At 49.6% G+C, this 53,004-nt stretch overlaps 2 protein-coding genes across 8 annotated transcripts; one reads left to right on the top strand and one right to left on the bottom strand.

Annotated features, from left to right (window-relative positions):
• Positions 1-6,406: 6,406 nt before the first annotated feature.
• On the top strand, positions 6,407-20,827 carry DLK2 (delta like non-canonical Notch ligand 2). Its single transcript, XM_067543118.1, has 7 exons — positions 6,407-6,620; positions 6,662-6,676; positions 9,674-9,772; positions 12,007-12,070; positions 15,108-15,238; positions 17,130-17,274; positions 17,889-20,827. Exons 1-7 carry the CDS (start codon positions 6,407-6,409, stop codon positions 18,664-18,666), a joined length of 1,446 nt encoding a protein of 481 aa, XP_067399219.1. The 3' UTR covers positions 18,667-20,827.
• Positions 20,828-21,131: 304 nt separating this feature from the next.
• On the bottom strand, positions 21,132-42,668 carry ABCC10 (ATP binding cassette subfamily C member 10). Of its 7 annotated transcripts, none has more exons than XM_067543114.1 (22): positions 42,606-42,668; positions 39,345-39,541; positions 36,309-37,686; positions 35,006-35,233; positions 34,474-34,630; positions 34,054-34,184; positions 33,875-33,954; positions 33,532-33,703; positions 32,255-32,353; positions 31,800-31,989; positions 31,274-31,351; positions 30,346-30,537; positions 29,657-29,792; positions 28,970-29,165; positions 28,093-28,436; positions 27,740-27,909; positions 26,789-26,949; positions 26,103-26,356; positions 25,535-25,680; positions 24,933-25,030; positions 24,551-24,663; positions 21,132-22,043 (listed from the first exon to the last, which is right to left on the bottom strand). In XM_067543114.1, the coding sequence occupies exons 2-22, from the start codon at positions 39,503-39,505 to the stop codon at positions 21,908-21,910; spliced, it is 4,620 nt and encodes a 1,539-aa protein (XP_067399215.1). In that variant the 5' UTR covers positions 39,506-39,541; positions 42,606-42,668; the 3' UTR covers positions 21,132-21,907. The 7 variants fall into 7 exon arrangements, 3 of the variants coding, with proteins under 3 accessions (XP_067399215.1, XP_067399217.1, XP_067399218.1); XR_010918809.1 differs by having other exon boundaries at positions 22,019-22,043; positions 25,551-25,680; XM_067543116.1 differs by lacking the exon at positions 30,346-30,537.
• Positions 42,669-53,004: the final 10,336 nt, after the last annotated feature.

The raw sequence follows: 53,004 nt of genomic DNA on the forward strand, positions 1-53,004 counted from the left end.
CTTAATCACCTTTGGCCCAAACAGCCTTTGAATATGGGAACTGCAAGTTGCCTCCCCTCCATTGAGATGCTGGCACCTATGCACGTGCATGGATGGATTTGCCCCAAGTCCAGAATTCTATCTCTGACAGTGGCCACTACCACATGCCTCTGTAGAAGGTACAAGAATCCTCTAGGGAATAATTAAGGAATAACCTACCTACTGCTTCTTCTTAATCACTCTGAGCTAGAGAGTGGCTTAAGAGCCTAGGAGCTGGAGGCTTTGTATCCTTCAGAAACTATTTTTGAAATCCTTATTATAATCGTTCTGGTGGTTCTCATTATCCATGTCAACCTCCAATCCTTTTGAGTCCAACTAGGCTTATTGCCTTGATATCTCGGGGCAGTGAGTTCCAGGGGTGATCTGTGCTTTGTGTGAAACAAGGATACTGTTTATTGGTTTTAAATGTACAGCCTTTCTATTTAATGGGAATGTCCCCTTGCTCTGGTTTGGCACAAGAGTCATCTGGCAGGGCCAAAAGTGAGGTGGAGTCCTGTGAACTAATGAGCCTAGTGCTGAGTTTATGCAGTGGCCCCAAGGGCTTAAGTTCAAGGTCATGGAGAATCTGGCTCTGGGTTTGAACAACATCCCCGAGGACTCTGAGGTACAGAAAATGTAGCAGTGGGTGGCCATGGGGACTTTAGGATAGCAGAGAATGCAGTGCTGAGGCGGGGGTGTCCCAGCCCAGTTCCTCTGATGCTGGTGTGTGTACCACAAAACCACCATTGCTAATGGCATTCGTTGTCCCATCCCTTGTCCTCAATGGCAGCCTCAGCTGAGAGGCCGACGAAGAACTGAAAGGGTCTTGGAGATTGAACTCCATTTTTACCATTGGAGGACGGCCTCCAGAGCAGGCTGAGGAAGGGTGAGCAGCATGAGGGAGTTTGCACTACCACTTAGGCCTTTCCCATCCTTCCCAGGATCTGCCCCAGGTCCCAACCACACTTGCTGAGCGTGTGCATAGCTGTATTTCAACACAGCCACTCTCCACCGGGTGACAGATCGCTGAAATGGTGAAAATTACACAGGAAGAGCCAGACGCTGTTTCACCTCTGCCCTTAACCCTCTCTCCTCTCTTTGCCACCCCCACCTCCCCAATACACACACACACCCCTGCTGCCCATGGAAGCTATTTCTAAGCAATCCCGGGCATCTGGGGAATGAGGCTCTGAACAAATATCGGAGCGTGCGCGTGCATGCACACACACAGACCCACACACGTGCTGCTGCAGCAGAGTCAAATATAGACCTTATGAAAGGGGGAACAATGGCAAGGGGTTGGATTACATTGCGTTAGGGCCAGCAGGCTGCGGGTGTTTGTTGTTGGCCAGGGTGGAATGGGAAAAGTGAGCGGGGGGTGGGGGGAAGGAGAGAACATTTGTTTTAATATATAAACCCCAGCCTGGTGCTGTGCTATGCTGTGCAGCATGTGTGTGTGTGAGTGACCTGGAGTAAGAGCCAAGCTATGGGATGTTAAACTGAGTTGGCAGCTCAGGCTTTTGCGGTCTCTCTCCAGCTGGTTTCTGCTGCTCCCCTGTCTCCCTTGAGGGATTAGAGGGTTTCACTGGGCTTCTGCACAGGAAAGTGTTTCTTTCTCTCTTTGCTTCAGGGAAGGTTCCCCCAGTGGAGGGGAAGTCACAACATCACCTGTTCCTTCAGCCCAGCATCTACCTCATGCCACTGATGTCCAGCTGCCTCCAAGGAGCAGGTTCCAGACAGAGAAAGAGAGGGAAGCGGGTCCAGTTGGTTTTGACAGGTAATTTTTTTGTCTGTATGTGAGTGGTGACAGCGCTTTGGAAGCGTGGCCTGGCAGGGGCTCTGCGGCTGGCACATACCAAGGGAGAGAAGTACAAATGCAGTAGGGTGACAGGTCAGCCCATTCCAACCCCAGCTTCCTATTTCATGGGATTTCCTTTAACAGGGGGAAATCTCTGAACAGATTCTTACAGTTAGAAAAAAATCCTTCCTAATTCTGACCCAGCAGCTGTTCAATGCAAGAAGCCCTGGGGATGGTGTAGCAGTGATCGGAGCAGAGGAGAGCAGAGCAGGGTCTAAGCCTGCAGCAGGGTGCAGGAATCCCTTTCCCAATCTCCTGTCTCAGGGGCTGCAGAAAGAGCTGTCTTTCCTGACTAAGTCTCCAAGAGCCTGAACATTGTTACAGCAAGTCCTAGACTTAGGATTCTGCAGGTTCAGGCTGAGAGCCCTCCACCCCTAGGGAAGTTTCGTCCTGAGTCCCTAGTACTAGACAAGAAGCTTCAGGTGTTCTCCCACTCCTTTTTCCCTCTGTCCCTTTCCTCCCTTTTCTTTACTTCCCTTCTTTATTTCCCTTCTCCCCATCTCATACTCTCTGTAAGAATCACACAAGGACCATGGTCAAAAAGCGAAAGAAAAGGTCACATTTGTTTAAATTGGCCCATTATGTCCTCTCTCACATATTTAAATGATTTCTGTTCCCTACCCTACTGCCTGTGATTTTATGTCTCCAGTGACCAAGTGTCACCTCATGTACCCAGATGGCACTCACTCAGTGCCATGGCTCTCACCCTTGAGAGGAACAGAAAAGAAAATCCTGAGTCCTGTGCTACTTAGAGCAATCTAACCCCATCTCCCCCTCTTGCAGACACTGGTGAATTGTATGTACATGCACACATTGATCTTACCATAGCACGCTTCTCATTATAGTGGTACACATACATACTCTTTGTCACTGCAGATATACACATTGACACCACCATGGCTACACAAATACACAGCACACACACTCAATCCACCAGCACACACAGACACACACCCAATGGCACCAGCATTCAGAAGGCCCTTATCATTCAAACTAAGTAAAATACAGTTTATTTGTATGGGATTCTGTTCACACAGGGGGCTTGCAATGCACAGCAGTTGGTACAAGGGCAATACCCCAGTAAGAGGGTGTGAAAGCAGGTGAGGGTGGGGAACGGGGAGAGGTGTGAAGGGTGAGTAGCAAGTGCCTGCTACACCAGAGTAGTGTCTGAGGAAGCTGGTGCAGGCAGTACCGTTTCAAGGATGAGGAGTGAGGGAGGTGAGCAGCCTAAGCCCTATAGCTAAGGTGTTGGCAGTGGAAGATGCTGCCTGGGAATGGCAGAGCAGAGGGAGCAAGTAGGGATATTGCACAATGGTCAAAGAAGATTGAAAGCAGCAGGGGAGTTCTTCCTGTTATTTTAGCAGCACCAGCCAGGGAGGGCGAGCTGTCCTTCTGCTTCTCCTTCTCCTTACTGCTCCCCTTTACTGTAGCACCTGGTATCAAGAGAGGTAGGGTCACAGTTGTAGTCTGAGTTGGGACATGAAGGGCCTTGAAGAACAGCACCTTCCATGACTAGGTCTCCTAGGCACTATGATGCTACTACTACTACTACTACTAAGGTGAGGCTAGTGACTTTGTAGAAGATGGAGAACCAGTGAAGTCCTCTCAGGATGGAGCTGATGCAGTTCTTCTCCGTGTACATCTGAGAGAAGATGGCTGAAGCATCCTGAAAAGACTGGGATTTGGATCTGAGGGATCTCTGGCCATGGAGATGGGTGCTCATACACCTGACTTGTGAAGGGAGTGATTCAGCAGAGAAGGTCTAGAGGATAGATTGAGGTGCAAAGGTTTGCTCAGAGTCTAGGGGAGCTCAGGGCCGAGAGGAGACAAGAGGTCAGAGAGAAGGGAGGTGGTTGAATTGGGACTGCATCTGAGAGTCCTTCTCCACCCAAAAGGGAGGGTATCTCTCTTGTTGATGTTTGAGTGGAGCAAGTTAAGAGCCAGGTGTTACTGTGTGTGACAAAAGGGGAGGGATTTGAGGGTGATTAGCATAAAAGTAGTAGTTGAGATAAGTGAAGATGTGCCCAAGTGGGAAGAAGTGGAAGAGAATGGTGTCTTGCATGACAGGCGAGTGAGGCACAAAGACAGGAGAGATATCAGGTGGGGAGGAAGCAGAGACACCAGCCTAAAGTCTGAGAGGGATGTGTAGCCCATGTCAAATACTGAGGTCAAATATGAGGGAGCTCTAGATGGAAGAGGGGAGGACCCTTTGCCCTGAGGAGAATGCTTTCAGTGCTCTGGAGTTCAAATTCAAATGGACCAAGGATGCTGTGGGCAGTGAGGGGGTTGCAGAGAAGATGATTTTCTATAGTATTTCACTTTGAAGAGTACATTTGATCTAGGGCCACACTTGACAGCACTGGGGTCAAAAGTGAATTTCTTGAGGAGCGTTGCAGCTATGAGTGTGGTAGGGACAGAGTTGCCAAGAAACGAATGGATGATAATGGTGCTGGCAGAGAGAGCCAGAATGGAGAGGACAGGGCCTGAGAGAAGGCAGTCAGCCGTGAGGAGGGGGGAGATGATGATTTGGGAAGGTTGGGGGATATTAGATAAGGAGACTGAGGGGGCAGTTAGTGGCTGTGATGCTATTGTTATTTGATACAGTTCTGGAGTGGTAGGAAATGGCAAACTCTGGGCAACAGGTGAGGGGGAAGAGGAGAAAGTGGGCAGGTGGTAGAACAAACTGGTAATGCAGAAGAGTGAAACTTGCCAGGACCTTTGGAGATTATGCAACGATAGACAGGAAGGTGCCTTCCTTGGTGGGAGAGAGACCTTGCAGAGGACTAGCTGTTCTGTCTAGGTCTGGTGAAGGAAGCTTTGGTGCACCAGCACCTCTCCAGATGACATCTTAAGGGCTTAGAGTTTATCAATGTAATGGGAGGTTCTAGAGGAGCAAGGAAACTGAGAGTTTTTGAAGGGGCAAGTTGGTTTGGAGATGCAGATAGAACAATCAGATGCTCCCCAATGGTCCTTGTCACCTCCACAGAAAGATCCTTGTTATACACACAAATATAGACATAAACAATCAGCTGACTGAAGATGGGGCTGACACACCATTAATCTTTTTGGAGATCCTTGAAGTCCTGAGTGGGCTGGGAGGAAGAAGGTGGTTACTGGATATCAACCAATGGCTTGTGGATGGTATGAAGAGGAGGGTTGGGATTCACAGAACAAATTCAGCTTTCTTCTCTGATGGGAGGTGACTGTCAGAATTACACTGTCTCTACTTTAAGCGATGGGCTATCTCTTGGGCTGAAAACTGTCAGAGCTTGTAGGGCAGCCTTTAAACTAGACGGGAAGGGGCTGAAGGAGGAGCTTTCACATAACTCTCATAATCTAGCATGTACTTCCAATGTAAAATAAAAATAGAGAGGGATGTTTTTCAGGAACTGATTAATAATGGGGGGAATGAGCACTGATGTATTAAAGTGTGTGCAGAAAAAAAGCAGTAAGTGTGAGCAGCAAGACTTGATAAGGATAACACAGTGATTAAAACGTGGCAGCTATGTGTGGTTGGTTCATACAGGGACTCCCAATGTTGCTTCCTTTGCTGGAGCCACACTGGTGCTAGTGCCACTGGGGGAAGTTATGGGAGTCCCTCACCCCTATAGGTACTGGAACTAGGGGCACTGGGAATGCTGCCACATCCCATCTTGAAGTGGTTTTCATTATATACAGGATTTACAGTTTGGTTCAGTGGCTCTCAGCACCCCAAGGATACCAATTGTTCCAGCACCCCTGCTCATCCCATTCACCATGTGGATCTGAAGCAGCTTGTGGTCCTTGGTTCTCATCCCCATTTTCAGCAGTAAGCCTGGGTTGGTCTCTCTGCTGGTCCGAGTCTCCACAAAGAAGATTTAGGATGGCTGCCAAGTAGGTAGTTAAAATCTCCATGACTAGCATCCTGTGAACCAAGAGTTGGCCTGGGGTTTTTCCTTGTTCACATCTGTTTCTCCAACCTTTGAGACCAGTACCTGGCACCCACAGAGCTTCTCCTTGGCTTTTCCTTCCACACAGGATATGTCATTCCCCCCCTCCCCGCTCTTCTCACTCTTTATCTGATTGTAGCACCCCAGCAGAGGGAAGGAGTTGGCTAATCAGCCCCCCCCCCTTCTGTAGACCACAGAGGTCTGCAGTGCCTTTCCACACAGGGGACCCCCCCCCTCCCCAGGGCTGGGACAGAGCCAGGGGGCTCTGACTCTCTAACAGAGCTCTCTCCTTCCTCCCCTGCTCCCGCTCTGCAGTGGTGTGTAGCTGCTCCCCTCCCCCCGTCACCCATCCCCTAGGTGAGCAGGCACAGGGACTAAGCTCGGGGCAGATTCTGCGGGGGTGGCCGGAGGGGGAAGATCTCCTGGGCGGGGGCAGGTGCCAGGCAGGCGTCAGGCAGAGGCAGAAGCGGCTTCCCCGCTGCCATCCGGGCTGGAGCAGGTGAGAGGTGAGTGGGGCAGGGCAGGGCAGGGGGCTGCCAGTGGCTGGGGGGCTCTGCTGGGTTTCCTGGCTCCCGCTCGCCGTCGGGTTGCGGGAGGCGGCATGTCCCGGGGAGGGAGCGGGGATGTGCAGCCACACGCAGCCCCTGGCAGCCGGCCTGAGCGCACGGCAGCGGCGGGAGGAGCAGCCGGAGCGGGGAGCCTCGCAGCAGCTCCGCAGCCCTGCGCCTCCCCGAACCCCCAGCCGCCGGGCCGGGCCGGGCATGGCAGCCCCCCTCCGCCGCTCCCTGCGCTAGACCCCGGCAGCTGCGCCGCGCCCCGGGGAGCCACAGGAGCCGCCGCCGCCGCCGCTGCCGCTGTTGCGATCGCCGAGGTGAGGAGCCGGGAGCCCGGCAGGAGCGGGGGGAAGCAGGGGCCGGGCGGCCTGCGGCTGGGGAAGGGCTGAGGGGCCGCGATGGGAGGGAGGATCGGCGGCGAGCCGGCAGCTGCGGCGGGGGCAGGAGGCGGCAGGGCAGAGGTGCTGCTGCCCCGCCGCACAGCTGGAGGCCGGGCGTTGGGCTCCTGGTACCCGGCGGCCTTGGCTGTGTGTGGGGGGGAGTGGTGCCCACGGCCGGCCGGGGAGAGGTGGGGAGGGGGATGTGGCGGCGGCAGCACGTGTCTGCGGACCAGAGAGCGAGTGTGGAAAATCGGGACGGGGGGGATAGGCGCCTGTATAAGAAAAAGCCCCGAATATGGGGACTGCCCCTATGGGGTCACCCTTTACTCTGCACTAAGCCCCCTGCAGCTGGCCCCCGGGGCCAGGGTGGAGGCCTCTCCAGCAGTCCCAGAGACCTGACGGCTCTTCTAGCCCCATCCCCGCCAGGCAGGGCCCTGGGTGGGCTGGGGATCAGGCGGGATGCAGAGATCCCACCTGAGTGCACAGGAGTCAGTGGGCTAGGTAGGTCCTGGGGACTCCAGGGCTGACCGTGGGCTTCCCCCGCCAAACATTGAACCTCAGTGAGGGAGGGCACCCCACGGGGCAGCACCCCCTGCAAATTCCATCCTCCCAGGGGGAGATCCTGCCCTGGTCTCAAAGAGCAAGGAGGAGCTAGAGCAATATCAAGGTGTGCCAGAGAGAAAATCGGGCATTGCCTCCAACAGCATCTGGGAGCAGGGGGCATGCCTCCCTCTTTGCTCTGCCAGGGGTTGCTTTTCTTAGCTGATCCACTTTGTGCTCCATCTTCATTTCCACTTTAGTCTAACTCCCTCTCTCAAAAGAGAGAGACGGGGGAGCCCCTGCCTCCCATAAAGTGTAAAACTCAGAGGGCAAACTGGAGGGTTAGTGAAATCAATGCTAAGGATGCAGAGAGGTCAGGAGGGCAGCTGTAGGAGAGGAGCAGAGCATGGAGGTGTGAGCCATAGCACCTAGAAACCCCAGCCACTGAGCTGTGATCCAGTATCCCTCAGCCACTGTCAAGCAAATCCCCAGGACCCACTGATCTAGTAGCCCCAGCAAGCCTAATAAAAAATCAAAAATAGTATCAAATATAGTATCAAAAATAGAAAGTCCCCCCAGTTCATGAGAGGGACCTAGGGCGTGGAATAAAGACCTAGCCCCAGTCCAAATACTGCTCACACCTCCTTCAACACTGACAAAACACCTTATGTTTATTTAGAGCCTTTTATCCCAAAGGATCCCACAGTCTTTGCATGCTGCCTCCCCATTAGTGCTGGGAGGTACCCAGTGTGGGGAATAATGTCCACATTATGATGGCATTAAGTCTGAGAGGTCATGCCTCAAACTGGGAGACTTCATCAGAAATCTAAGGGAAAACGATCTTTTCAATGACGTGGTATGAGGCTCAGCTCCCAACGCCCCCAGAGGAGCAGGCAGCCAACTGTTCAGCCATAATCCCTAAATTATTTTCTAAAATTCACAGGAATCACTTCACCCTCCCCTGAAATGCAGCAGCTGTTCAACAGCACACACCAACACAACACAGCACTTTAGGACAGGAAGTGAAGGAGAATCCTGTATCCAAATGTCACTGCAGGGGAAATTCCGGAAAGTAGAATGTAATTATCTGTGGTGGAATTTGGCCAGGCTAATCAAAAGTGCCATGGGATCTGTAATGACCGCGTGTAGTTAGAATCTTGGTTCTGCAACTCATCTGAAAGATGCTTCTTGAAGCACCATGCCCCTAAGACAACAGGAAGTCCAGACTCAAACCAGCCCCCATCTGAGGTACCAGCACTGCTTCCTAAAGAGAGTCTGTCTGCTGCCTGAGTCCTAGGAAGTCTCCTGTCCAAGTATTAACTCAGCCCAGCACTGCATAGCTTGAGAGCCAACCTTAAGGTAGAACAGCCCGTCCTCTTCATCCACACGTGTGGGTAAAGTCCCTCCATATGCTCACTATTCTCCTAGGAAAATTGCCTGACCCCCTCCCATCTCCTTATATTTCTGTCCCTATTATGTCACCCTACAATTGTCTGCCCATAACAGTCCCAATATACCCCAGAAAGCTGTGAAGGAACAAGGTCTTTGAGGGGAGCAATAATGGACAAGCGGTGGATGAAAAATAAATGGACTCAAAAAGATTGGGGCCACCAGTGGCTCTGCAGGAAGGCAGGAGAAACAGGAAAGAACTACAGTTAATTAGGAAGTATTTGCTTTTGCTTTTTTTAAAGCTTTAACCCCACGTCTAGGGGCCTTTACCCCACTCCCATCTCCTGCAAATGTTGCTCCCGGCATTACTGACACTTGCCAGCATTGGAGCGATTTATTTTCCGCCATCCCCCCCCCTTGAGTCTGGCAGAGACAGAAGGAGATTCCCTGCTTAGCCATCAGCTTTATGAGGTTTGCTAGCTGCAGCTCAGTGCCTAGGGAGAGGATGCAAAGTCCCCAGCTCTACATCTGAGTGCAGTTGGCTGCACTGATTGCAAAGGCAGTGAGGACTGAGAAGCAACTTTCTTAGCACCGGCTGAGCATCTCAGAGAGGGTGACCCATCCATTCAGACTGTAATTGAGAGATGCAGAGGTAGAATCATGTGGTTGATCTCAGTATTGAATAAACACAGGGATGGTTCCCCTGTGCTGGGGAAGCAGGGTCCCTTGCGGGGAAGGCTGAGATATGTGGATGGGTTCCAGGCTCCAGTTTAATATCCTAGCCATTATATATTCAGGTTTATAATTCTGCTGTATACGTGTAAAGGAGGCTGCTTGGACCATAGAACCCTGGTTGTCCCCATGAGAAAAGGGAGCCCTGGTGGAGAGATGAGAATGAGAATGTGACAATACCTATAAAAACGCATGCTAACTCAGATCTCCCAGCAATAGGTTGCAGAGGGGGAGTGTAGAGTTTTTCTGACCATGCTCTTTATGTCCCTGTAGGTGTTCATCTCGGGGCCACGTTGACCATGCTTAGGAGTTTCTGTCTCCAGCTCATGTCCTTGGTTTGGATCCTTTTGGCCCATCATCATTTTGCCCAAGGTGAGGCTCAGTTGAAATTTGTCTTTCTCCTGGGTCCATCCTTTCAAACCCCCCATTGGTGCTCCTGAAGTCTCCTCACATCACTGCTTGAATCTGATCTGACCTGTGAGAGCAGAGGCTGTGCTTGCAGGCTGCTGTCAGAAAGTCTCCCTGCTTTGCTTTCCAGGAGTCTCAGATCAGCACCGGGCTAGGCAATGCCCAGGGGGACAGACAGTAGGAGTCCCTTGGGCTGCATATGGCACTCCCTCGCTTTCTGTAAGAATGGCTGGATTATGGTAATGGATACGACTGTTCCAAGAGGCAGGGAAAGGCGGAAAGAGTGCAAAAGGCCAACTTGGAACCTGAATTTGCCCCGGATAAGTGGTGAAGCCACAAAGTACCCACCATGGCAGAGTGCTTATAGACATGAAACAAGACAGTATTCAGTCACAGGCTGAACTGGCCCCGCACGCGGCTCCAGATTAGCCATGGCATGTTATGGGAGTTTCTAGTCCTGATCTGCACCATAGGGAGTCTGCCTCCCACTTGCAGTGAAGGCCATTAGGATGCAGCGAGGAGAACACGCCATCCCCTCTCACTTCTCATGTTCCATGTGGTGTAGCTTAGAGAAAGTCTCTTTTGCTAGCAGCCTGATATAAGCTCTGCTGATGGGACTCTAGACCCTGCACAGGGCAAGAGGATGGACTCAATCAGCTAACAGTTCTCCATCTCCATGACAGGGGCTGAAGGAGGCTCAGACCCCGAGATAACAGGTCTATTTCCTGACATTTGCTTCTGCTCTCCCATTCCTACCCCAAACTGGTCTCTCTTCCTGCTCTCTTGGTCTGATGTGATCCCATGTTTCAGGTGTGCAGTGACACCTGCTGGACAGTGGGGGAGGGGTGTTGAGAAGCTGTTTGCTTTCTTCATCTCCTTGGCTCTCAAAGCCTACAGTATCCATGAGGAGGAGTGAAGCTCCCCCAACTTGTCCCAGCTGCCAGATGATGTGGGACTGACAGTTCTGGACTTGGTCTAATGGCCACTCCTGAGCCCTGCAAAACCATCATGTCTCAGTGGTAATCAGTGAACAGGAAGGAGAGAGCAGGTGACCTGAGAGGAAGAGGCAAGAGCAATGAACAGGGGAGGAGGACTGGAGATGAAAGGAGACACCTGATTGAAGAAAAGAGGCCAGTGTCGGGAAGGAGGGGAGATGAGGAGCAGCAGGGCCAGGCCGTGGCTCAGTTACGGCCTTTGGGGCCTTTAAATAAATAAACAGAACTCGACACCTGTCAGGTTATACTGCCCCACTCTCGCCTTCCTCTCTGCAGCAGAGGGAGGGACTGTTGCTCACAACCTGGCCACGGCAGAGCCTTGCAGCCTGGTTGACTATCATTCTGAAAGCATCTGCAGCCCTTGGGATAGAGGCACTGCTGGGGACAGAGATAATGCCAGCCCAGCCTCTTCCCTGCCTCACTCACCTCACATCCCAGGGAAAGTTGGCTTTTCCCAAAGGACACAAATGTCCCTCTTCTTTAGACTAGAAGGAATCTTTCTTGTCCCTCTGATTACTGCTCAGAAGCTACTCCTAGCTTTTACTATCATTATTTATTATATTATGGTAGCACCTGGAGGCCCCCATCAGGTTTGGGCCGTATTGGGCTGGGCGCTGTAAATCCACAAATAATATACATACCTTCCCAGGAGAGCCACAGTCTTAAGAAAATGCCACAGAAAGGGTGAAGGACATGATCCCAATATGTAATTTTGAAGCACATTGTTAAGTTTCTAAATAAAGACCTGTTGTGTCTTGTCGCAGCCCTAGATTGTGAGCTCTCTGGGGCAAGGACTGTCTTGTTTATACTGCACCTTGCATGCTGGTGCCCCTAATTCTTGATTGGGATCCCTAAATGCTGTTGTCATACAAGTACTAATAAGGTTTCTATGCACCTGTTCCTCTCTGTCTGATCCTTCCCTGTGCAGATGGTCTCTTGTAAAGCCCTCACACCCACTGGGGTCCCTGTGACATAATGAGGGGGCAGTAAGAGATAAATGGAAGAGGGAGAAAGTGAGCACTTGCAAGATAAAAGGGATCTATGGCCTCACCACCCTCAGTGTGGGCAGATCTGACCTAGTAGGGACCCTTGGCATGAGCAGAAATGGAACCCTGGGGCCTGGATTCACTGGTTTATGTTAGCAAGTGCTTGCATCTCTGACCTCTTTGTGAACTAACTCCCACTCTCTGCCCTGGCCTGCAGGTGATGACTGCAATGAGCGCTGTAACCTGGCCCATGGCGGCTGTGACCAGGATGGCAAGTGCAGGTACAGTATTTGGAACTCCAGTGTGGTGCATTCGAACAGTAACCGTTCCTGGGACAACTGATCTCTTGCTCTGCACACTGTTTTCCTGGGACATCCATCCAAACCCTTTCCTAACCCAAGGAATGCAAAGGGGCTTGCCCTACTCACCTCACCCAAATCTCAGTCCCCACACTCCAAGAGTCATATATTCCAGCCAATTGGACAGACACCCTTCTGGTGGGGAAGTACGGTCCCACTGTCCTTTCTCTGCTGTGGGCTTTTGCTCCAGTTCTTCTAGAAGCCAACAAACCTGCACAGTTCTGCAGTGGAAAAGTGGCCCCTATAATCTCAACAGCAGTCTGAGAGGCAGCATAGCAATGCATGAGAGACACTAGGGAGCCTCAGGGCTTAGATATTATGGTGATGGGTATCCTAGGGAGAGAGAATGATAGCCACGCAGACAACAGCAAAAGGATGATTGTAAGCTGTTTTAGAGTGTGACCTCTTTGGTGCAGAGACTGTCTTTCTGTGTGTGTGCAATGTGGGTACTTGCAGAATACATAAAATACGTGGTAACAGAAGGCAGTGGTGGCTTTGACGCCCGCAACAGAAAGAACAACATTGGCTAGGATACTGGCATAGAGTTCAGTTATAAAAGTGTCATCGAACCTGTGCTCTATCTGTGCTACTTGCTGCAGCTGTGAATAGGGGAACCCACTGTGGCTCATTTCTGTAGTGATGGCATCTAAAACAGTGATGTGGCTGGTCTGGAGTGCAAGGGGTGGCAAGGTAAAGTCAAGGATGCTGTTCTAGTCAGGAGGGCGGCTTTGCTGCCAGTTATTATGGAGGATACAGAGATGTTAGCTATTGCTTCCATTTCCGCTCTCCACTTGTTCTCTGAAACCTCCTGCAGCTCAGCAGCCCCTTTTCGCCATTATCCAGTTCTCAGAGAGACTCTCCGGCTAGCCTGTGCTGCGCCGTCAGGACTTTCATTGCCAGATGCTCCTCCGGCCTCCTAGTGAAGGGGAGAAGCTCAGGGCTCCTGCCATCTTGCTGGAGTCTGTCGGGATTGTAGGTGCTGCACTGCCTTTGTGAGGTTTAATTTTGTGATACGTTTTGAGTCCAGATTCTTATGTTTTCCCTGCTCTGTCGCCTCAGCTCAGTTCTGCTTTCATCCAGATGTTCTCTTCCTTGGACACAGAATCTCCTCTTTCCCCACTGGAGAAATTGGCATTCTCCAATCAGGGAACACTTACAATCAGTGCCCATTGTTCTGTTAGGTCCAGACTGCTGCTGTGTTCTGCAGGAACTGGTTTCTCCATCACTCTCTTAGGGCGAGCTTGTAGAATAAGGTGATACTATACCTGGGACCCATCTGGAATACTGTGTCTGGCTTCACATCTGGATTACAGTGCCCCATAATTCAGGAAGTGTGATGGAGCGTTCATCCCACATGTGCTGGGAAAGAGTTAATTTGGGCATGACAGACCAATTAACCTGCCTGCTGGCACATGGAGCATAGGCCAGGTCTAATTAGAGATAAAGAGCAGCTGGGGGATGAACAGGGCTTGTTTCCCTAAAGAGCTGGGTGAGCCCAACTAGGGAGGAGAGATTCAGAGGAGAGGAGGTAGCAAGTTCCTTCTCTAAGAAGCAGCCTGATAGAAGGCTGAGAAGCAGAATTGGAAGCCTGGCTGGAGACAGGGACCCTGAGGAGTTGTAGCCTGCCTGAACCCCTGAGGGAGGAGAGGAATGTGTTGGTCCCTGGACAGTGGATTGTCCAAAGCATGGGAACTTGAGACAAAGTGTAGCATATGAGGCAGACTTGTGAGGAAGAGGTGGCCAGTTGAGGGCTGAAGGTTTTGTTTTGTTTATATTTCTTTTGTTCTTTGGTAAAGGACTCTATGGCCCTGGAAGGGCAGGAGTTTGCAGATTCATCTGGCTGGAGGGCCATGACACTCTTACAGCTGGACTAGGCCAAAGGACAGTAGTAAGAAACTGAAGCAAGAGTTGCTACAGCACCAGAGCCAGCCAGGAAGGGGATGTATTGAGCCGGCTGCTTTGTTGCTGGATGGATATGAACAAATTTATAGTACAAAGAAGGCAACAAAATGTACAAAGCTACAAGGCCTTGGGGGGAATTCTGCTTTCCTGATGGTGCTGCTCCCTGCTCTTTAGTTTGGCTGGAGGGGTGCAGGAGTTTTCTTTCTGTCTAATTTGGTACTTGGATATAGAGCAGATTACTGGGAGAAGAATAATGTGGACTAGCAATTAAAGTCAAGGCTGTTAGCCAAACGTCTGGGGTTCTGTTACCGACTGCCTCTGCCTCCCTATGTGGCCTTGTAGGGTAAAATCCCTTTTCTTCTCTGCCTCAAGTCCCACATCTGTAAAGTGAAGATAATATTTACCTCCCGCTCTTGGGAGGATTACGGCGTTAAATGTTGGGAGAGGGCTTTGACGAAGAAGAGTGTGAAATCAAGTGCTAAGTGCAGCTATTCCAGCTTTTATGGGAGAAAATAAATGCGATAGTCGCAGGACACACAAAATGCCACTGCACGCCAGGTTACCAGACAGGGGATGTGTTTCTGCTGCAGTCACGGGTGTGATGGCAGCTCAGGAGACAGACCACAGCTAGCTTTAATCTAGCTATCTTGAGCCCTGGAACAGTGGGCTGCAGCATCGTGGCTTCATTGCAGAGGAATTACCCACAGTCCCAGGAATAATAGTACAGCCCTGGCTGCACCCAAGCCAACTAAAGCTTGCTCAGGTATGTCTACACCAGCTGCAGTTACATCTCGTGACTACTGTGTAGACATGCCTGTGATCTGTCAGCTCTGCCTCCTCCTCTGGCCTTGACGGGCTCCCAGAAGAAGCCATTTTCTGCCTCCCAGGGGTGCTTTGAGAGAAGACTTTCCAATCACCACACATATTTATGGCAAGCACAGGACGCTGCGTGAAGACAGCATTGTGTTAACCATTCCATAATGCAGTTCTTGGCTACATTATGCTAGTACTGGGGAGACTGCTGTGCTCTGACTGACCTTCCTGTATCCTCTTGCAGGTGTGACCCAGGCTGGGAAGGAGAGAACTGCGAGAAGTGTGTGCGGATGCCGGGCTGTCTCCATGGTACATGCCATCAGCCTTGGCAATGCATCTGTCACAGTGGCTGGGCTGGCAAGTTCTGCGACAAAGGTAGGTCACACCAGCTGGACAGGAATCCGCTCGCTTCAGCAAAGGGTTCAGTGACAGGCAACTTGATTAGAATGAAGAACTCCAGATGGGGAAAGTGGTGGGTGAGGTCCAACTACCCTGCAAAGCTAGGGAGGTGAATGTTGAGGGCACGGGGGTTAGAGGCACCAGGTGTCAATCCAGCTGCCTGAGCTTATCCCCATGAGATTGTATTTTTTACTCTTTCATGCTTAGGGCAGGAGCCCAACACATATCCCCTAAACGGAAGGATGATGCAGCCGTTGAGGTGACCAGCTGTTTCTCATTGTGATGTTTGCACTGGGGGCTGGGGCCTTGTCTTTCTGTCAGCGATTGGGCCCGTCCCTTTTCCTTTCTACAGAAGAGGGTCAGGCTGCTGGGCTCTGATCCCTATTTGCAGGGCCAGTGATGCTGTGACATTGATGGGCCTGAGCCAGTGGATTTAGTGCTATTCACCGGCTTTCCCTCACTGCTGGGACCGCTTCCTATTTCCATCAGCACTTCCTGCATTTGGCAGTCCGCTGGGTGGAAGCCTCTCACTCAGTCAACTTCAAATGGAAGTGAGTGACGAAGTAGCTTCACAGCAGAGCTAATCTGCCCTCCAGCTAAGGGTCTCGGGGCTCTACTTGTCAGGATGGAGGGTGTAGAGAATACGGCATGCAGTTACTCTATGGCGCTCAGAGCCATGGAGCAGCTAAGGGCCTTCCCTTCTCTGCAGCCATCTCGCTTTCCCTACCATATAGAACAACGCACAAGGGCTTTGAAAGCTGCAGCTGAAGAGTCGTAGAGCCTAAGGCCAGCCAGGACCACCGGATCATCTAGTCCATTGAGTTTCAAACTGGGGGTTGCGACCCCTCAGGGGGTTGCGACGTGGTTATGTGGGAGTTGTGAGCTGTGAGCCCTGACCCCGGCCAGGCACGGGGCTGTGAGTCTCCCTGCTTCCTCCTGGGGGAGGCACATGGCGGGGGGAGGGAGCGGTGATACACAGATACTGCTCACCCCCCCCCCCATGGTCCTCTGCATCCCCTTGGGGACTGTGGTTGGGGGGAGAGTGAGAAGCAACGCCAGGGCTCCCTGCACCTGGGTCACTTTCCCCACCTGGGCAGTGCTGTAAGGTGAGCATCAGGAGCTGCTGCTCTCTGCCCTCCCCTTATGCAGCACAGGTAGGGAAAGTGACCTGGATACAGGGAGCCCTGACATTGCTCCTCGCTTCCCCCCTCACAACCCCCTAGGGGTGCACAGAGGAGCAGCATTGGAGGGGGAAGTGAGCAGCAACACCAGCTTCTCTGTGCATGCAGGTCTGTTTCCCCAGGTGGGCGCAGGAGGGAGGTGCAGGGGTTAGGGGTGAAGAGGGCACAGTGAAGGGGTTAGGGGCGAAGCAGGAGCGGGGAGCCTGCAGGACTTAGGGGCAAAGGAGGAGTGGGGAGCCCATGGGGGCCAGAGGCAGGTGCCCACAGGGCTGAGGGGGTTGCACTCAGAGACTTGTTATGTGAAAGGAGTCACCAATACAAAACGTTTGAGAACCACTGATCTAGTCTGTCTGAGCCCTCTATGTCAACGGCTATCGAATGCTTCCAAGCACCAGAATTAGACCAAAGTTTTACAGCCCTCAGGAGACTAAACTACTGTGTGCCACAGGCAGGGAACAGGAGGGACCAAGGTGCACCAGTGCCTGAGGCCACTGCAGTGGCAGGGAATTGATTGAGATGTACCCCAAACAGTTGTGTGTTGTGTGTTATGCTGCTAAGTTTGAGAGACGCTGCTGCTTATGCTTCATCTCTTCCCTTTGGGGTAAGGTTGACTGTTCTTGTTGGCACCAGCTCAGCCCTGCAGCTCATCTGCTCTCACCAAATGCTTCCCCTTTCTCTCTCCTCAGACATACACATCTGTGAACACGAACCCCCATGCCAGAACGGAGCCGAGTGCATCTACGACGGGGATGGGGAGTATTCCTGCCTGTGTCTTGAGGGTTTTCATGGAAAGGACTGTGAGCGGAAGACAGGGCCATGTGAGAAGGCAGGGTGAGAGAGAGCAGCAGGGCGGGCAGAGATTACGTAAGGCATTAGCTCCAGCTCCTACTCTACCAATCAATGACCCAGTTTGGATCATTAGCTGTGGATTTCCATATGTTTATGGCATTAAGCCAAAACCTTCCTAGTGTTTAGGGCAGCTTTGATTTAAGCTGACTGTACTGGGAGCTCCCACAGCGGATGGAGTCTGTGCTGTGACCCAAGCGGATTCCAGTCACTTGGCACAGCCAACGCAGTGACCCTGCCTGTGCTTTGCACTCAGGGAAACTTACTGGGAGTCAGCCTTTTTGTAAGCTTTGGCTTTAGTTTCTTCCTGATGTGGGATTGGACAGTGCCTCCAGATGCAGCTGTGTGCCAGGTGTGTCTGTGTATGTCCACAGGGACATCTTGGCAGACCTTTCTCCCCTCTGTGCAGCAGGGACCAAACACCTGCCCTTTCCTCTCCCCCACTTGAGGGTGGAATTCCATCTTCTGCAGACAGCAAGCAAAAGATCTATGTACCACTTAAGTCCATGAGTGTATTTCGCGCTGAGAAAAAAAGCCTATCTGGGGCCAGAGTTATATCCTGTCCAGGCCTGTGATCTGTCCCTGCTCTCTGCCTGCAGGTTTCCATGCCGGAACGGTGGGCAGTGTCAGGACGAGAACGGCTTTGCCAGGAACTTCACCTGCAGGTGCCTGGCTGGCTTTGTTGGTGCCCTCTGTGAGAAAGACGTCGACGATTGCCTGATGCGTCCTTGTGCCAACGGAGCCACCTGCCATGACGGTATCAACCGCTTCTCCTGCCAGTGCCAGGTGGGCTTCGAAGGGCGTTTCTGCACCATCAACATTGACGACTGTGCCAGTCGCCCATGCAAAAACGGGGCAAAGTGTTATGATCGCATCAATGATTTTGACTGCTTGTGTCCCGATGGTTTTACTGGCAAAACGTGTGAGGTCTCTGCTCCGGAACCGACCTGGCTCACCTTTTACCATCCTGCTAACAGGGAGAAGAACGGTGCTGTAAAAAGCACAACCAGCGAATATCTCTGGGTTACACAGCCCGAGCCAGTCAGGACTGAGGTTACTGGGAGATGGGCTGTCAACAACAGCGAGAAAACCAGTGGGGGAGGGCTGTTGAAAATTTCTGTGAAAGAGGTGGTGACCCAGAGGGACGCAGGGCTGAGTGAGCCCCAGTTGGTGACCGTGCTGGTGTTTGGGATACTCACGGCTGCACTGGTCTTGGTGACCATACTGTTAATGCTGCGGAACTGGCAGAGAGGGTGTCAGAGGTCAAACTGGTGCCAAAGCCCCTCACAGGCAGCAGGGAAGCTCCAGGAACAAGAGTGTCAAGTGGGCATGTTAAATACAGTCGTGGTAGAGCCCAGGAAGACAACAGAGCTCTGAGGACTCTGGCACTCTTGGAGTGAGGCCCTGGCAGGCAGTCATGCCAATGAACCCTTCAAACTGTGCCGTGGGAGTCATTCTGGTTGGGTATCTCCAAAGTACTAAAGGCCTTTGGTGCATCCTGGTCTGTGATTCAGTGGGGAGGGGGTTTCCACCGGGCAGCGAATCCGTATTTGGAAACACAGCTCTCCAACGGGATGTGACCAGCCTGTCCTGGATCTAATCCATCTCCATCAACCAGGCATACCTAGGTGTCCAAAGCCGGATGGATGCCGAGTAATTCCTAGTGCTCATCCCTGGTGCCATCTTTGGCCTATAGTTCACACTGGGGCTAGGGCTGCTGGACCGGTTGTGCTCTGTCTGCCCTTCTGTAGTGCTGCGGGGTTCCCAGCTCTTTCTGGTGGCTGTAGTTTGCTCGTTTCAAAATGCACAGCCCCAGGGAGGGAGCAAACAGGCTTCCTCCATAGCCTTGTGGTGCTGCGAGCTGCAGTGGAGACTCCAGAGGTGGCTCGAGAGCCCATCTTGCCTTTTTCTGCCTGATATATCCCTTCTTCCTGGCTGAGGGGTTGTGAGAATGTTTTGTACCTTGCTGAGGATGATCCATGTGTCTTTTTCCCCCCCTTTACCAAACAGGTTGAGCTGGTTTGTTTGTGTTCTAATAGTAATTCAAGCTCCTTCCCCACCCCAACACAGGCTTCCACTTCCCTGCTCGCTGAAGGGGAGAGCCAGATGTGTTATAAACACAAAGCCAGCTCCCCTCCAGTGTTGCAGAGGATTGGGCTGGCCCATCCCACATGCCCCTGCAGGTGGAATTGAACAGGGAGGAGGCTGGAGGTGAGCTCTGGGTTGGTTCAATAGTAGTCTAGGGCCCAGTTCCTGCCTGCTTTCCCTAGTAATCCCAGGCATAGAGCTGGGCGTAACCTATAATCAGCCACTTACAATACAAAGTGAGGGCTCTAGGCTCTCCCTAGAGAGTGTAGGGGCGGATTAGAGGTTAATTCCAGAGTTTCAGATAGCTTTAGGGAACAGAAACGTGGCACTACCTGCTCAGCAGCCCTAGGTGCACCTTCTTGTAGGAAGCACACCTGGCTGCTAAGACACATCAGAAGGAATGGAACATTTAACCATGAATCATTTCCTGGCTGGTCCAGTCCAGTCACTGTTGACACAGCATTCACACCCTCTGTGCCAGGGACAGCATGGGGCTAGACAGCATGGCTCAAACAAAGTGGAGAGAGTTTCCCTGTGTCTCACCACTGCCCCACAACCCTGCTATGTTGTATCCAAGCAGGGGCCATAGAGGCCACGCCACAGCGGCCACGCCACAGCCAGGGTGAAGGAGCTAGAGTCCCACTGCCCCACAACCCTGTCAGGGAACGGGGCAGAGCAGACAAAGGAGCTGGAGGGAGAGGGGATTAGGGCTTTGCCAGGAAGATTATTTTTTTAATACACTGATGGATGATGTAATTTTATCAAATAAAACAAATAAAATACCAGACCCAGCGTGGAGACTAACCGAGCCTACAAACAGAGCCCTTTGCCAGTGGTGTTCTCTCCTCTGTGCTGGTCCACGTCCACCCCAAATCTTTGTCAGAGGAGCTGCCCTGTAACCCCTGATCTTGGTGCTGAACCCCAAAGACACCTCTAACCCATGGGGCCTCCTGGGGCTCCTCAGTCCTCTCACCCCCAAGACAGAAAGGGTGCTTGCTTCTTCAAGAAGCCGTATTATACCCTGGGCTCCAGCTCAATGAGCAAAGAGGGACCCGGCAGGGATGCAGCTGGGTCTTGCAGCCTCAGGAAAGGGGCACTTTTGTCTCAGGTCAGTCTGAGGGAGGGCTTGCTTCTGCTATGGGCATCCTCGGAGTGCTGGAGAGAGGGGCTGGGCTGGGCTGGGCTGGGCTGTGTGGTGATGGCAAGGTCCCAAAACATCATACTAGGAGGGAGCAAGAGGGGCTATGAGCCTGTCTAGCCTGACTCTGGGCAGCGGGAGGGGAAAGGGGGAGAGATCTCAGGCCAAAGGAAGGAGGAAAAGGGAAGCTGGAAGTCACTCAGGCAACATCAGCTCAAGACCCCACCCATGGGGAGCTAAAAAGGGGAGATTCAGCTTACACAGGCCAACCTGACTGTGTAAAAGACATGGATTCAAAGCCCAGCTCTGCTGTTCCCTCATTTCCTGCCCACATCCAGCTCCTTAGGCTGGCAGGCTCCACCCTGCCACACAAGACACCCAGGCCTGAGTCTTCACTCCAGGGGCCTCTCTGACCAAGCTGGAATCAGAGCAGCGCTGAGGACCTCTGAGGGCAAGATGTATCCAGCCTCCTGAGCCAGCAGGCTGTGGAGCTGGGAGAGGAGGGATAGGAAAGCTCCTTTGGAGTGGTGCTCTCTAGACTAGCTCTGGAGGCATTTAAACACCTGAACTGCGTGGTGTCCCCCAGCACCCATAAGTACAACATGCAGTGCTGACGTGTCTGGGCCCTAGTGTATCAGTACATCCAGGGGGCCAGATCCTGCCCCTAACCCCATGCCCACTACTCAGTCCTGTGGGGCTCTGCCGTAAGGAAACCACAGCAGCAGCGGCAGCTCAGGGGAGAAGGTATCTGTCCCGTGCTGAGCTTCCAGCATGCAGAAGGGCTGACTCCGGCTCCTAGGCACTGCCTGTCACTGGTGTAAGTGTGGAGAGTCACTGGGCTGTTTTGTGGAGGCCGGTGAGGAGACTGCACCTCAAAGTACTAGGGGCAGGTGGAACCTCTCACTGGGAGGGGGCTTGTGAGGAGGCCTGGTTCTGGGGGAAGGGGAGCAGTGGTGAGGGCCAGGGACACAGGAGAAACAAGGAGCCTCACAAGGACATTTACCCTTTATTTTAAAATCATGATCCCTTGACTGGGAGTCACTGACTCACCTGACCAAAGGGGGCACTGCCCCAAGCAAGCAGCATGTTTCCTATACTAGGACTTCTGACCAAACCAGTAAGTCTCAGTCCAACCCCATCCTGGCTCAGGAGATCGCTCGTCATCTTTCCCCGACTCCCCACATGAAACAAGCTCTTCCCTGAGCGGAACCCAAGACCAGAGCCAGTGTCACCCTCTGGTGTCCTTGGTGCAGGCTACTGTGTCCCCTATAGCAGCTCCCAGCAGGAAGTGGGGGGCTGCACCCACCAGCCTGTTGGGGCCAGCGGAGATGGGGATTGCAGGAGTGCAGCCAGGAGATGCGCATCACTGGTCTCAGTCTCTCTGTGGAGAAATCACTGCTGCCCACGGGTCAGGAGTCGCTGAAACAAGGAGTCCTCCCTCTTGCTGAGGACAACAGGTGAATCCAGCTCTGCCACCTTCCCACCATGCATCACTAGCACACGGTCCGAGTCCAGGATGGTATTCAACCTGGTGAGAGCAAACATAGTAACATACACTGGGCTGGGGGGTGTGTCTTGGTCTGTGGAGGGGGAGACACACCAATACCACTCACCCATTCGTTAGCACAGAAGCCTAAGAACCTCCCATAGGCACCAATTTCTACAGAGCCCTTCACCACAGTGAGCACATGTATACAGGGATCACTCCTTCAGCGCTGAAATGCAGCCCTCTCTAGGGAGGAATCTGGGAGCTGTTTAACAGGAACACTACACAGCAACTTTCAGGACAGAGTGAGGACCAAGGAAGACAGTGTTTCTTGTAGGTGAGAGAAGGCGGGCTAGGAGTCAGAACATCTAGGTCCCTGGCCTGGATTTTCCATCACCTGGCTTTGAGAACTTTTTTGGGTGAGTCACGTCACTAGTCTGAGACTCAGTTTCCCTATCTGTAAAATGGAGGTAATGATACCCGTGTCTCCCAGGAGACTGGGAATCTGAATTCATTCCTGTCTAAAGCACAGAAAGGTGCAGGGGGAGGATGTAGTATTATTAATGGTATTATAATAAACTTCATGGGGCTGCGTGAAGTCACAGCACTGGAATTGGATCAGAACAGATATTAATGCCCCAACTCTTACAGAAAATATTGGTGGATCTTTACATGGGCCACAGGTGATCAGGATCTCAGTTTCACATCTCCCCCCCAAAGACAGCATCTTCAGCAGCCCTTGGTGCTGGGCTGGGGCATAAGTGTCAGTCCTGACTGGAAGTAAAGAGTGCCAACTACCGATTCACTCGCTGAAGGTATCCCATCCCAATAATGGTCCATCTAGCCCAAAATCCTGTCTTCCCATAGTGGCCAATGCCAGGGGCTTCAGAGAGAATGGCCAAAACAGGGCAATTATTAAGTGATCCATCCCCTGTCATCCAGTCAGAGGGATATCCAGAGCATGGGGACGCATCCCTGACCATCTTGGCTAATAGCCATTGATGGACCTGTCCTCCATGAACTTATCTAAATTCTCTTTTGAACCCAGTTATAATTTTGGCTTTCACAACATCCCCTGGCAACGGGTTCCACAGGTTGACTGTGTGTTCTGTTAAGAAGTATTTCCTTTTGTTTGTTTTGTTTGTTTTAAAGCTGCTGCCTATTAAGAACTAGGGGTCACCTAATGAAATTGTGTTATGTGAAGGAGTAAATAACACTTCCTTATTGACTTTCTCCACATCATTCCTGATTTTATGGACTTCTAGAATATCCCCCCTTAGCCGTCTCTTTCAAAGCTGAAAAATCCCAGTCTTTTTAATCTCTCCTCAGATGGATGCTGCTCAGTACCCTTAATTATTTCTGTTGCCCTTCTCAGTAACTTTTCCAATTCCAATACGTCTTTTTTGAGATAGGGCAACCAGAACTGTATGCAGTATTCAAGATCAAATTAATCTACAGATTGAGGTGGCCTGGCTGCAGGGTGCTCTTCCTACCTATCAGTTCCTTCTTTCCCTTGGATCTTTTTACCCTAGTGATAAAGACCCACATCAGGGGAGTTGGGGCATCTCTGGCCCAACTGGTCGCAGTGCAGTCTCTCATCATCTGGCTGTCCTGCAGTGCCCTCTACTGGGCAAAGCCAGCTCTGTTTCATGTTCAGCACCTTCTCTGCTCCTTGGGATGGCAGAGAGCTTTGAGTGCGATCGCCAGGCTCTCCGTTTTCTCAACACTTTTTTACCCTCTGAGGCTGCAATACTCCTGCTCCACTTGGCAGGAAACGCAGCGGCTCCCCAAGTCCCTGTCAGACAGCTTCCAGCAATATATAGAACATGCTGGGTTTCCACCTGGCACTTATCAAAGGGAATAGTTTGCTATTGCTCAGTTTCTGCCTGGAGAGTGGCAGTCAAGTGGACTAGGGCTCAGGGGCAGGGGCTGAAGGGGGATGTTAAATGCCTGCTTCAGTCCAGAGCAGCAAAAGGAAACAGACAAGTTCGCACTTGAAAATCTTGTCATACAGACTTTGTGGCTCAGCTCGCCTATGGGACTGAATATCAGGGTAGGAGCAGACACAATGCTGAGACTGTGTACCTGGCCAGTGGGTAATGCTAAGGCTCTAGGTGTGGCCAGTGGGGGGAAGGCTGGTGCTGTGGGAATGGTGAGTGGCTAACAGTGGGACTGTGCGTGCAGCCAGTGAGGGAAGGCTGGTGTTGTGGCGAGGAGAGTTTAAGAACAGAGTGTTGTCCCTTTCTTTCTCCATAAGACATTTAGGAGGCTCACGGGGTATGGCTACACTGCATCCGGCAGCCAGCCTCCAGCCCAAGTCCTGAGACTGGCCGTGCTAGCAGGGCTCGTGCCAGTGCTCTGAAAATAGCTGTGTAGGTGGTGCTTCAGTGTTACAGTTTGGGCTGGAGCTCAGCATCTCAAGCCCTCCTCCGCTGACTTTAGAACCTGAGCTCCAGACCAAGCTGCAACAAATCAGTGGACGAGGCTGGGAGGCTCCTTCCCCAGTGCAGGGGAAACATGCCCTTGGTGAGAGAGGAAGCCGGTTGTACCTGTGAGCAATCGTGAGCACAGTCTTGTCAGCAAAGCGCTGGCGGATGGTCTGCTGTAGCAGCTGATCTGTCTTCTGATCCACACTGGCTGTGGCCTCATCGATGCACAGCACCTGCCAGTGACACAGTGCCAGAGTAAAGAGTATCCCAACACCATGGGAGGAGGAGATCTCTGTTCCTGGCCCAGAGATACACATAAGAGGACAGCACAAATCCCAGCTCACTGCCCGGATCCCCAAACACATCAGACAGTCCATTCACGCACTAGGGCCTCTCTGTCCTGTTCTACTAGCCCCACAATCAGGAACAGGCACCCCCTCGCCAAAGAAGAAACTTCCCTACTTTGAGAAGGGAGAATCCAGTTGGAATTAGCAGGACTCACCTTGGCCTGGGTCAGGAGGGCTCTTGCCAGACACACAAGTTGCCTCTGTCCCACTGACAGACTCTTCCCTCTCTCCCCCAGCTCACAGTCCAGTCCACCTGCAGGGAGGCAAAGACAGCACTCATCCAGCAAGGCTTTGGTTAGAGCCCCTGCACTGCATGCCTGGGTCAGGAGCTTCCAGCTAGTACTCAAGACCTCATCTCTGCTCAGCCCCAGCCCAAGGCCTTGAGATTTTAGACTTGGACACAAGCAAGATTTGTGTGTGTATCCTCCGCTAGAATCACAGAGACTGGTGTGTGAGACTGGGAAGCCCCTATCCTCCTCCCCACACACTGGTTCCCACTGGGGCCTAGCCTCCCTTACTCAGATCCTGCCAGAGCCTTGCCTACCACCCCTACCAGATACCTCACCTGCTCCTGTCCTCCAACTGGATCTTACAGGATACTGCTTGGGCCTCACCTGCCACTGGGTGTCTGGATCCCACTGGGGTCTGACTTCCCCATACCAGATGTTGCTGCATCTACGCCCTGGACTACCACCTCCAACTCACTGGCTGTGCCCACTGCCAGAGCTTTCTCATCTCTTGCTGGCATTGGACTCACCCATCTGAGTAATCACCTCCTGTAGGTGGCACTGATCCAGCACCTGATACAGGTCAGCGTCTGTATGTTGCCCTTGGGGGTCCAAGTTCTCCCGGATTGTCCCACTGAACAGAAATGGGTCCTGGGGGATTATGGCCAGTTTGGATCTGTAGGGAGAGGAGAGATGAGGACTTAGCAGGTGGGAACAGCATAGCAGCAAAAGGCTTTTCCTCTGAGCCAGTGGTAACCAGGTTAGCCACGGCTCTGTTCTCCTCACACTCCCGGGCGGTTCTCAGCCGTGGCTGCTGTAAACAAGGCATATCTGACACACACAGGGGACCAGGCAGCACTCGTCTCGGCTTGGTAGCCTCAGCACACACAGCCAGGGCAGGGGAGCTCAGCAACATTTGAGCAAGTGCTAGGAAACTGCCACAAGCAGCCAAGAATGGCCAGATGGGACCTCCACTAACCAGCCCCCTCAGTATCACGCTGCTGGCAACCATTAGCCCCAGAATCCTGTCTCTGGTGGAAGGGCTCCTGGCTGGAACCTAAATGCTATTTGCTCCACCCTCTGCTCTGGCCACCCTACCTCAGACTCTCCAGGCCCACCGATCGGGTGTCGACATTGTCCAAGAGGATCCGTCCCCCCCTCAGCTCCAGCATGCGGAAGAGTGCCAAGAAAATGGTGGATTTGCCAGATCCAGTGCGCCCCACAATCCCCACTTTCTCTCCAGAGTAGATGGTGAAGGTCACCCCATCCAGAGCATTGGGCAGTCCTGGCCGATAAGCCAGAACCACCTGCTGGAACTCCACGTGGCCCTGGCTCGGCCAGTCAGGGGCAACCTCAAAGGAAGCAGAGGATGAGACAGAAGTGTGACCATGATCAACTACCAGCCCTCCCCACTTGTCACCTCTCCCTGGCCTCTCAGTTCCTGACCATCCCTGACACTAAGCTCCCTCTGCAACTCCCAATCACACACCAGCCCTGCTCCACCCACCCCCTTGCCAACCTTGCCCTGCCCCTCCTCCCACTGCACAAGACAACCCTGGGGGGTTGGGGGGATCGGCAGATGGTATTAGGAAAGGGCAACTGCACTGGGCAGTTCCTGTAGATCAGGTTGGCAGTCTTCAGTGCCTAGAAAAAATTAGATCGTTGTAATCTCATCTCCAGCCACTGGCACATCAGGGCTCTGGAGGACACCTGAGCAGATGGGAAGACACAGATCCATGAGATGGGATGCAGGCCAGACCAGAGAGCCGAGTGTGAGATCTTACCTGGATCAGCTGCTCCTGGGGCTCTATGGGGATGTCAGAAGTGTACTCCTCTGCCCGTTCCACACTCACCATCATGGTCTCTGTCTGCGTGAAGCTGGAGATGAGGGCTGACAGTAGGTTTGTGACAGACAGCGCATACGAGAGGGACAGGCCTACAAGACCTGAGGTGATAAGAGAGCACAGCCGGCATGTGAAGGACTGGATAAAGCTGGGGACGCAATTCCAGGATGGGCTGAGGGGGGACAAAGAAGAAACCAAAGCACCAGGGGAGGGATATAAGCTGGTGACCCAGCTCTGGGATGGGGAGATGGAGGGGAAGAAGCTGAGGATCTCCCTCATGGGCAGCTGGACAGAGGTGCAGCTCTGGGAAAAGGAACTGAAACCAAGTGCTTTGGGCTCTGTGTTGGATCCTGGCTAAGGACTGGCCAGCCATGTTGGAAGAATGACTGTGGCGAGAAAACGACGTTGTACAAGAGACTCTAGTTTGTTAAGTTTAGTATTAGAAGCTTATTTTTACTTCTGTTTGTTTGTTGCCATTTCTATCCCAATTCCTTCTACTTGTATCACTTAAATATCTATTCTTTGTTAATAAATGTAATCTTGTTCTGTTACACAATCATCTCAGGGCAGCCTTTCAAATTGACGAGTAAAATGCTAACAGGCTGGTGCTGTCTCTTTAAAAAAGCAGAGAACTCAGTCAAGTTTTGTGAGGGCAACAGGGAGAGGGACTGAACACTCAGGGAGACTCAGGACTGGAAAGGCTGTTGGTGTCACCCTGCAAGGAGTAGCCAGGCTGGTGGAAGCCAGGGTGAGGTTATTGTGCTGCAAGCAGGCTGCTGGTATCAGGGCTCTGAGCCGAAGCTGCACAGTGCAGAAGCACTCAGGGTTCCTGGGCAGGCGTGACACAACCTCTTACTGGTCTAGGTGAACCCCCGGAGTTTCACAGCACACCTGGATTTCCCAACTGCCTCTGGTGCTGGATGATGGCGATTCCTGCGATAGCTGTAACCACAGCAACGCCAATCATCTGCAGGCGGATGTCCAGCCACTGCATGGCAGTGTTACTGGCAAAGAGGCAGCGCTGGTTCTGCTCCAATCGCAGCTGATTCTCTGCCTCAAACCTGGGCCGGACACAATGCAGTGGTTAATATCGGGATCAGTACCAGAACCCACTGCCCCCCACTTGTCACCCCAGGCCAGCCCCTGGGCCAGAACCTCTAGATAACTCCCCTATCTTTTACAAGAGTGAAAGCCCCAGATTCTCCAGGTGCTGGCTCCTTCCCCATCCGAGAAGCAGCCCTCACCTGTCTGTGGCCCGGGTGGCTCGAATGGTGCTCAGCCCTGTCAGGGTCTCTGAGAAGTGGGTGTAGATGGGGGACAGGGTGAGGCTGTAGAGGCGCTTGAGCTCACGGGAGGTGCGTCGGTAATAGCGCTGGATGGAGAAGTAGAGGGCAGCCAGTGGCAGCAAGACCAGGCCGATCCAGGGCAGCCCATAGGTTATCATCACCATCATGCCCAGCAGCCCAAAGACATTGGCCAGGAAGATATTGAGGATGAAGGGCAGGCTGTCATCCACACAGTACAGGTCTGAAGAAAAGCGGTTCAGGATCCGGCCCGTCGGCGTAACGTCAAAGAAGGTCACCGTGGCCTGGCAACATGGGAACCAGAGTGGTAAGAACCACATTGGACTGGGGCAGGAACTAGCCTGGAAGGGGAGTGATGCCCTGGAGTTATAGCTTGGCTGTCAGGTGGTCCAGCAAGTAGCCACCATGCAGTGGTGCTCAGGAGAGAGGCAGGACTGGACATGGACAAGGAAGGAACTCCCGGCCTGCACCGGCCCAGCAGACCCAGACTCCACCCCTCTCCTCCTCAGTGTGGAGGTACCCTGCTGGAATGGGCATCCCCAATCCCCAGCAGCACCACACATCTCACAGAGCACAGCAGGCCACTGTCACAATAGGGTGGCTTCAAGGTTTGCCTTGCTGTAGAGAGTCGAGAGGCAGGCATAATGATTGCAACTGTGGGGTGGGCGATCCCCTCACCTCTCTGGCTGAGCAGGGTGGGGTCAGGGCAGCATTCCAATGAGCTGGTTTGTGACTGACTCTGTTCTCCCAGGCCCCCATTTCTCTCCCTGAACTGAGCCCCAGGGCCCTCACCGTACCCTGCCCTTATGACCGTTACCTTCATCACTCTCTGGAGCAGCCGGTTGTGAATGACGGTGGCGGCACGGATGGTGCCGTAGGCGAAGAGGAAGGCCCGCAGGATGGTGAAGATGGAGTTGGCCCCAGCAATGCTGCCATACACCATCAGGTAGAAGTTCACATCCAGTGTGCTATTGGGAAGGCTTGGGGCTATGCCCACCAGCTGGACGCGGGAGCTGGGAGAGGAAAAGAGACAGAATGTGCTTCAGCCACAGCACGCACTATGCCAAGGCTGACACCTAGAGCCCTATAGACAGCAAACAGGGGCCAGGGTGGCAGAGAAGCCAGGTGTCCTGCTTATTCCCAAGCTGGGCTACCAGCTTCTTCCTGCTGCTCACCAGCCATGGCAAGCTGGGGCAAATTGATCCCTACAATTGTAGTTGTAGGCTCTCTCCACCCTCAAGAGCCTTGTGCAGCCAGGGGGGCTCCCATCTGCCTCAGACGCGAGTCCGGCAGCACGTCTTCACTATCCCTTTGTGCTGGGCTGGCTTTCTCGTCCCTATCTAGCGCTCAGAGCCAGACTGGCTCTGTGCAATGGGGTGGCTAGCCTGCTTCAATTCACAGCAAGAGGCCTTTGAAAGAGGGGCACTAAGAAGCAACTTTGGAGACCATTGCTCCCCACACTGCTAGACTGCGCCAGCTCTTGAGCCAACCTATGTCCACTTACACGAGCCCTGCCAGGGAGAAGAGTAGCAGCTGTGGGGAAGGGAAAGAAGCTGACAGGGGCCTCATGGAGGTGTTCGCCTTCTGGGACAGACTGGAGATCCAGTGTGACAGCCACCAATCTGAGACATTCCTGGATGCTGCAGAGATGCACAAGGGTCAGTGCAGGGCATTCCTTCAGTCAACATGGGGGAGAAGAGCAGGAAGTGGAGCTGAACTGGGGTTACTCTGAGGAACTATTCTTACCATCTCACAACCCGGCCAATCTACACCCTGCTGTCAATACATTCTCCACTGCAGTTACTTGAGCAGTAGAGAGGACACCCAGCAGCCATGCAAGCCAGGTACAGCAGGCCCCTGAGGAGAAACAGTCTTCTATGGCGACACCACCTCACATCCCAGTGTCCCCCATGGTAGCAGGGGCACAAATTCGGACACAGTGTCCTGCCCTCACACTGGCTAAGGGCTCTGGACAAACCCTTCAACTTGATGGGCAGGCAAGTGTTGAAGGGGCCTCTGCTCTGCATCAGGCTGGAAGGCCAGGAGGAATAGGCCTTCCTCCTGCAGGGGGTATGAAGCAAGAGTAAACCCAGCCCGCCACCTCCATGGACTCCTCACATACCTGGGAAGCACTGCAAGGGACCAAGAATGGAGGATGGCCCAAAGAGAGAGTGGAGCGAGCTGCTGCCTTACCTTGCATCAGGAGCAGGGAGAAGAGGATGGACAGTGCTAGGCAGCTGCCTACTGCCAGCCAATATGCCCTATACACCTGAAAGGCCACTGCCCCCTCTTTCTTTTCTTCCTCCCGCTGGAGGAGGCAGTTGGCTTGGTCTAGTTCCTCTGCCTCTATCTCCATGTCCTCCTCCTGACCTTGCTCAACAGGAACTGAGGGGAAAAGGCACAGGTCAATGTAGGACCAATAGGACCAGCTCCTCACTGGAAACAGGGAAGGGCTATAGCAAAGGGAAGGCTTCTCCATACTCCTAGGAGGCTTTCTAAGGTTTCCCTCTCCCTTCCCTTTGCAACAGAGTTCATGCCAGCTGCACCCTATACTATAAGCATCTAGCAGGAAATCCTGCAGCAGGTGGGAGTGCAGATCAGCACACTGCTTCTTGGCCAGTATCCAATGGCCCGTGTACCCCAAGCATAGAAAATAGCCCTGGCCACTTGTGCCAGGTGTGGGAATGGGGGTTCTTTTCCAAGGCCTACAGCCATTCATTTAATTACCCCCATTTCAGCACATAACTGCAGATGTGATTACTGCTAAGGAGCCAGGAGGACTCAGAAAAACCTATGTATTCAGACCTTTTCCACATATATTATATACTTTATTTCTGCCACGAAAGGGAGGCAAGGCCTAGTCAGAAGATTGAGCATAGGCTGAGAACCATGAGTCTAATAATCCCAACTCACTCTGTGATGTTGGGCAAGTCATTTCCTCTGTCTCCCTCAGTTTCCCTTGGCTGCTTTCCCTCTCCAGCCTGCCCCACTAGTGTAGTTGTCCTGAACTCTTGCTTGGAGATCAGATAGTGTGAGTAGGGAGTTCCACATGGGTGTTTATCCTGAGCCACGTTGACCCCACTCACCCTCACCAATGCCCCTGAAAATGCCATATACTGACCTTTATTCTTCCTCCTTTTATTCTCCTCATTGACTTTGGGGGTGGCTTCCACCAGTGGCAGGATTTCAGACGGGGTCCCTAGAAAGAGAGTGAGTGTGAGTGCTTCAGACACTGCAGAAATCCTAAGGAGTGTATGCCAGCTGTGGGAGTTCAGCTAGCTATCTGGTACAAGACGGCCCAATATAGTTCTAGCTCTGCCCTTCTATTCCTCCATTCAGCACCCGCAACCCTACAACCATTGCTCCACAGCTGCCTGTCCCAGCATTCTGTCTGACCCCAGGCCTCTCTCTTTGGAGCCTGTCTGCTTTAGCCATACTCCTGACATTCACCATGTCCCAGTTTTCCCAGCTTATCCAGTGTTCCTCTTCCCCTGGGCCACCACTAATTTACCCCAGCCTCTTTGCAGCTGTCTGCTTTGATCCTCTATGGCCATCATCCATCTGAACTCACAGCCCATCAGTCTGTCCGGGATAGAGTCCTTAGCTCCCTGGTACAGACTGAAACAAAAGCAGCCGTGCCACTGTACCTGTCTTGACTATTCTTCCATTGTCCATCAGCAGCAAGGTGTCAGCCTTCTCTAAGAACTCAGTCCTGTGTGTGCAAAGGATCCTGGTCTTGTGTTTGAGAACTCCCAGAATGCATTTCTGCATAAGGTGATTGGCTACATCAGCATCAACAGCTGCCAGTGGATCATCAAGAATATAAATCTCCTTCTCCTGAGGAAGAAAAGACAGCGATACAACTCCTAGATCCTTCAGTTCCAGCTTTCCCCAGCAGGTGATGCTGTAAAGAATAGTGCAGTGCGTTGGCTTGGGACAGATCTCAGCTCCTTCATCCCCAGCGTGCACCAACAGGAGGAGCTGTAGGATGTGCAGCAGGAGCTCTGGCTGTTGGGAGCTTCCTACTTCTCTAATCCAGTCTTGGCTTTTGGACAATGCACATTCTGCAACTGGGCTGCTGTATGATCACTCTCCTATTTACCTGGTAAACAGCTCTAGCAAGAGCGATTCGAGCCTTCTGTCCCCCACTGAGGGTCACTCCGTTCTCACCCACCTCTGTCTGGTCACCTGAGGGCAAGGTCTAGAAGTGAAACACATAAGTTACTCCATTGAAAAAGTTGCTTCACAGAGGCAGCCTGATCTAGGGGATGCAGAACCAGGACTCCTGAGTTCTATTCCTGGCTCTGACACCAACTCACTATGAGTCTTTGAACCAGACCACAAGTGGCCAGATTTTCAGAGACTATGAGCACCAAGAACTCCCACTAACGTTAAAGGGAGCTGCCAGCATTCAGTATCTTGGAAAAATCAGAGCAAAAGCAACCTTGTGTTTCTGCTTCCCTGTCTCTCCAATGGAAGAACAATCCTTCCCTCCCAGGTACAGTAGAAGAGTTTATTAGCTGATGTGTCTAATGTGCTTCCTGGATGGGATATGGGGTATTACCGATTGGAAAAGGGTTAGGGTTTGAATCAACCTAGATAAGCAATTCTTTCCTTCCAGGTCTCTTTAGGGCTGAAGCATGGAGCATTATCAGGCATGCTGAGAGTTTTGTTGCTGCCTCCTCTCCCAAAAGGAGCCTGCTCTGCAGTTCGCTGGGGCATCTGGGGCTGCTGCCTTGATACTACCAGCCAGTGCTTAATTTGTAACAAAAGAGGTGCTGAGGCTCAAGCAATTTTTTTCCTTTCATAACCAATGCGGCAAGCCCAGAGGTGTTGGGGCTATGAACTGCCAAGCCTAGAGGTGCCAGGGCTCAGCCCTGGCACAAATTAAGCACTGCTACCAGCAGTCCCACACAGAGGATACAAATTCAAGCCTCTTCTCATCCTGCATGGCCCCACCAGATCCTGGGGAAGGGCTCTCTACTCCAACAAAGCATTGGCTTTTGATAGTTTCCCTATAGCCAGAACCTGACTGCTTACTAATGGGAGTAGACAGGCAGCATCAAACAACCTCTCCCTTCCTGGGGATTCAGAGCTTTTCTGCTCCTCAGGACACGTCTTACAGGAAAGAGTTCAAAATGTTGCCAGGCCAACCTCACACATGAGCCTCAGAGCAAGGGAAGGGAAGTGATTATCATGGACCACTAATGAAAATGAACAGCCAGGCTACATGAGACACATGGCACATATGGCTTAGAAAGAATGTAGAGGCTGGGGAAATGGGCTCTGTGCCCTAATGATGCAGTTAAGTTTCAGGCTGAGATTCAGGGCAGAGCCCACAGGGAAGCTGGTGGGATGGTCTGATCACAGGGCACTCACACTCAGATCGTCGGAAAGCGCACAGGCCTCAAGCACCTCCTGGTAGAGCCTGGCATCAAAGTCCCTCCCAAAGAGGATGTTCTCACGGACGCTGGTAAACTGGATCCAGGGCTCCTGGGTTGCCAGGCCGAATCCTTGCTCCAGATCCCAGACATACACCTGCCCGCCAAGTCTGCATATACCCCACAGCCAGGTAGGGTACATAGGTAGCAAAGGAAAGGAGAAGAAATAACATGGGGAGTGTGTGCCTGGCAAATGGGTCTAGCCCATGGAAAATCCCTTGTAACAGAGGTTCTGGGAGGTGGGAGAGACAATGGGAGGGCGGTGTCTTTTAGCTATTTACCTGTTGAGTTCTCCAGTGATTGCTGCAAGCAGAGAGCTCTTCCCACAGCCAACCTTCCCAACAACCCCCACCAGCGCCCCCTGCAGAGGGAGAGAAGCAGCAACAGATTTATTGCACTAATGACACTTTGCCCTTCTGGTGATGGCTCCCTTTTCCATATTCCCTGCACCCCCACTCACCTTTGCCACTGCCAGCTCCTGAATGAATATCTGCAGAGTCCCTCTGGACAGATGTTGCCTGGTACTGTCCAATGACCAGGAGAAGGAGGAGCGATGCATTTCCAGTGCAGAGGATGGGTCTGTGGGGCCATCTGGCAAAAGACATGCAGCACAACCACTACATTAACCCTCAATGGTCAGAAAGTACAGCAAAGAGAAAGACACTGGGCTGGGCTCAGCCCCTCCTACAGTATGTTTCCTGGGGAAGGCAGCTCAGACAATCTCAGATGCTGGAGGCACCATCAGCTCCACCCCCAAACAGAGTAGACAAGGAAAAGACACAGATCTGACACACTCCACTCGGCCATTAAAGGCCACTGTGTGACACCCAAAAGCCTACAGCACCCATTCCTGCTTGTGTCCCATCTTTTCTCTCCATACCAGTGGTGTAGTAAGCATCTAGGTCCTGGTCAGAGAGCTCAAGGAAACGTTGGATGCGGTCCAGGGACACTTTGGCTTCCAAGATTCCATTCAACACCCAAGGGAAGTTATTGAGGGGGAGAATCAGCATCCCAACAAGTGCCAAGGCTGTAAATACCTATGCCAGAGAGGGAGACAATAAAGAATTGGGGGACAGTGACCCTTTGGCACCTCTCCCCCCGACATACAGAAGAATTTCCCAGATTACAGACCATCATGGGGAGGGGAAAGATGGCATCGACAGATGCCCTTGAAGCTTTGGGAAGGTCATGACCCACAGAAGGGTACAGAGCTCTATTCCCAGGGTGGCTACACCTGCACTCAGCATGATGGGCTGAGCTCTGTCCCCAGGGGAGATCCAAGAAGAATGCAACCCGATGGGGGAGAGATGCCCCACTGTCACTCGCTTAGGATGGTTCTGAAAACTCCCCTCCCACCTCACTACATCAGTCTGAGCAGAGCAATGGGGTTGCGCGGGTCTCCTGTCATTCACCTTGGTGGCAGTGAGCTGGTGCCCCAGCAGGACATAGGTGATAAAGATGACAATGGAGACAACTACTGGCAGTGCTGCCCACAGGTACACACACATGGCATCCAGATACTTGATGGTTCGCAGCCTCTGAAGCTCCCTGGCTCGGCAGGCGTTTATCCGGGCACTGAAGTGCCGCTCCCAGGTGTAGAATTTGATCACTCGCATGCCACACAGGAACTCCGTCATTAGCTGTGGACAGAGAGGCAAATAGAACAGTCCTAGATCAGTCTCTTCTGCCTTCCAAAGCCATGTCACACCAGACACTAGCCAGACAGATCTGACTGAGAGGGGACAAGATCCGACCTTCGTTCCTACTAAGTGTCATGATGGAGAAACAAGGCACCAGGACTAGGACATGTCTACATGTGCCAGTGGCAGGACTCAGGAGCTCTGACCACTCTTCCCTGATGCTGCCCCCTCCTATTTGAGCTCTGTGGCGTTCAGTAAAAAACTAAATACTTAAGTATTTAATGTCTGAGTGAAACAACTGGCTCTTCAGAGAAGATTCATCCAGCAGAACAGTCCTGACTCACCTGGAGAAGACCCAACATGTGTCCTAGGGGAAATATATAATTAGATGTAACTTCCTTCAGGAACAAATTGCAAAAGCTCCTATAGTGTGCATGGGAGTGAGACTTATGTTTCTATGCTTCCAAAATACAGATGGAGAATGGGCCAAAGAATTGGAGGGGCTAGAGAGAACTCTCTCACCACTGCAGATGCTAAATTAAAACATTAGCATATAATCCTACCACACTGGAGCCCAGGACACTTGGATAGTAAACCTGAGTCGGTGCTGGAGATGCTCACATGGCAGAAGCGAGAAAGTGAATGACACTGATCCTGAGGGTGCTAAAGCAAAGAGGCACAAAACCACCACACAAAGATGGAAGCATGCATTTTGAACAAGCAGCAGGCATGGGTCCCAGGATTAAAAGGCATCAGTGGGAAGATGTGATGGGAGTGTCTCAAGGGAATGGATCATGGGTTTCACAGCAACTCCTACTCACAGGACATGGATCTATGGGAGAGAATGGACATGCCAGGGAGGCCATGGAACAGAATATTACAGAACAATTTCCCTCTAGATGGAATCACAATACCATTGCTTTGCCCTGAGCCCCTCAGGTATCTCATCTTTCTGCACTCCCACTGGGGTTTTCCTGGTCCCAGCTCACTAACTAAGTGGGATCCACAATATGCAGCCAAAGTTCTAAGAAAGATCAGGAAGAAAATGCAGCAACGAACCCAAAGTCTGCCTCACCTTAACTCGTGTGTCTTTGTGCTTCAGCATCTCCTTGTTGTTTTCCATGATACGGTTTGCTATGACCTTGTTGACAGGCACAAGCAGCAGGGCCAGGGCCAGGCCTCCCAGGAAGGCCACTCCCACCTGCTGGTAGAGGAGGTAAAGGGTGATGGCAAACTGGAAAGGGAGGCTCCACACCTCATGGAAGCTGACACAGAAGTTGACCAGCCGATCGGTGTCTGTGCTCATGAAATTGACAATCTCGCCGATGGTGAAGCGAGCCAGACTGCTGCCGCTAACCCGCAAGGCCTTGCGATAGATGGCAGAGATGACTGCCGCGCGCACCGTAAGCATCACCTTGTTCACCTCATAGCTGAACTGGTTCCGCAAGAGAGCACCCAGGAAGGAGCCAGCAAAGAGACCAAGGGCATACAGCACCCCATGGCTCAGGGGCTCTTGGTTCGACTCCATGAAGCTAACCAGCAGGTTCAGAAGCAGGGGACCTGAGAAGCCCAACAGGCTGCCAGACAGTTTGAGGAGGCCTAGGGAGTAGTAGCGGAGCCCAAAAGCTGCATGCAGCACTGAGAGGAGTTGCACACCCTTCTGGGTGTCATAGGGGCTCCTTGAAGAGGGGGAGGCCTCTCCACTCTCATCACCTTCTGTGACAATTGGGTGAGTGGAAGACACTGTATCTTCCTCCTCTTGGCTGAGAGCTGCCTTTTCCTGCCAGCAGGAGTAGAAATGGTCACGGACCCTGGCAACCTGGAGCCGTCGAGGTAGCAGATAGACATCCTGTGGCCGATTCAGCATCCACTGGTAACCACGCTTCATAAGAGGGTTCATCCAAGCATAAGAGAAGCACGAGAGCCAGCTTTCACCATCCTCTGCCACTCCCTGCCAGTGAGGTGCTGGGATCCCTGATTCTGTGATGAGAGGTTTACGCTGCCAGGAGTCATTAATGGAGCAAAAATCTTGCCTGCTGGCAACAGGAGTGATATACCCAATCACATAAATAAGTAGAGAAACCAGCTGCAGGCAGAGGAAGGAGAGTCTGCAGATGTGAGCAGCATGGAGGTGGGGCCAGGCCAATCCATTCTGGCAGTACCACACCAGTGTGATGATAAGGGCAGGGACAGGAAGGAGGACTAGGAACACCATGGCTGCAGGGCCACGGGAGGAGCCGTACGTGGACCTGTAAAGCATGAGGAGTGCCAGGCTATGAGTGAGCCATGCCAGCATGGCAATGCCATTTGCCAGCACTTCCAGGTACAGGGTGCCCAACTCCTGCTGAAAGATAGCTGCTGCAATGTCAAGGATGGGGAGGCCCGTGAGTATGAAGGAGGCAACAATTCTGCATTTCCAACCAGGTCTGTGGGGATGCCCTGGGACATGAGATCTAGTGGAGAGAAAGGTGGAGAAAGCTTCATAGTGGAGCCAGCTATCATTCCATCACCTGTGATTCACTCCTCCTCTCCTCCCTCTTCTCTTCCCACCATTACCCATTCACCCCTTGTTCTCACCCATACACCTGATGACAGGCTCTGTATCCCATTCAGGGCTTTTTAGGATGATAGGAATTGCCACATTAGATCAGATCATGTGTTGATATAGTCTGGTATCTTGTCTCTGACAGTGACCAGTAGCACATATCTCAGAGAAAGGTGCAAGAAACCCCACAGTGGACAACTATGGGATAACGTTCCCATGAGGAAGTTTCTTCCTAATTTGTGGTACTTGGTGGTTGAATTAGGTTCTGAATCATGAGGGCTCATATCCCTGCTAAAAATATATTTGTATCCTCTCTAATATAACTCTGGATGTTCACAATCTTCATATAAATGTCTGATTCTTTTTTGACTCCTGCTAAACTTTTGACCTCAATGATGTCTTTTGGCAAAAAGTTCCATTGGCTAATTAACCACTGCATAACAATTTCCTTATCAATAATATATTTGCGGCCTTTCAATTTCACTGAACGTTCTTTTGTTTGTGAATAATGAAAAAGAGTAAATAGGAGAACCTAATGCAATTTCTCTACACCATTTATTACTTTGTATATTCTCTCAATGTCTCCTCATCTTTATATCCTCTCCAACCTAAATAATTCAAATCTTTTCAATCTCTCATCATACAGATTTTTTTCAGGCCTCTAATTATTCTTATCACCAGTCTCTGAATTCCTTCTATTTCTACTAAATCTTTTTTGAGATGTAGCGACACCAGCTATATACAGTATTTCCAGGCCTCACTGATTATTGTAATGGCATTATAATATTTTTCTCTACCCCATCCTTTATACAGATCAATGTGTTTGTTTAACTACCTGTCACTGCAAATTGAACAGATATTTTCACTGAGCTGTCCACAGTGATGACCAGGTCTTTCTATTGAGAGGTTACAGTTAATTTAGAACCCAGGAATGTGTAGGACTTTTCTTTAAAAAAAAAAAATACAATCTAAGGGGCTGGACGGAGTGAGAAACTGAGTTAATGTATGTCCTTGGCTAAGAAATGATTCAGGGGAGACGTGATAACCATCTACAGTTATGAAAGGAGGATGAGGAATTGTATAGGTTGGTACCTAAAGTATAACTAAGAAGAAGGGGAAAAGAAGTACAACTGGCTTAGCTATGGGGTGTAATGTAACAAACATAAACCCGGGATAAAAAAAAACTGTATCTAAAGGGAATATGTCAGCTGACAATCAGGAAATATTAGAGACAATGAGGCTTGGGAATCATCTCCTCAAGGAAAATGGTGGAGTCTCCACTGGTTGGAATATCTGAAACTGAGCCAGACAAAATCCTGGGGAATAAACTGTAGGGCTGGATTCTAACTCTGGCCCTGGGGGAGGGCTAGGGACAGCCTAGACAGGACCTAACAGTGCTTTGTACTCTGCGTATGCTCCAACACTCCTCCCAAAAGTGAGTCAACTCAAGACTGTGAATATTTTTTGCAGGCAGTTGCCACATGGCACAGAGAGAAATGATTTCCACTGTTCAAGAGCTTTTCCCCACATTCTTCACTACAATGAAGAGACAGATGGCTGCTGTACCTTGGAGTTCCGAGGTAGCAGGCGCTCACTAATGCCAGGATCATGTGAGGGAAAACATTCAAAATCAGCTGATTAAAGCAGTGACCAACACTACCATGGACCCACACAGGGAGTGGGTCTTCTGGGCTGGTACCACACAGATTGGCCAGGATCTCTTCCATCCTCTCTTAGGAGCCAAGTGCAACAGCCAAGAGTTCCTAGGAAAGAGAATGAGTTAGACACACAAATAAATCAAACACAGCCCCAGCCACAAAAAAGCTTAAGATAGGAAAGGAGGATTCCTCCTTTATTAATAATAAATTCCTTGCCATGCTGCAGGTCCCTTGTTATAAGGATCTCAAAGAATTGTGCACACATTTATTACATCTCACAGCCTTCCTTTTATCCCCATGAAGTAAGTAAGCCACACACAGGATTCACTTCAATCATGACCAGAGCTGGATGAAATTTTTCATCTGAAACTTTTTTTTACTGAAAATTGTAGATTCAGGTTGACTGATACATTTAATGAATTTGTGTCAAAAAAGCCACATTTTTGGTCAAAATTCCCCTGCCACCTATATCCTCAAAAGATCAAAACATTCTGTTTTGACATTTTTAAAATGAAACATTTTGATGTTTCAATTCAAAACAATTTTTTGTTTCTAAATTCACTTCAGTGTAAAAAAAAAAAACTAAAGTTTGAAAACAACTTTTTGTTTGATCCAAAATGACATTTTTTCCAAGTCTGTGATAAAAAGAAAATCTAATTTTTGGGTGGTTTTTTTGAGTCAACCCACAACAACTCTCCCTCCCTCTCCCGATTTTTTGGAATGGCCAGTAAACAAAAATGTGTTATTTGTATAACTCTGTCAATGACCGTTTTGTGGCTATCTCCGGGGTGGAAAACAGCAGCTCTTTAACAGTGCATAGCAATATTATGCACATTATGTCCAATTGAAACTGCCGGGGGAATTTAAAGATTAAAAAAGATTGAACTTGTACCCATTTTTTTTTTTTTGCCTCTTGATATAATCAGGGGCCTGGAGAGGTTTGCTTTTGTTTTACATAAGCAATTTAGGTCCTGTTCATCATGATACAATTGGAGAACTAGTGAAACATGACAACATGACATTACAAGAGTTAAGAGAGTGTAAACTGCAGTAATTGAGTGGGGAAGGGCATTTTAGTCACTGTTTTAAACACTGAGTTTTTATTTGGTTTCATTAGCACCTATTTAACATCAATGACTAATTAAAATTTTGTAGAAAGATGTCTTTATTAAAGACTCAACATTTCTCCCCTTTCAGACTTTGAGCCCACCCCAGAAAACCAGGGAAAAGTAGACATAATGTGCTAATGTGCCATAGGGTATGTCTATACTACAAGCGCTGCAGCAGTGTAAACACTAAATAAAAATGGAAGAGGGTTTTCCTTCACTGTAGTAAATCTATCTCCTCGAGAAACAATAGCTAGGTCAACATAAGATTTCTGCCAGCAACCCAGTGGTGTGTACACCAGAACTTAGGCTGGCTTAACTAAATCTCTTGAGGGTGTGAATTTTTCACACCCCACGAGGTACATAAAACAGCCATATTGGGTCAGACCACTGGTCCATCTAGCCTGACATCCTGTCTTCCAACAGTCGCTAGGGCCAGATGCTTCAGAGAGAATGAACAGAACAGGACAATTATTGAGTGATCCATCTTCCGTCATCCAGTCTCAGCTTCTGGCAGGCAGAGGTTTAGGGAAAACTAGAGCATGAGATTCCATACCTGACCATCGGCTAATGGTCACTCATGGACCAATCCATAAATCTAAAGCTTTTTAAAATCCAGTTATGCTTTTGGCCTTCACAACATCCCGTGGCAATGTATTCCATAGGCTACGTTGTTTGAATAGGTACTTCCTTGTGTTTGTTTTAAACCTGCTATCTGTTCATTTCGTTGGGTGACCCCTGCTTCTTGTGGTATGCGATGGAGTAAATAACACTTCCTTATTCACTTTCTCCACACCATTCAGGATTTTATAAACCTTTATCATATCCCCCTTAGTAATTGAACAGTCCCAATCTTTTAATCTCTTCTCCCATGGAAGTTATTCCATAACCCTAATAATTTTTGTTGCCCCTTTCTGTACTTAGATGTAGCTAGGTCAATCTAAGTTTTACATGTAGACCAGGCCTTCCAATTTCTGAGGTAAAAAAATAAGCAAAGCCTTCCCTTACCACACTCCATAACTTTATTTTAAAAAAGGTTAAACCTCCTTTCAGGCCTCTTTCTCCATCATAAAGCAGCACAGAAAGAGAGAGGGGGGAAAGACACAAAACCCACATTTTACAAAAATCCTCTGCAGGTCTCACAAATGTGTTTCCTTTCCTGACAAGATCCCAGGATGGATGGGCAACAGAAGGGGGGAGAGGGGGAACAAAGTGATTTTCCAAATCTGGATTAAGAGGAGCATTTGGTCCCATCAAATCTATGTCCCATCTCTTGGGGTACAACCCTGTGACAGGGCCTGAAAGGAGAGGAAATGCAATTTACTAGGGTGGGGGAGGGAAATTGTTTTCCCATCCTGCAAGTTTTGAGGCTCCAAAAAACCGGTCCCGATCCTGCCAGACAGGCGAAAGCTCCAACACTGGCATGGACAGAGAGAGCATCCAAGACCTAAATCCCAGGGAGGGAGGGGGAAGCGTCCCTTCGATGCAGACCCCTCTGTTTTAATGAGCTGCCCGTTAATTTGGAAGCCAAACGTCCCTTTGATCCAAACCCCGGCCCCGCTCCTGCCCACGCGCCTTCCACCCGGCCGGGCCCCGCCTTTTCCGTCCCACAATCCGTTGGGGGCGGAGATCCACGCGGGGGGAGGGGCAAAGGCAGCGGGCGGCCCCCGGGCCTCGGCCCGCCCCCCACCCCGGGCGGCTCCGCGAGCAGCTGGTCTCCAGGCGAGGAGGAGGAGGAGGAGGAGCCCAGCGCCCTGCGGGTCTCGCGCTGGCAGGGGAGGCCCCGGCTGAGCCTCACCCTCACGCAGCCAATCACCCGGCCGGACCGCAGCGCCCTAGGAGCCAGCTCCCCCCGCCCCCGTCACTGTAGTCCATGCCCGGGCCGGGGGGGAGGGGGCCCCCTGCCCGCTCGCTAGGGGCGGGCCCTGAGCCACTGAGAACAGGGCCGGGGACGCCCAGCCCACCCCACCCCACCCGCCGGGGAGGGGGGCTCGGGTGACGTCATTAGTTGGCTGCCGCCGCGGGCGGGCGGCCTTTGACCCCCTGCCCCCGCGGTAGGGTACCTGGGCGCGTCCCCGTCTCTGCTCCTCTCGGCCGGGCTCGCGGGAACGCGGCCGGACTCCTGGCCTCCCGGCTGCGCCCCCTACTGCTCGGAGGCCTCCCTGCCGCCGCCAGCCCCAGGCCGGCCTGGCGACGGCGAGCCAAGAAGGACAAAAGTCGTGCCCCAAGCAAGTGGGTCCCGCCTCCTGGTCAGGGGCGGGGCCAACCTGTCCTGGCTCAGCGACTGCCGGCGTCTTGCCCTGCCTCCCGGGGCGGGCAGGTGCCCTCCGTCACGGACCGTGCTGCGGGGCTAGTCTCCGCTGGGCGCTGGGGGTGACCTCGTCAAACCCTGGGTTTAAGTAAATGCTAGAGGAGAAAAGGGCCAAACACGTCTGGGCAGGAGAGGAGAGAGTTAATGGGCATTTTAGAAAGGTTCCTCTGAGACCGGACAAACCCCTCCGCTGGGCCCTGCAGTGAGATGGGTGCAAGCGGACCCCTGTGCTGCAGGGCCCCTTGAGTTCAGCTGGGCTCTGTGCCAGGGAAGGGTACATCCGCAGGGGTTTGATTTCCCAATGGATATCATAGGCCCATGGGAGCCATTCGGAAGATAAACATCCAGCAGTGCAAAGTCATTGCGTAAGTTATTCATCAGTTAAGTAAATCCATTAATAAGGTAATAAGTAATAGTCAGCATGGATTTGTCAAGAACAAATCATATCAAACCAACCTGATAGCTTTCTTTGACAGGGTGACAAGCCTCATGGATGGGGGAGGTGCTAGATGTGGTATATCTTGACTTTAGTAAGGCTTTTGATACTGTCCTGCATGACCTTCTCTTAAACAAGCAACGGAAATACAATTTAGATGGCACTACTATAAGGTGGGTGCAAAACTGGTTGGAAAACCATTCCCAGAGAGTAATTACCAATGGTTCACAGTCATGCTGGAAGGGTATAACAAGTGGGGTTCCACAGGGATCAGTTCTGGGTTTGGTTCTATTCAATATTTTCATCAATGATTTAGATAATAGCAGAGAGAGTACACTTATTAAGTTTGTGGACGATACCAAACTGGGAGGGATTGTAAGTGCTTTGGAGGATAGGATTATAATTCAGAATGATCTGGACAAACTGGAGAATTGGTCTGAGGTAAATAGGATGAAATTCAATAAGGACAAATGCAAAGTACTCCACTTAGGAAAGAACAATCAGTTGCACATGTACAAAATGGGAAATGACTGCTTAGGAAGGAGTACTGCAGAAAGGGATCTGGGAGTCATAGTGGACCACAAGCTAAATATGAGTCAACAGTATAATGCTGTTGCAAAAAAAGCGAACATGATTCTGGGAGGTATTAGCAGGAATGTTGTAAGTAAGACACGAGTAGTAATTCTTCCACTCAACTCTGTGCTGATTAGGCCTCAACTGGAATATTATGTCCAGTTCTGGGTGCCACATTTCAGGAAAGATATGGAGAAAGTCCAGAGAAGAGCAACAAACATTATTAAAGGACTAGAAAACATGACCTATTAGGCAAGACTGAAAAAACTGGGTTTGTTTAGCCTGGAGAAGAGAAGACAGGACATGATAACAGCTTTCAAGTACATAAAAGGTTGTTACAAGGAGAAGGGAGAAAAATTGTTCTTCTTAACCTCTGATGACAGGACAAGAAGCAATGGGCTTAAACTGCAGCAAGGGAAGTTTAGGTTGGACATTAGGAAAAACTTCCTAACTGTCAAGGTCACTAGAATAAATTGCCTAAGGAGGTTGTGGAATCTCCATCATTGGAGATTTTTAAGAGCAGGTTAGATAAACACCTGTCAGGGATGGTCTAGATATTACTTAGTCCTGCCATGAGTGCAGGGGACTGGACTAGATGACCTCTCGAGGTCCCTTCCAGTCCTATGATTTTATCATTTTTTAAGCTTAAAAAAGACTAACGTAATGTGCCAAGGAGTTGAAGAAACACCCTCCATCAACATCAATAATTATGAACTTAAAGTGATGATCGAGTTCATGTATCTGGGATCTACTATTGCAGATCACCTTTCACTTGAAACGGAATTCATCATCCACATCGGGAAAGCTGCTACTAGACTGTGCACTATGGCAAAACAATAAGCTGACAGAACACACAAAGATCTGTGTGTATTGTGCATGTGTTATCAGTACACTTTTGTACAGGAGTGAGACATGGAAAAAAGGCTTAACAGCTTTTCTATGCATTGTCTTCATCAAATTTTTTGAATCTCCTGGCAGAGTCACTAACATTGAGGTGCTCAAGCAAGCCAGTATGCAAACACTCCTTAAACAGAGACGGCTCCTTCACTGGCTTGGGCGTGTGTGCCAAATGAATGATGGACACATCCCAAAGGACATCCTCTACGGTGAATTGGCATCTGGAAAAAGACCTAAATGACACCCAAAATTGCATTTCAAGGATGTGTGCAAGTGAGACCTCAAAGAAATGGACATGGATATGGATAACTAAGAAGATCACACTCAGGACCGCAGCCTTTGGAAACGAGCTCAACAAAGGTCTCTAAAGCTATGAGAGGAAGCAGTCCAGCTTAGCAGAGGATAAAAGAACTCTCAGAAGGCAGAGCCCAAAGGGTCAAAACACCACCTATAAATATGACAAATATGGTAGAGATTGTCTCCGTCCACAGCTGCCATAAAACCAACTGAGCACATTTTTTTTCTCTCTCGGGTGCATACCCATAGTCTCTCAAGACTGAAAGATGCCTACTACAAAGTGAATCCATACAAGCTACCATAAAGTTAATGGAAAGACACCACAGATACATTCAAATCAACAAGTCAAATAATAAACAATAACAATCAGAGAGCAATAGAATTTGGGACTCTTGGCACAGAAAGCAACGACCCGAAGGAATATACAATTTGCAGATGACACTACATTGGAAGGAGATACAAATGCTAGTCAGGTTAGAGAAATATAATACAAAGTGGGAAACAGAGATAAGAGAGAGATAGGAAATACTGAAATAGCTTGAGTTTTAAAAGATGCAGCTAGTACATCTGGGGAAGGGTAACAGGGATACTTAATTGGAAGGAGAGTAGGAATTGGGAGTAGGAATGGCTGAAAGAGATGTATGGGTGACTGAACACAAATTAGACATGGTCTTGCAAAGTGACACAGCAACTAAGGTCAATGCAATGTGGGGCTGCATACAGAGGCATCATATCCTGGAGTAGAGAGTTGCCAATCTTGCTCTAAACAGCTCCATTGCAACTGGTTCTGAAATACTGTGTGCCTTTTTGGGGACCTCAATACCAGAAAGATTGTTGGCCCAATCCTGTTTTCATGAAATACATGAAAGAACAGAGCCACAAACACTCCCTCCCCCTCTTCCTACCAAGAGGCACTTGAGCCTGACACATTGTAACTTTAATCAAAAGTTAAAACCTCAACTGACTCTTATTGTTCTACCCTTTGAAATGTTCACTTCAGCCTTTTCAAAATATCCATTTACTGCATAATAATTCAAGTCTGTCTTTACTTTCTATAATTCAATTTGTTTTAAGATTGTTTGTAAAACCACTCCACTGTCTCCCTGTCTGTATATACCTGTCAGTGTGTGTGAGTGTGAATGAAAGTACCAATTGAAACGTGTGAATGAAGTATATTTTATTAACAGGAATTTCTGTAATTGTAGTATTGATACAATGTTGATACTGTTTTCCTAGTATTTACATTATTGATACTATTTCACTAAGTAAAGAACAATATTGATGTTGTTACAATGTTGATACTTTTTTATTGATACTATTTACCAAATTTCTGTATTCACAATAAACCTGGCTTGTTGCCTTATCCCCTGAAAAAGATCCTGTGATATTTGTTATTTGAATAACAAGATGACAATTGGAGGGATTTCATAGAAGTGCAACAAAACATTAGGGGGCTGAATTATGAGGAAAGAGTAGAATATGTGCAGCTTAATTCTTTAAATATGTGCCTAACTAGATCATTGGGTGCATATACAAATACTATACAGCCTTCCTTCCCCCTCCCAACACGTAGAAATCAGACCAATGTCCAAGAACAATAATTTTTCTCAAATCCCACTAGTTCCCTCACAGCTTTCCCAGTCATCCCTCCTGCTCCCCCCTCCCATGTTAATTGGTCCTCAACGTCTGTGTCTACAGTGTCATGTTCATACATAGTCCCCTGTTGTCAGATTCATAGATTTTAAGGCCAGAAGAGACTATAAGGATCATCTAGTATAACTAGACCACAGAATTTATCCCAGTTACCATTCTATTGAACCCAATCACTTGTATTTGACTGAAGCACGTATAATGTGAGGCAGACAACATCATGAATACAAGACAACTTTTAACTACAAAAGCACAGGTCCTCAGCAGATGAGCTAAAGGCTCAGCTTCCTCAGCTCAGACAAGAAAGAATTGATATACATATTAGCAGGTCCAACATATCCCGTTCAGGAGGGGGAACTGCATGCACATACAACCAATCTATTACAGAATGATAGATGAGTGTAAGGTCACCCCCACAGTATAAGAACTCTGGCTGGTGGAGAAAAAGGGAATTGTGGTTTGCAATACTGAAGCTATGAGTACACATGTTTGCCAAGGCCTCTCTGACCCCCGACTCTTCAAGGCCAACCAGGCTACACCCTCTAATTCTGTACAAAGTGGTAACTCTATCATAAGCAAGTCCTTGTCAATAGCTAGTGTCTTTCTAACTCACAGTCAGTACAGACACACACAGTGAAGTTTGTGAGAATAAATCTCAATGTTATCAGTGGGGTGCTGGAGAAACAAAATACTAGCAGCATTCCTGTCTGGGAAAACAAAACAATCAGGCTGAGGGAGTGTGAGATACAAAAGTCAGAAGTAAAAGCTGTGAGGCCAAAGTGCCTTCTTATCTTAGACTCCTTGAAAGAGAGGGGGAGAGAAAGGAGAGTTGCAAGCAGCTGGCACTCACCAAAGGTCTTTCGCAGGCTTTAGGGGGATGGAGAAGGGCCGAGAAGCTCCAGGATAGTTACTGAGTGCCCCAGAAAGTCTGTGCTCACTGCCAAGACTCCTACTTGAGCCCATTTGGTATTTGGACTCCTTTCACTTTGCACTTTGTTCCTCTCTTATCTTGTTTTTGCCATGTTATGCAAGATGAGAAGAAATTGTATATAGAATCAAGCTTTCTCTACTAAGTTCCCATTAGGTACTTGCACCCGCTTTCCCCAAGAGATAGTACCTCTTCCTCACCATTGGTATCTTGTGCTGTTCTTTTCACCTCAGAACACTAGTTTTCAGCTGGAGTTACTGGTAGGTTAAGGAGTGAACTGGGGTACTGCCCTTCCTCTCAGACAGAGGGACCAAAAGGCATGAATTACTGTACTGTAAATAGGAACAAAATGGAAGAACTAGCTCTGTGTAGGCCATGACTGGGAGCCTCTATGATCCTTATTAGCCCTATATCAATTTTAAGTATTATTACTAAGGGGCAAGAAAAAGGTTTATTTGTTGTTCTATTCTATGCCTGGTTGCATAGAACAAATATTGATATATCTAAACACATGTCCCATTCTTCTGTTCAGGTATCCTGGCTCTTCCTAGTCCTAAATGTAACACTGACCTGTGTGTAGGCATCAGAAGGCACCTTTATTATGCACCATGTATTGGCAACCATTGATACTGTACACATTGTGGATGTGTTTGGTGGGTTCTTTCTTGCCTCCGCCATGCTGTTTACAAGGCTATGAAGAAAGACTATGATGACTTTAATAAGTAAGGAAGCTTCCATGTAGAAGACATGGTGATAGGATTTCTGCTGTTGATTTATGTGTTCTCTAGGCAAGGGAAGTACAACTGAGGAAATGTAATACAAAAGGAATCTCAAGCACACAAATATGAAACGTCCGAGCTTGGATCTGCCCATGAATAAAACATTACAGCTCTTCATTGTTCTGAAGTCTTACTTAATTTCAAATGAGGAAGCTTCTCATAGGTTTACAAGGCACCAAGAGAAGTTCTTATATATCCAGAACATGCCTTTATGTTCCTTAAACTTCTCTCCCCAGATTTTTTTCAACCAAACCTTATAGCATCTTTTGTCTCCTTTTGCTTACTGCCCCTGCTGTGCACTGCATTCTGCCTACTCCTCTCTCCTGACCTCTCCTTTTGGACCTGCTCTTGCTTCCCCTGGAGTGAATGAGAAACAGTTTTCAGGGACCACTGATCCTTCTTTACACCAGCTAGTGTTGCCTACACACTCACACGATTATATAAAAACAAATGAACAAAGTGAACCAACAAAAGAACCAAGAAAACCACCAGAGTCCAACATAACTGATCTGAACTTATTGGTCCTGATCCTGCACCTTCTGACTGAAGTCAATGGCAAAACTCACATTGACTTAAATGGGAGCAGGATTGGGGCCTTACTAGATAATGCTTTTTTCCCCTTTGTTTTCCATCTAGTAATATCATGGCTTGTTCTCATATTCTGTTATGTTTCTGTCTGATTTAGGCTGTGAGCAACTTGGAGCAGGAGCTTGTGGCTGAATACACCTATAAAATACCAAGCACACAATTTATAAATAATAACACACCCTGCATTTATCATAGAATCCAAACACTAGAGATGGAGGAAAAAATTGGGTCTAGTCACTCCCTCAGGCCCAGTGCAAGATTGTTCCCAACAATCTAATTTCCAGGGCTTTGACCAATCAAGACTGAAATGTCCCAAATGATGAAGCTTCTAGTTTCCTTGAGAATTTATTTTTGGACTGATTACATAATGCCTGCAGCAGGGCTTGGGCACTGGGAAGGATCTATGCCCATCTCACCTCCCAAACACAGGTAGGTATTGAATTTGAACAGGAGGAGGCAGGCCCAGGCAAGGCTCAAGCCCAGAAATATCAGAGTTTTCACCTTCATGCACAAAGGCTCTTAAAATAATTGTCTATTTGGCTGCAGTTTTGTTCTCCCAGCCAGGGCTCTACTATCAGTTGAACTGTCCTAGCATTCTGTGATGTCACAAATGGGGGAGGTTTGAACATTCCCTAGCTGGCTCAGTCTGGAACATTTTCTTGACCTGTTCACTTCTGGATCTGAAGACAAAGCATGCACATTTATCTGTGCTCTCCATGGGAAAAACTAATGCCAAATTCCAGAGACAAGGGATAACCTCCGACACACCTCATATGGGTGAATGCACACAGCTGCAAACACACAAGTTTGCCTAGGAAGAAAGCAAAGAAATCACATTTGCTCTTATTAATATTTCAGGGATTAGAAATATCGGGGCCTACTGTGTGCTGGTCTCTACTCAGACTTATGAAGGTAAAACAAATGTTACAAAAATTTCACACTTTTCCTAATCTTTCTGCTTGTTACTTAACAACTTCTCAGCCAAACCCTATTCCTGATGCCTGTTCTAATTTTTAATTCTCTCTAACTTCTGTGGCTAATTCCCTTTCATGTTATTCTCTCCTCTTTCCTAAAAGTACTTTCTTCTGCCACTCCTCCTGTTTCTTCATTTGAGGCCTCTTATATCCAGCTCTGTGCATCTGGCTGGGAGAAATAAGAGCAAAAAGACCCCTTATTTCACAAACACTGCCATCTACATTGGATTGGTTAAATTCTCTCTCTTCAAGCATCAGCTAGTTGGAAGTTCCTCAGTCCAAAATGAGCCTCAGGGTTCCAAAGGGCAGTTTCAGGTCCCAACCGTTAGCACAGAAGACTGAGTGGCAGCCCCTTTGTCCTGTGAAAGCCTGGAGCATCAATGATGGGACTTCTTCAAAAACCTCTGCAAAGCAGGTAAGGACCTTGCTTGAGTTTTTCAACCACATTACAAAGCTTAGGTCCTGACCCTGTGAAGTGCTGAGCACCCATATCTTGCTCTGCACTTGGAAGGATTGGACCCTTATGGCCTAATTTTCAGAACTGCTGAGCACCCACAAATCCCATCGAAGTCAAAGGGTGCTCAGCGCTTTGGACAAAAGGATCTGCAGTGTATGTTCTGTAAGACATGAGATTGTTTTCAGCTAACAAGTTGTAAATCGAAACTCATGTAAATGGCTAACGAGCATACCTGATCCACAAGGACAATGGCTAGTGTAGGCATCGGATGGCTCAGGAAACCAGATGTCCTCTTAGTGATTCTAATTCCAATGAGAACAGCACATTTGCTTTTAGAATTTCTGTCTCATCTGCCACCTATCTGTAAGGACCTTCTCCCCTTCTTCCTCCACCCTACCCCCCACCCCGAGTGTAACCCTAGCATCCTTGATTTAAGTAGGGTGATTAAAGTGTCTCTGCATGTATGTAATGACCATTATCACTGTTGTTCTCTCTGGATGGGACAATGTCTGTATTTGTAAATGAATAGATAATTTAAAATGTACTATGTAATCGATAAGAAAGTGTATATAATTGAGCATTGTAACACCATGAAGTTGAAGCTAATTTATCAGACTTCCCGGTATCATGAATAAACCCCTTCAGTATTGTCTGTGCTGCCTGATTCTTGGAGAAAGAATCCTTAGTGCTTTACAGTTCTAATCTAGAGATGGAAGCTGAAGCTCATGAAAGCTTATGCCTGCTGAAATTAAATTTGTTAATCTTTAAAGTGCTACAGAACTCTCGTTGTTTTTGCTGTATACAGACTAACACGGCTAACCCTCTGGAACTCTTCTTCATGAAGTACAGAATGAGTTTCTCAACAGAAAACGTAAAGAGGTGCTCAGTAGGATAATAGGGTACTATAACATTGGACTGTAATACTGCTTTAAGACAAAATGAGGTTTTCTACTCTGGACATGTGTCCCTAGTGTTTGCATCCTTTTTCTTTGCTTTTGAGCAGTTCTGTCATCTGAATGAAGAGAGGTTTTGATCTTTATTATTATTTCATTTGTATTATCATAACATATTATTTATTATTTGTATTATCATTATGTCTAGGAGCCTCACTCATGGATCAGGACCCCATTGTGCAAGGCATTGTACAAACACAGAACAAAAACAGAATAGCAATGGCAACTGCATAGCTTCAGCTTCCATGTGCCATTTACTATACAAGATAGGAAATCACCAGGACCTCTCCTCAAGTCTTGCTCTTCTGTCTAGAGGAACAGAGTGAGAAAACATTTTGGTGTTCTGGATTTCTATGCAGCATTTAGATGCCATGGTGATAGGTGTTTTCTAAAAGCCAGAAAGAGAGAGAGCTTTCCTAGGTTTTTTATATTGGTTGCTTTAAGATGGCTGTCTTAATTGTAAAACGACTACGGGAAAAAGAAAACAAATTTGCCTCTTTTAAACCAAAGATTCAGGGATGCTCTGTAGAAAGCAAGGGGATGGAACATATATTCAGGCAGCTGGAAAGCTAAAAAGGACCTTTTTCTTTATCACTGGAGTCTGTTTTGGCTTTTTTGAAGTTTGTGGATCTCCTCTTTCCTTGAATTTCAGACATTAAAATGTTCTTTAAAATTAATAAAGTATATTTGGGGATTATTTTTAGTAACTGTTATGTTGTCCTACTTGGAAATGTTAAGTGCTATAGCAGTTTCATAGCATTATCACAGAGCAGGACTCAGTCCATTGCTGAGTTTGAAAGTCTTTGAACTCTATGGAAATAATTAGTTGGAAATGACTTACCCAGTCATTTTCCTTATTATTAATTAGTTTTATTGTAGTTGCACACTTAATCCCAGGTAGGATCAGAGGCACGTTATGCCTGGCACTGTACAAACACATGCAAAGATGCAATCCTTACCTTGAAGGACCTACAATTTAATCCAAGACAAGTAACAAGAAGTGAAGTGTAATAAACCTTGAGAGAATAGTGGCTAGGGTGGAGAAGGGTAACAGAAATAAATTCATGTTTATGCAGGCTGTTGTGTGCTTTGCATGGTTTGATGGTTTACACATTTAAGTTGTATTTCCTGAATTAGTATAGCAGTGCACTCATTCAGAAACAGTTTGAAGGTGGGGCAGTTGAGGTTAGTGTGCAGTTAAGACTCAGTTTACCCCCTCAGCACACATGCCTTGTTAAAATGTCAGGACACCAAAAAGCTGGAAAACGTTTATATGGCTACTCCCAGCTTTCTGATTCAAATGTGCTTCAGAGTATACATCCCCTAGAAGTGGACAAAATATGAGTTGAACCTGCAAATACCATCCCTCAGATCCCAAGCCACTCCTAAGGAAAAACTAAACCTATTTCAACTCCTAACCAAGGTACAAAGAAGGGCAGGCATTTAGAAAGTGATTTCCACTGCAACATTAACTTGTCTGCTTTGACATAGGAACACATGAATTGTCACACTAGATCAGAACAGCAGTTCATCAGTCCATTGTCCTGTCTCTGAGAGTGGCCAATACCAGATGCTCCAAAGAAGCTGCAAAAAAGCCTGGACAAGTACGGAGGGAAATT

The sequence above is a fragment of the Emydura macquarii genome, unplaced genomic scaffold, assembly GCF_026122565.2.
Source record: "Emydura macquarii macquarii isolate MOO-44397 ecotype Brisbane River unplaced genomic scaffold, CSIRO-AGI_Emac_v2 contig_781, whole genome shotgun sequence".
Lineage (NCBI taxonomy): Eukaryota > Metazoa > Chordata > Testudines > Chelidae > Emydura > Emydura macquarii.

Excerpts from the sequence above, each read along its gene's own strand:
- DLK2 (XM_067543118.1), top strand. The coding sequence starts at position 6,407 with ATGTCCCGGGGAGGGAGCGGGGATGTGCAGCCACACGCAGCCCCTGGC. Across the intron at positions 9,773-12,006 it reads CCATCATCATTTTGCCCAAG|GTGATGACTGCAATGAGCGC; the intron begins GTGAGGCTCAGT and ends CCTGGCCTGCAG. Across the intron at positions 12,071-15,107 it reads GACCAGGATGGCAAGTGCAG|GTGTGACCCAGGCTGGGAAG; the intron begins GTACAGTATTTG and ends ATCCTCTTGCAG.
- ABCC10 (XM_067543114.1), bottom strand. The coding sequence starts at position 39,505 with ATGGAAGAGATCCTGGCCAATCTGTGTGGTACCAGCCCAGAAGACCCA. Across the intron at positions 34,631-35,005 it reads ACCAGCTCACTGCCACCAAG|GTATTTACAGCCTTGGCACT; the intron begins GTGAATGACAGG and ends TCTCTGGCATAG. Across the intron at positions 26,950-27,739 it reads GAGGCAGTTGGGAAATCCAG|GTCTTGTAGGCCTGTCCCTC; the intron begins GTGTGCTGTGAA and ends TTATCACCTCAG.